This window comes from Strongylocentrotus purpuratus, unplaced genomic scaffold (genome assembly GCF_000002235.5).
Source record: "Strongylocentrotus purpuratus isolate Spur 01 unplaced genomic scaffold, Spur_5.0 spur5_scaffold_1, whole genome shotgun sequence".
NCBI classification, from domain to species: Eukaryota; Metazoa; Echinodermata; class Echinoidea; order Camarodonta; family Strongylocentrotidae; genus Strongylocentrotus; species Strongylocentrotus purpuratus.
The window spans coordinates 48,834,091-48,906,179 of record NW_022145594.1 but is presented as its reverse complement, the minus strand read 5'-3'; the positions used below and the strand labels follow the sequence as shown (position 1 = coordinate 48,906,179).

General features: G+C 38.6%; 4 protein-coding genes across 4 annotated transcripts; 2 read left to right on the top strand and 2 right to left on the bottom strand.

Moving 5' to 3' along the window:
• The first annotated feature begins 34,017 nt into the window (after positions 1-34,017).
• LOC115921416 lies at positions 34,018-36,312 on the top strand. The gene has a single exon (XM_030978882.1). It carries the CDS (start codon positions 34,018-34,020, stop codon positions 36,310-36,312), a length of 2,295 nt encoding a protein of 764 aa, XP_030834742.1.
• A 28-nt stretch (positions 36,313-36,340) lies between these two features.
• Positions 36,341-41,628, top strand: LOC115921415. Its single transcript, XM_030978881.1, has 2 exons — positions 36,341-39,598; positions 41,529-41,628. The coding sequence occupies exon 1, from the start codon at positions 36,341-36,343 to the stop codon at positions 38,747-38,749; it is 2,409 nt and encodes an 802-aa protein (XP_030834741.1). The 3' UTR covers positions 38,750-39,598; positions 41,529-41,628.
• A 3,910-nt stretch (positions 41,629-45,538) lies between these two features.
• On the bottom strand, positions 45,539-61,685 carry LOC100889119 (locomotion-related protein Hikaru genki). Its single transcript, XM_030978880.1, has 9 exons — positions 61,643-61,685; positions 60,071-60,286; positions 51,680-51,861; positions 51,205-51,322; positions 49,823-50,014; positions 48,373-48,494; positions 47,574-47,647; positions 46,896-47,061; positions 45,539-45,814 (listed from the first exon to the last, which is right to left on the bottom strand). Exons 1-8 carry the CDS (start codon positions 61,683-61,685, stop codon positions 46,896-46,898), a joined length of 1,113 nt encoding a protein of 370 aa, XP_030834740.1. The 3' UTR covers positions 45,539-45,814.
• Positions 61,686-65,901: 4,216 nt separating this feature from the next.
• Positions 65,902-69,310, bottom strand: LOC115921413 (galectin-3-binding protein-like). Its single transcript, XM_030978879.1, has 2 exons — positions 69,170-69,310; positions 65,902-66,272 (listed from the first exon to the last, which is right to left on the bottom strand). Exons 1-2 carry the CDS (start codon positions 69,240-69,242, stop codon positions 65,902-65,904), a joined length of 444 nt encoding a protein of 147 aa, XP_030834739.1. The 5' UTR covers positions 69,243-69,310.
• Positions 69,311-72,089: the final 2,779 nt, after the last annotated feature.

Here is a 72,089-nt window from a genome sequence, read left to right as displayed (position 1 = left end):
TCTCAACCTCTCAATACCTTTTGTGATATACCTCTCCCCCTCTCTCTTACATTCTCAACCTCTCAATACCTTTTGTGATATACCTCTCCCCTCTCTCTTACATTCTCAACCTCTCAATACCTTTTGTGATATACCTCTCTCCCTCTCTCTTCCATTCTCTACCTCTCAATACCTTTTGTGATATACCTCTCTCCCTCTCTCTTACATTCTCTACCTCTCAATACCTTTTGTGATATACCTCTCTCCCTCTCTCTTCCATTCTCTACCTCTCAATACCTTTTGTGATATACCTCTCTCCCTCTCTCTTCCATTCTCTACCTCTCAATACCTTTTGTGATATACCTCTCTCCCTCTCTCTTCCATTCTCTACCTCTCAATACCTTTTGTGATATACCTCTCTCCCTCTCTCTTACATTCTCAACCTCTCAATACCTTTTGTGATATACCTCTCTCCCTCTCTCTTACATTCTCTACCTCTCAATACCTTTTGTGATATACCTCTCTCCCTCTCTCTTCCATTCTCAACCTCTCAATACCTTTTGTGATATACCTCTCTCCCTCTCTCTTCCATTCTCTACCTCTCAATACCTTTTGTGATATACCTCTCTCCCTCTCTCTTCCATTCTCTACCTCTCAATACCTTTTGTGATATACCTCTCCCCCTCTCTCTTACATTCTCAACCTCTCAATACCTTTTGTGATATACCTCTCTCCCTCTCTCTTCCATTCTCAACCTCTCAATACCTTTTGTGATATACCTCTCTCCCTCTCTCTTCCATTCTCTACCTCTCAATACCTTTTGTGATATACCTCTCTCCCTCTCTCTTCCATTCTCTACCTCTCAATACCTTTTGTGATATACCTCTCTCCCTCTCTCTTCCATTCTCTACCTCTCAATACCTTTTGTGATATACCTCTCTCCCTCTCTCTTCCATTCTCAACCTCTCAATACCTTTTGTGATATACCTCTCTCCCTCTCTCTTCCATTCTCTACCTCTCAATACCTTTTGTGATATACCTCTCTCCCTCTCTCTTCCATTCTCTACCTCTCAATACCTTTTGTGATATACCTCTCTCCCTCTCTCTTACATTCTCTACCTCTCAATACCTTTTGTGATATACCTCTCTCCCTCTCTCTTCCATTCTCAACCTCTCAATACCTTTTGTGATATACCTCTCCCCTCTCTCTTACATTCTCAACCTCTCAATACCTTTTGTGATATACCTCTCTCTCTCTCTCTTCCATTCTCTACCTCTCAATACCTTTTGTGATATACCTCTCTCCCTCTCTCTTACATTCTCTACCTCTCAATACCTTTTGTGATATACCTCTCTCCCTCTCTCTTCCATTCTCTACCTCTCAATACCTTTTGTGATATACCTCTCTCCCTCTCTCTTCCATTCTCTACCTCTCAATACCTTTTGTGATATACCTCTCCCCTCTCTCTTCCATTCTCAACCTCTCAATACCTTTTGTGATATACCTCTCTCCCTCTCTCTTCCATTCTCTACCTCTCAATACCTTTTGTGATATACCTCTCCCCCTCTCTCTTACATTCTCAACCTCTCAATACCTTTTGTGATATACCTCTCTCCCTCTCTCTTCCATTCTCTACCTCTCAATACCTTTTGTGATATACCTCTCTCCCTCTCTCTTCCATTCTCTACCTCTCAATACCTTTTGTGATATACCTCTCTCCCTCTCTCTTACATTCTCTACCTCTCAATACCTTTTGTGATATACCTCTCCCCCTCTCTCTTACATTCTCAACCTCTCAATACCTTTTGTGATATACCTCTCCCCTCTCTCTTACATTCTCAACCTCTCAATACCTTTTGTGATATACCTCTCCCCCTCTCTCTTACATTCTCAACCTCTCAATACCTTTTGTGATATACCTCTCTCCCTCTCTCTTCCATTCTCTACCTCTCAATACCTTTTGTGATATACCTCTCTCCCTCTCTCTTACATTCTCTACCTCTCAATACCTTTTGTGATATACCTCTCTCCCTCTCTCTTCCATTCTCTACCTCTCAATACCTTTTGTGATATACCTCTCTCCCTCTCTCTTCCATTCTCTACCTCTCAATACCTTTTGTGATATACCTCTCTCCCTCTCTCTTCCATTCTCTACCTCTCAATACCTTTTGTGATATACCTCTCTCCCTCTCTCTTACATTCTCAACCTCTCAATACCTTTTGTGATATACCTCTCTCCCTCTCTCTTACATTCTCTACCTCTCAATACCTTTTGTGATATACCTCTCTCCCTCTCTCTTCCATTCTCAACCTCTCAATACCTTTTGTGATATACCTCTCTCCCTCTCTCTTCCATTCTCTACCTCTCAATACCTTTTGTGATATACCTCTCTCCCTCTCTCTTCCATTCTCAACCTCTCAATACCTTTTGTGATATACCTCTCTCCCTCTCTCTTCCATTCTCTACCTCTCAATACCTTTTGTGATATACCTCTCTCCCTCTCTCTTCCATTCTCTACCTCTCAATACCTTTTGTGATATACCTCTCCCCCTCTCTCTTACATTCTCAACCTCTCAATACCTTTTGTGATATACCTCTCCCCTCTCTCTTACATTCTAACCTCTCAATACCTTTTGTGATATACCTCTCTCCCTCTCTCTTCCATTCTCTACCTCTCAATACCTTTTGTGATATACCTCTCTCCCTCTCTCTTACATTCTCTACCTCTCAATACCTTTTGTGATATACCTCTCCCCTCTCTCTTACATTCTCAACCTCTCAATACCTTTTGTGATATACCTCTCCCCTCTCTCTTACATTCTCTACCTCTCAATACCTTTTGTGATATACCTCTCTCCCTCTCTCTTACATTCTCTACCTCTCAATACCTTTTGTGATATACCTCTCGCTCTCTCTCTCTTACATTCTCTACCTCTCAATACCTTTTGTGATATACCTCTCTCTCTCTCTTACATTCTCTACCTCTCAATACCTTTTGTGATATACCTCTCTCCCTCTCTCTTCCATTCTCTACCTCTCAATACCTTTTGTGATATACCTCTCTCCCTCTCTCTTCCATTCTCTACCTCTCAATACCTTTTGTGATATACCTCTCCCCCTCTCTCTTACATTCTCAACCTCTCAATACCTTTTGTGATATACCTCTCTCCCTCTCTCTTTCATTCTCTTTCTCTCAATACCTTTTGTGATATACCTCTCTCCCTCTCTCTTCCATTCTCTACCTCTCAATACCTTTTGTGATATACCTCTCTCCCTCTCTCTTTCATTCTCTACCTCTCAATACCTTTTGTGATATACCTCTCTCCCTCTCTCTTCCATTCTCTACCTCTCAATACCTTTTGTGATATACCTCTCCCCTCTCTCTTACATTCTCTACCTCTCAATACCTTTTGTGATATACCTCTCTCCCTCTCTCTTACATTCTCTACCTCTCAATACCTTTTGTGATATACCTCTCTCCCTCTCTCTTACATTCTCTACCTCTCAATACCTTTTGTGATATACCTCTCTCCCTCTCTCTTCCATTCTCTACCTCTCAATACCTTTTGTGATATACCTCTCCCCTCTCTCTCTTACATTCTCAACCTCTCAATACCTTTTGTGATATACCTCTCTCCCTCTCTCTTACATTCTCAACCTCTCAATACCTTTTGTGATATACCTCTCTCCCTCTCTCTTACATTCTCTACCTCTCAATACCTTTTGTGATATACCTCTCTCTCTCTCTCTCTTACATTCTCTACCTCTCAATACCTTTTGTGATATACCTCTCCCTCTCTCTAACATTCTCTACCTCTCAATACCTTTTGTGATATACCTCTCTCCCTCTCTCTTCCATTCTCAACCTCTCAATACCTTTTGTGATATACCTCTCTCCCTCTCTCTTACATTCTCAACCTCTCAATACCTTTTGTGATATACCTCTCTCTCTCTCTTCCATTCTCTACCTCTCAATACCTTTTGTGATATACCTCTCTCCCTCTCTCTTACATTCTCTACCTCTCAATACCTTTTGTGATATACCTCTCTCCCTCTCTCTTCATTCTCTACCTCTCAATACCTTTTGTGATATACCTCTCTCCCTCTCTCTTCCATTCTCTACCTCTCAATACCTTTTGTGATATACCTCTCCCCCTCTCTCTTCCATTCTCAACCTCTCAATACCTTTTGTGATATACCTCTCTCCCTCTCTCTTCCATTCTCTACCTCTCAATACCTTTTGTGATATACCTCTCCCCTCTCTCTTACATTCTCAACCTCTCAATACCTTTTGTGATATACCTCTCTCCCTCTCTCTTCCATTCTCTACCTCTCAATACCTTTTGTGATATACCTCTCTCCCTCTCTCTTCCATTCTCTACCTCTCAATACCTTTTGTGATATACCTCTCTCCCTCTCTCTTACATTCTCTACCTCTCAATACCTTTTGTGATATACCTCTCTCCCTCTCTCTTACATTCTCAACCTCTCAATACCTTTTGTGATATACCTCTCCCCTCTCTCTTACATTCTCTACCTCTCAATACCTTTTGTGATATACCTCTCCCCCTCTCTCTTACATTCTCTACCTCTCAATACCTTTTGTGATATACCTCTCTCCCTCTCTCTTCCATTCTCTACCTCTCAATACCTTTTGTGATATACCTCTCTCCCTCTCTCTTACATTCTCTACCTCTCAATACCTTTTGTGATATACCTCTCTCCCTCTCTCTTCCATTCTCTACCTCTCAATACCTTTTGTGATATACCTCTCTCCCTCTCTCTTCCATTCTCTACCTCTCAATACCTTTTGTGATATACCTCTCTCCCTCTCTCTTCCATTCTCTACCTCTCAATACCTTTTGTGATATACCTCTCTCCCTCTCTCTTACATTCTCTACCTCTCAATACCTTTTGTGATATACCTCTCTCCCTCTCTCTTACATTCTCTACCTCTCAATACCTTTTGTGATATACCTCTCTCCCTCTCTCTTCCATTCTCAACCTCTCAATACCTTTTGTGATATACCTCTCTCCCTCTCTCTTCCATTCTCTACCTCTCAATACCTTTTGTGATATACCTCTCTCCCTCTCTCTTCCATTCTCAACCTCTCAATACCTTTTGTGATATACCTCTCTCCCTCTCTCTTCCATTCTCTACCTCTCAATACCTTTTGTGATATACCTCTCTCCCTCTCTCTTCCATTCTCTACCTCTCAATACCTTTTGTGATATACCTCTCCCCCTCTCTCTTACATTCTCAACCTCTCAATACCTTTTGTGATATACCTCTCCCCCTCTCTCTTACATTCTCTACCTCTCAATACCTTTTGTGATATACCTCTCTCCCTCTCTCTTCATTCTCTACCTCTCAATACCTTTTGTGATATACCTCTCTCCCTCTCTCTTACATTCTCTACCTCTCAATACCTTTTGTGATATACCTCTCCCCTCTCTCTTACATTCTCAACCTCTCAATACCTTTTGTGATATACCTCTCCCCCTCTCTCTTACATTCTCTACCTCTCAATACCTTTTGTGATATACCTCTCTCCCTCTCTCTTACATTCTCAACCTCTCAATACCTTTTGTGATATACCTCTCTCTCTCTCTCTTACATTCTCTACCTCTCAATACCTTTTGTGATATACCTCTCTCTCTCTCTTACATTCTCTACCTCTCAATACCTTTTGTGATATACCTCTCTCCCTCTCTCTTCCATTCTCTACCTCTCAATACCTTTTGTGATATACCTCTCTCCCTCTCTCTTCCATTCTCTACCTCTCAATACCTTTTGTGATATACCTCTCCCCTCTCTCTTACATTCTCAACCTCTCAATACCTTTTGTGATATACCTCTCCCCCTCTCTCTTACATTCTTAACCTCTCAATACCTTTTGTGATATACCTCTCTCCCTCTCTCTTCCATTCTCTACCTCTCAATACCTTTTGTGATATACCTCTCTCCCTCTCTCTTACATTCTCTACCTCTCAATACCTTTTGTGATATACCTCTCTCCCCTCTCTCTTACATTCTCAACCTCTCAATACCTTTTGTGATATACCTCTCCCCCTCTCTCTTACATTCTCTACCTCTCAATACCTTTTGTGATATACCTCTCTCCCTCTCTCTTACATTCTCAACCTCTCAATACCTTTTGTGATATACCTCTCTCTCTCTCTCTTACATTCTCTACCTCTCAATACCTTTTGTGATATACCTCTCTCTCTCTCTTACATTCTCTACCTCTCAATACCTTTTGTGATATACCTCTCTCCCTCTCTCTTCCATTCTCTACCTCTCAATACCTTTTGTGATATACCTCTCTCCCTCTCTCTTCCATTCTCTACCTCTCAATACCTTTTGTGATATACCTCTCCCCCTCTCTCTTACATTCTCAACCTCTCAATACCTTTTGTGATATACCTCTCTCCCTCTCTCTTTCATTCTCTTTCTCTCAATACCTTTTGTGATATACCTCTCTCCCTCTCTCTTCCATTCTCTACCTCTCAATACCTTTTGTGATATACCTCTCTCCCTCTCTCTTCATTCTCTTTCTCTCAATACCTTTTGTGATATACCTCTCTCCCCTCTCTTCCATTCTCTACCTCTCAATACCTTTTGTGATATACCTCTCCCCCTCTCTCTTACATTCTCTACCTCTCAATACCTTTTGTGATATACCTCTCTCCCTCTCTCTTACATTCTCTACCTCTCAATACCTTTTGTGATATACCTCTCTCCCTCTCTCTTACATTCTCTACCTCTCAATACCTTTTGTGATATACCTCTCTCCCTCTCTCTTCCATTCTCTACCTCTCAATACCTTTTGTGATATACCTCTCCCCCTCTCTCTTACATTCTCAACCTCTCAATACCTTTTGTGATATACCTCTCTCCCTCTCTCTTACATTCTCAACCTCTCAATACCTTTTGTGATATACCTCTCTCCCTCTCTCTTACATTCTCTACCTCTCAATACCTTTTGTGATATACCTCTCTCCTCTCTCTCTTACATTCTCTACCTCTCAATACCTTTTGTGATATACCTCTCTCCCTCTCTCTTACATTCTCTACCTCTCAATACCTTTTGTGATATACCTCTCTCCCTCTCTCTTCCATTCTCAACCTCTCAATACCTTTTGTGATATACCTCTCCCCTCTCTCTTACATTCTCAACCTCTCAATACCTTTTGTGATATACCTCTCTCTCTCTCTCTTCCATTCTCTACCTCTCAATACCTTTTGTGATATACCTCTCTCCCTCTCTCTTACATTCTCTACCTCTCAATACCTTTTGTGATATACCTCTCTCCCTCTCTCTTCCATTCTCTACCTCTCAATACCTTTTGTGATATACCTCTCTCCCTCTCTCTTCCATTCTCTACCTCTCAATACCTTTTGTGATATACCTCTCCCCCTCTCTCTTCCATTCTCAACCTCTCAATACCTTTTGTGATATACCTCTCTCCCTCTCTCTTCCATTCTCTACCTCTCAATACCTTTTGTGATATACCTCTCCCCTCTCTCTTACATTCTCAACCTCTCAATACCTTTTGTGATATACCTCTCTCCCTCTCTCTTCCATTCTCTACCTCTCAATACCTTTTGTGATATACCTCTCTCCCTCTCTCTTCCATTCTCTACCTCTCAATACCTTTTGTGATATACCTCTCTCCCTCTCTCTTACATTCTCTACCTCTCAATACCTTTTGTGATATACCTCTCTCCCTCTCTCTTACATTCTCACCTCTCAATACCTTTTGTGATATACCTCTCCCCCTCTCTCTTACATTCTCAACCTCTCAATACCTTTTGTGATATACCTCTCCCCCTCTCTCTTACATTCTCAACCTCTCAATACCTTTTGTGATATACCTCTCTCCCTCTCTTCCATTCTCTACCTCTCAATACCTTTTGTGATATACCTCTCTCCCTCTCTCTTACATTCTCTACCTCTCAATACCTTTTGTGATATACCTCTCTCCCTCTCTCTTCCATTCTCTACCTCTCAATACCTTTTGTGATATACCTCTCTCCCTCTCTTTTCCATTCTCTACCTCTCAATACCTTTGTGATATACCTCTCTCCCTCTCTCTTCCATTCTCTACCTCTCAATACCTTTGTGATATACCTCTCTCCCTCTCTCTTACATTCTCAACCTCTCAATACCTTTTGTGATATACCTCTCTCCCTCTCTCTTACATTCTCTACCTCTCAATACCTTTTGTGATATACCTCTCTCCCTCTCTCTTCCATTCTCAACCTCTCAATACCTTTTGTGATATACCTCTCTCCCTCTCTCTTCCATTCTCTACCTCTCAATACCTTTTGTGATATACCTCTCTCCCTCTCTCTTCCATTCTCAACCTCTCAATACCTTTTGTGATATACCTCTCTCCCTCTCTCTTCCATTCTCTACCTCTCAATACCTTTTGTGATATACCTCTCTCCCTCTCTCTTCCATTCTCTACCTCTCAATACCTTTTGTGATATACCTCTCCCCTCTCTCTTACATTCTCAACCTCTCAATACCTTTTGTGATATACCTCTCTCCCTCTCTCTTACATTCTTAACCTCTCAATACCTTTTGTGATATACCTCTCTCCCTCTCTCTTCCATTCTCTACCTCTCAATACCTTTTGTGATATACCTCTCTCCCTCTCTCTTACATTCTCTACCTCTCAATACCTTTTGTGATATACCTCTCCCCCTCTCTCTTACATTCTCAACCTCTCAATACCTTTTGTGATATACCTCTCCCCCTCTCTCTTACATTCTCTACCTCTCAATACCTTTTGTGATATACCTCTCTCCCTCTCTCTTACATTCTCAACCTCTCAATACCTTTTGTGATATACCTCTCGCTCTCTCTCTTACATTCTCTACCTCTCAATACCTTTTGTGATATACCTCTCTCTCTCTCTTACATTCTCTACCTCTCAATACCTTTTGTGATATACCTCTCTCCCTCTCTCTTCCATTCTCTACCTCTCAATACCTTTTGTGATATACCTCTCTCCCTCTCTCTTCCATTCTCTACCTCTCAATACCTTTTGTGATATACCTCTCCCCCTCTCTCTTACATTCTCAACCTCTCAATACCTTTTGTGATATACCTCTCTCCCTCTCTCTTTCATTCTCTTTCTCTCAATACCTTTTGTGATATACCTCTCTCCCTCTCTCTTCCATTCTCTACCTCTCAATACCTTTTGTGATATACCTCTCTCCCTCTCTCTTTCATTCTCTTTCTCTCAATACCTTTTGTGATATACCTCTCTCCCTCTCTCTTCCATTCTCTACCTCTCAATACCTTTTGTGATATACCTCTCCCCCTCTCTCTTACATTCTCTACCTCTCAATACCTTTTGTGATATACCTCTCTCCCTCTCTCTTACATTCTCTACCTCTCAATACCTTTTGTGATATACCTCTCTCCCTCTCTCTTACATTCTCTACCTCTCAATACCTTTTGTGATATACCTCTCTCCCTCTCTCTTCCATTCTCTACCTCTCAATACCTTTTGTGATATACCTCTCCCCCTCTCTCTCTTACATTCTCAACCTCTCAATACCTTTTGTGATATACCTCTCTCCCTCTCTCTTACATTCTCAACCTCTCAATACCTTTTGTGATATACCTCTCTCCCTCTCTCTTACATTCTCTACCTCTCAATACCTTTTGTGATATACCTCTCTCTCTCTCTCTCTTACATTCTCTACCTCTCAATACCTTTTGTGATATACCTCTCCCTCTCTCTAACATTCTCTACCTCTCAATACCTTTTGTGATATACCTCTCTCCCTCTCTCTTACATTCTCTACCTCTCAATACCTTTTGTGATATACCTCTCTCCCTCTCTCTTACATTCTCTACCTCTCAATACCTTTTGTGATATACCTCTCCCCCTCTCTCTTACATTCTCAACCTCTCAATACCTTTTGTGATATACCTCTCCCCCTCTCTAACATTCTCTACCTCTCAATACCTTTTGTGATATACCTCTCTCCCTCTCTCTTCCATTCTCTACCTCTCAATACCTTTTGTGATATACCTCTCTCCCTCTCTCTTACATTCTCTACCTCTCAATACCTTTTGTGATATACCTCTCCCCCTCTCTCTTACATTCTCTACCTCTCAATACCTTTTGTGATATACCTCTCTCCCTCTCTCTTACATTCTCAACCTCTCAATACCTTTTGTGATATACCTCTCCCCCTCTCTCTTACATTCTCAACCTCTCAATACCTTTTGTGATATACCTCTCTCCCTCTCTCTTCCATTCTCTACCTCTCAATACCTTTTGTGATATACCTCTCTCCCTCTCTCTTCATTCTCTACCTCTCAATACCTTTTGTGATATACCTCTCTCCCTCTCTCTTCATTCTCTACCTCTCAATACCTTTTGTGATATACCTCTCTCCCTCTCTCTTCCATTCTCTACCTCTCAATACCTTTTGTGATATACCTCTCTCCCTCTCTCTTACATTCTCTACCTCTCAATACCTTTTGTGATATACCTCTCTCCCTCTCTCTTCCATTCTCTACCTCTCAATACCTTTTGTGATATACCTCTCTCCCTCTCTCTTCCATTCTCTACCTCTCAATACCTTTTGTGATATACCTCTCTCCCTCTCTCTTACATTCTCTACCTCTCAATACCTTTTGTGATATACCTCTCTCCCTCTCTCTCTTACATTAACCTCTCAATACCTTTTGTGATATACCTCTCTCCCTCTCTCTTACATTCTCTACCTCTCAATACCTTTTGTGATATACCTCTCTCCCTCTCTCTTACATTCTCTACCTCTCAATACCTTTTGTGATATACCTCTCTCCCTCTCTCTTACATTCTCTACCTCTCAATACCTTTTGTGATATACCTCTCTCCCTCTCTCTTACCATTCTCTACCTCTCAATACCTTTTGTGATATACCTCTCTCCCCTCTCTCTTACTTCTCTCAACCTCTCAATACCTTTTGTGATATACCTCTCCCCCTCTCTCTTACATTCTCAACCTCTCAATACCTTTTGTGATATACCTCTCTCCCTCTCTCTTCCATTCTCTACCTCTCAATACCTTTTGTGATATACCTCTCTCCCTCTCTCTTTACATTCTCTACCTCTCAATACCTTTTGTGATATACCTCTCTCCCTCTCTCTCCATTCTCTACCTCTCAATACCTTTTGTGATATACCTCTCCCCCTCTCCTCTCTCTCTCTACATTCTCAACCTCTCAATACCTTTTGTGATATACCTCTCTCCCTCTCTCTTACATTCTCAACCTCTCAATACCTTTTGTGATATACCTCTCTCCCTCTCTCTTACATTCTCTACCTCTCAATACCTTTTGTGATATACCTCTCTCTCTCTCTCTCTTACATTCTCTACCTCTCAATACCTTTTGTGATATACCTCTCCCTCTCTCTTACATTCTCTACCTCTCAATACCTTTTGTGATATACCTCTCTCCTCTCTCTTTACATTCTCTACCTCTCAATACTTTTGTGATATACCTCTCTCTCTCTCTTACATTCTCTACCTCTCAATACCTTTTGTGATATACCTCTCCCCCTCTCTCTTACATTCTCACCCTCTCAATACCTTTTGTGATATACCTCTCTCCCTCTCTCTTACATTCTCTACCTCTCAATACCTTTTGTGATATACCTCTCTCCCTCTCTCTTACATTCTCTACCTCTCAATACCTTTTGTGATATACCTCTCTCCCTCTCTCTTCCATTCTCTACCTCTCAATACCTTTTGTGATATACCTCTCTCCCTCTCTCTTACATTCTCTACCTCTCAATACCTTTTGTGATATACCTCTCCCCCTCTCTCTTCATTCTCACCTCTCAATACCTTTTGTGATATACCTCTCTCCCTCTCTCTTCCATTCTCTACCTCTCAATACCTTTTGTGATATACCTCTCTCCCTCTCTCTTACATTCTCTACCTCTCAATACCTTTTGTGATATACCTCTCTCCCTCTCTCTTCCATTCTCTACCTCTCAATACCTTTTGTGATATACCTCTCTCCCTCTCTCTTCCATTCTCTACCTCTCAATACCTTTTGTGATATACCTCTCTCCCTCTCTCTTACATTCTCTACCTCTCAATACCTTTTGTGATATACCTCTCCCCTCTCTCTCTTCATTCTCACCTCTCAATACCTTTTGTGATATACCTCTCCCTCCCTCTCTCTACATTCTCTACCTCTCAATACCTTTTGTGATATACCTCTCTCCCTCTCTCTTACATTCTCTACCTCTCAATACCTTTTGTGATATACCTCTCTCCCTCTCTCTTACATTCTCTACCTCTCAATACCTTTTGTGATATACCTCTCTCCCTCTCTCTCTCTCTTCATTCTCACCTCTCAATACCTTTTGTGATATACCTCTCTCCCTCTCTCTTCCATTCTCTACCTCTCAATACCTTTTGTGATATACCTCTCTCCCCTCTCTCTTACATTCTCTACCTCTCAATACCTTTTGTGATATACCTCTCTCCCTCTCTCTTCCATTCTCTACCTCTCAATACCTTTTGTGATATACCTCTCCCCTCTCTCTTACATTCTCAACCTCTCAATACCTTTTGTGATATACCTCTCTCCCTCTCTCTTCCATTCTCTACCTCTCAATACCTTTTGTGATATACCTCTCTCCCTCTCTCTTCCATTCTCTACCTCTCAATACCTTTTGTGATATACCTCTCTCCCTCTCTCTTCCATTCTCTACCTCTCAATACCTTTTGTGATATACCTCTCCCCCTCTCTCTTACATTCTCAACCTCTCAATACCTTTTGTGATATACCTCTCTCCCTCTCTCTTCCATTCTCTACCTCTCAATACCTTTTGTGATATACCTCTCTCCCTCTCTCTTCCATTCTCTACCTCTCAATACCTTTTGTGATATACCTCTCTCTCCTCTCTCTTCCATTCTCTACCTCTCAATACCTTTTGTGATATACCTCTCCCCCTCTCTCTTACATTCTCAACCTCTCAATACCTTTTGTGATATACCTCTCTCCCTCTCTCTTTCATTCTCTTTCTCTCAATACCTTTTGTGATATACCTCTCTCCCTCTCTCTTCCATTCTCTACCTCTCAATACCTTTTGTGATATACCTCTCCCCCTCTCTCTTACATTCTCAACCTCTCAATACCTTTTGTGATATACCTCTCTCCCTCTCTCTTACATTCTCAACCTCTCAATACCTTTTGTGATATACCTCTCTCCCTCTCTCTTCCATTCTCTACCTCTCAATACCTTTTGTGATATACCTCTCTCCCTCTCTTACATTCTCAACCTCTCAATACCTTTTGTGATATACCTCTCTCCCTCTCTCTCCATTCTCTACCTCTCAATACCTTTTGTGATATACCTCTCTCCCTCTCTCTTCCATTCTCTACCTCTCAATACCTTTTGTGATATACCTCTCCCCCTCTCTCTTACATTCTCAACCTCTCAATACCTTTTGTGATATACCTCTCTCCCTCTCTCTTCCATTCTCTACCTCTCAATACCTTTTGTGATATACCTCTCTCCCTCTCTCTTCCATTCTCTACCTCTCAATACCTTTTGTGATATACCTCTCTCCCTCTCTCTTACATTCTCTACCTCTCAATACCTTTTGTGATATACCTCTCCCCCTCTCTCTTACATTCTCAACCTCTCAATACCTTTTGTGATATACCTCTCTCCCTCTCTCTTCCATTCTCTACCTCTCAATACCTTTTGTGATATACCTCTCTCCCTCTCTCTTACATTCTCACCTCTCAATACCTTTTGTGATATACCTCTCGCTCTCTCTCTCTTACATTCTCTACCTCTCAATACCTTTTGTGATATACCTCTCTCTCTCTCTCTTACATTCTCTACCTCTCAATACCTTTTGTGATATACCTCTCTCCCTCTCTCTTCCATTCTCTACCTCTCAATACCTTTTGTGATATACCTCTCTCCCTCTCTCTTCCATTCTCTACCTCTCAATACCTTTTGTGATATACCTCTCCCCCTCTCTCTTACATTCTCAACCTCTCAATACCTTTTGTGATATACCTCTCTCCCTCTCTCTTTCATTCTCTTCTCTCAATACCTTTTGTGATATACCTCTCTCCCTCTCTCTTCCATTCTCTACCTCTCAATACCTTTTGTGATATACCTCTCTCCCTCTCTCTTTCATTCTCTACCTCTCAATACCTTTTGTGATATACCTCTCTCCCTCTCTCTTCCATTCTCTACCTCTCAATACCTTTTGTGATATACCTCTCCCCTCTCTCTTACATTCTCTACCTCTCAATACCTTTTGTGATATACCTCTCTCCCTCTCTCTTACATTCTCTACCTCTCAATACCTTTTGTGATATACCTCTCTCCCTCTCTCTTACATTCTCTACCTCTCAATACCTTTTGTGATATACCTCTCTCCCTCTCTCTTCCATTCTCTACCTCTCAATACCTTTTGTGATATACCTCTCCCCCTCTCTCTCTACATTCTCAACCTCTCAATACCTTTTGTGATATACCTCTCTCCCTCTCTCTTACATTCTCTACCTCTCAATACCTTTTGTGATATACCTCTCTCCCTCTCTCTTACATTCTCTACCTCTCAATACCTTTTGTGATATACCTCTCTCTCTCTCTCTTACATTCTCTACCTCTCAATACCTTTTGTGATATACCTCTCCCTCTCTCTTACATTCTCTACCTCTCAATACCTTTTGTGATATACCTCTCTCCCTCTCTCTTACATTCTCTACCTCTCAATACCTTTTGTGATATACCTCTCTCCCTCTCTCTTACATTCTCTACCTCTCAATACCTTTTGTGATATACCTCTCTCCCTCTCTCTTCCATTCTCTACCTCTCAATACCTTTTGTGATATACCTCTCTCCCTCTCTCTTACATTCTCACTACCTCTCAATACCTTTTGTGATATACCTCTCTCCCTCTCTCTTTCATTCTCTACCTCTCAATACCTTTTGTGATATACCTCTCTCCCTCTCTCTTCCATTCTCTACCTCTCAATACCTTTTGTGATATACCTCTCCCCCTCTCTCTTACATTCTCAACCTCTCAATACCTTTTGTGATATACCTCTCCCCCTCTCTCTTACATTCTCAACCTCTCAATACCTTTTGTGATATACCTCTCTCCCTCTCTCTTCCATTCTCTACCTCTCAATACCTTTTGTGATATACCTCTCTCCCTCTCTCTTACATTCTCTACCTCTCAATACCTTTTGTGATATACCTCTCTCCCTCTCTCTTCCATTCTCTACCTCTCAATACCTTTTGTGATATACCTCTCTCCCTCTCTCTTCCATTCTCTACCTCTCAATACCTTTTGTGATATACCTCTCTCCCTCTCTTACATTCTCTACCTCTCAATACCTTTTGTGATATACCTCTCTCCCTCTCTCTTCCATTCTCTACCTCTCAATACCTTTTGTGATATACCTCTCTCCCTCTCTCTTCCATTCTCTACCTCTCAATACCTTTTGTGATATACCTCTCTCTCTCTCTTACATTCTCTACCTCTCAATACCTTTTGTGATATACCTCTCTCCCTCTCTCTTCCATTCTCTACCTCTCAATACCTTTTGTGATATACCTCTCTCCCTCTCTCTTCCATTCTCTACCTCTCAATACCTTTTGTGATATATCTCTCCCCCTCTCTCTTACATTCTCAACCTCTCAATACCTTTTGTGATATACCTCTCTCCCTCTCTCTTTCATTCTCTACTCTCAATACCTTTTGTGATATACCTCTCTCCCTCTCTCTTCCATTCTCTACCTCTCAATACCTTTTGTGATATACCTCTCTCCCTCTCTCTTTCATTCTCTACCTCTCAATACCTTTTGTGATATACCTCTCTCCCTCTCTCTTCCATTCTCTACCTCTCAATACCTTTTGTGATATACCTCTCCCCCTCTCTCTTACATTCTCTACCTCTCAATACCTTTTGTGATATACCTCTCTCCCTCTCTCTTACATTCTCTACCTCTCAATACCTTTTGTGATATACCTCTCTCCCTCTCTCTTACATTCTCTACCTCTCAATACCTTTTGTGATATACCTCTCCCCTCTCTCTCTTCCATTCTCTACCTCTCAATACCTTTTGTGATATACCTCTCCCCCTCTCTCTCTTACATTCTCAACCTCTCAATACCTTTTGTGATATACCTCTCTCCCTCTCTCTTACATTCTCAACCTCTCAATACCTTTTGTGATATACCTCTCTCCCTCTCTCTTACATTCTCTACCTCTCAATACCTTTTGTGATATACCTCTCTCTCTCTCTCTCTTACATTCTCTACCTCTCAATACCTTTTGTGATATACCTCTCCCTCTCTCTTACATTCTCTACCTCTCAATACCTTTTGTGATATACCTCTCTCCCTCTCTCTTACATTCTCTACCTCTCAATACCTTTTGTGATATACCTCTCTCCCTCTCTCTTACATTCTCTACCTCTCAATACCTTTTGTGATATACCTCTCCCCTCTCTCTTACATTCTCACCTCTCAATACCTTTTGTGATATACCTCTCCCCCTCTCTCTTACATTCTCAACCTCTCAATACCTTTTGTGATATACCTCTCCCCCTCTCTCTTACATTCTCAACCTCTCAATACCTTTTGTGATATACCTCTCTCCCTCTCTCTTCCATTCTCTACCTCTCAATACCTTTTGTGATATACCTCTCCCCCTCTCTCTTACATTCTCAACCTCTCAATACCTTTTGTGATATACCTCTCTCCCTCTCTCTTCATTCTCTACCTCTCAATACCTTTTGTGATATACCTCTCTCCCTCTCTCTTCCATTCTCTACCTCTCAATACCTTTTGTGATATACCTCTCTCCCTCTCTCTTACATTCTCTACCTCTCAATACCTTTTGTGATATACTCTCTCCCTCTCTCTCTTACATTCTCACCTCTCAATACCTTTTGTGATATACCTCTCTCCCTCTCTCTTACATTCTCTACCTCTCAATACCTTTTGTGATATACCTCTCTCCCTCTCTCTTACATTCTCTACCTCTCAATACCTTTTGTGATATACCTCTCTCCCTCTCTCTTACATTCTCTACCTCTCAATACCTTTTGTGATATACCTCTCTCCCTCTCTCTTCCATTCTCTACCTCTCAATACCTTTTGTGATATACCTCTCTCCCTCTCTCTTCCATTCTCAACCTCTCAATACCTTTTGTGATATACCTCTCCCCTCTCTCTTACATTCTCAACCTCTCAATACCTTTTGTGATATACCTCTCTCCCTCTCTCTTCCATTCTCTACCTCTCAATACCTTTTGTGATATACCTCTCCCCCTCTCTCTTACATTCTCAACCTCTCAATACCTTTTGTGATATACCTCTCTCCCTCTCTCTCCATTCTCTACCTCTCAATACCTTTTGTGATATACCTCTCTCCCTCTCTCTTCCATTCTCTACCTCTCAATACCTTTTGTGATATACCTCTCTCCCTCTCTCTTCCATTCTCTACCTCTCAATACCTTTTGTGATATACCTCTCCCCCTCTCTCTTACATTCTCAACCTCTCAATACCTTTTGTGATATACCTCTCTCCCTCTCTCTTCCATTCTCTACCTCTCAATACCTTTTGTGATATACCTCTCTCCCTCTCTCTTCCATTCTCTACCTCTCAATACCTTTTGTGATATACCTCTCTCCCTCTCTCTTCCATTCTCTACCTCTCAATACCTTTTGTGATATACCTCTCCCCTCTCTCTTACATTCTCAACCTCTCAATACCTTTTGTGATATACCTCTCTCCCTCTCTCTTTCATTCTCTTTCTCTCAATACCTTTTGTGATATACCTCTCTCCCTCTCTCTTCCATTCTCTACCTCTCAATACCTTTTGTGATATACCTCTCCCCCTCTCTCTTACATTCTCAACCTCTCAATACCTTTTGTGATATACCTCTCCCCCTCTCTCTTACATTCTCAACCTCTCAATACCTTTTGTGATATACCTCTCTCCCTCTCTCTTCCATTCTCTACCTCTCAATACCTTTTGTGATATACCTCTCTCCCTCTCTCTACATTCTCAACCTCTCAATACCTTTTGTGATATACCTCTCTCCCTCTCTCTTCCATTCTCTACCTCTCAATACCTTTTGTGATATACCTCTCTCCCTCTCTCTTCCATTCTCTACCTCTCAATACCTTTTGTGATATACCTCTCCCCCTCTCTCTTACATTCTCAACCTCTCAATACCTTTTGTGATATACCTCTCTCCCTCTCTCTTCCATTCTCTACCTCTCAATACCTTTTGTGATATACCTCTCTCCCTCTCTCTTCCATTCTCTACCTCTCAATACCTTTTGTGATATACCTCTCTCCCTCTCTCTTACATTCTCTACCTCTCAATACCTTTTGTGATATACCTCTCCCCCTCTCTCTTACATTCTCACCTCTCAATACCTTTTGTGATATACCTCTCTCCCTCTCTCTTCCATTCTCTACCTCTCAATACCTTTTGTGATATACCTCTCCCCCTCTCTCTTACATTCTCAACCTCTCAATACCTTTTGTGATATACCTCTCCCCTCTCTCTTACATTCTCAACCTCTCAATACCTTTTGTGATATACCTCTCTCCCTCTCTCTTCCATTCTCTACCTCTCAATACCTTTTGTGATATACCTCTCTCCCTCTCTCTTCCATTCTCTACCTCTCAATACCTTTTGTGATATACCTCTCCCCCTCTCTCTTCCATTCTCAACCTCTCAATACCTTTTGTGATATACCTCTCTCCCTCTCTCTTCCATTCTCTACCTCTCAATACCTTTTGTGATATACCTCTCCCCCTCTCTCTTACATTCTCAACCTCTCAATACCTTTTGTGATATACCTCTCTCCCTCTCTCTTCCATTCTCTACCTCTCAATACCTTTTGTGATATACCTCTCTCCCTCTCTCTTCCATTCTCTACCTCTCAATACCTTTTGTGATATACCTCTCTCCCTCTCTCTAACATTCTCAACCTCTCAATACCTTTTGTGATATACCTCTCTCCCTCTCTCTTCCATTCTCTACCTCTCAATACCTTTTGTGATATACCTCTCTCCTCTCTCTTACATTCTCAACCTCTCAATACCTTTTGTGATATACCTCTCTCCCTCTCTCTTCCATTCTCTACCTCTCAATACCTTTTGTGATATACCTCTCTCCCTCTCTCTTACATTCTCTACCTCTCAATACCTTTTGTGATATACCTCTCTCCCTCTCTCTTTCATTCTCTTTCTCTCAATACCTTTTGTGATATACCTCTCTCCCTCTCTCTTCCATTCTCTACCTCTCAATACCTTTTGTGATATACCTCTCTCCCTCTCTCTTCCATTCTCTACCTCTCAATACCTTTTGTGATATACCTCTCCCCCTCTCTCTTTCATTCTCTACCTCTCAATACCTTTTGTGATATACCTCTCTCCCTCTCTCTTCCATTCTCAACCTCTCAATACCTTTTGTGATATACCTCTCCCCCTCTCTCTTACATTCTCAACCTCTCAATACCTTTTGTGATATACCTCTCTCCCTCTCTCTTCCATTCTCTACCTCTCAATACCTTTTGTGATATACCTCTCCCCCTCTCTCTTACATTCTCAACCTCTCAATACCTTTTGTGATATACCTCTCTCCCTCTCTCTTCCATTCTCTACCTCTCAATACCTTTTGTGATATACCTCTCTCCCTCTCTCTTCCATTCTCTACCTCTCAATACCTTTTGTGATATACCTCTCTCCCTCTCTCTTCCATTCTCTACCTCTCAATACCTTTTGTGATATACCTCTCTCTCTCTCTCTTCCATTCTCTACCTCTCAATACCTTTTGTGATATACCTCTCCCCCTCTCTCTTACATTCTCAACCTCTCAATACCTTTTGTGATATACCTCTTTCCCTCTCTCTTTCATTCTCTTTCTCTCAATACCTTTTGTGATAAACCTCTCTCCCTCTCTCTTCCATTCTCTACCTCTCAATACCTTTTGTGATATACCTCTCCCCTCTCTCTTACATTCTCAACCTCTCAATACCTTTTGTGATATACCTCTCCCCCTCTCTCTTACATTCTCAACCTCTCAATACCTTTTGTGATATACCTCTCTCCCTCTCTCTTCCATTCTCTACCTCTCAATACCTTTTGTGATATACCTCTCTCCCTCTCTTACATTCTCAACCTCTCAATACCTTTTGTGATATACCTCTCTCCCTCTCTCTTCCATTCTCTACCTCTCAATACCTTTTGTGATATACCTCTCTCCCTCTCTCTTCCATTCTCTACCTCTCAATACCTTTTGTGATATACCTCTCCCCCTCTCTCTTACATTCTCAACCTCTCAATACCTTTTGTGATATACCTCTCTCCCTCTCTCTTCCATTCTCTACCTCTCAATACCTTTTGTGATATACCTCTCTCCCTCTCTCTTCCATTCTCTACCTCTCAATACCTTTTGTGATATACCTCTCTCCCTCTCTCTAACATTCTCTACCTCTCAATACCTTTTGTGATATACCTCTCCCCCTCTCTCTTACATTCTCAACCTCTCAATACCTTTTGTGATATACCTCTCTCCCTCTCTCTTCCATTCTCTACCTCTCAATACCTTTTGTGATATACCTCTCTCCCTCTCTCTTACATTCTCAACCTCTCAATACCTTTTGTGATAAACCTCTCGCTCTCTCTCTCTTACATTCTCTACCTCTCAATACCTTTTGTGATAAACCTCTCTCTCTCTCTTACATTCTCTACCTCTCAATACCTTTTGTGATATACCTCTCTCCCTCTCTCTTCCATTCTCTACCTCTCAATACCTTTTGTGATATACCTCTCTCCCTCTCTCTTCCATTCTCTACCTCTCAATACCTTTTGTGATATATCTCTCCCCTTTCTCTCTTACATTCTCAACCTCTCAATACCTTTTGTGATATACCTCTCTCCCTCTCTCTTTCATTCTCTTTCTCTCAATACCTTTTGTGATATACCTCTCTCCCTCTCTCTTCCATTCTCTACCTCTCAATACCTTTTGTGATATACCTCTCTCCCTCTCTCTTTCATTCTCTTTCTCTCAATACCTTTTGTGATATACCTCTCTCCCTCTCTCTTCCATTCTCTACCTCTCAATACCTTTTGTGATATACCTCTCCCCCTCTCTCTTACATTCTCTACCTCTCAATACCTTTTGTGATATACCTCTCTCCCTCTCTCTTACATTCTCTACCTCTCAATACCTTTTGTGATATACCTCTCTCCCTCTCTCTTACATTCTCTACCTCTCAATACCTTTTGTGATATACCTCTCTCCCTCTCTCTTCCATTCTCTACCTCTCAATACCTTTTGTGATATACCTCTCCCCTCTCTCTCTTACATTCTCAACCTCTCAATACCTTTTGTGATATACCTCTCTCCCTCTCTCTTACATTCTCAACCTCTCAATACCTTTTGTGATATACCTCTCTCCCTCTCTCTTACATTCTCTACCTCTCAATACCTTTTGTGATATACCTCTCTCTCTCTCTCTCTTACATTCTCTACCTCTCAATACCTTTTGTGATATACCTCTCCCTCTCTCTAACATTCTCTACCTCTCAATACCTTTTGTGATATACCTCTCTCCCTCTCTCTTACATTCTCTACCTCTCAATACCTTTTGTGATATACCTCTCTCCCTCTCTCTTACATTCTCTACCTCTCAATACCTTTTGTGATATACCTCTCCCCCTCTCTCTTACATTCTCAACCTCTCAATACCTTTTGTGATATACCTCTCCCCCTCTCTCTTACATTCTCAACCTCTCAATACCTTTTGTGATATACCTCTCCCCCTCTCTCTTACATTCTCAACCTCTCAATACCTTTTGTGATATACCTCTCTCCCTCTCTCTTCCATTCTCTACCTCTCAATACCTTTTGTGATATACCTCTCCCCCTCTCTCTTACATTCTCAACCTCTCAATACCTTTTGTGATATACCTCTCTCCCTCTCTCTTCCATTCTCTACCTCTCAATACCTTTTGTGATATACCTCTCTCCCTCTCTCTTCCATTCTCTACCTCTCAATACCTTTTGTGATATACCTCTCTCCCTCTCTCTAACATTCTCTACCTCTCAATACCTTTTGTGATATACCTCTCTCCCTCTCTCTCTTACATTCTCAACCTCTCAATACCTTTTGTGATATACCTCTCTCCCTCTCTCTTACATTCTCTACCTCTCAATACCTTTTGTGATATACCTCTCTCCCTCTCTCTAACATTCTCTACCTCTCAATACCTTTTGTGATATACCTCTCTCCCTCTCTCTTACATTCTCTACCTCTCAATACCTTTTGTGATATACCTCTCTCCCTCTCTCTTCCATTCTCTACCTCTCAATACCTTTTGTGATATACCTCTCTCCCTCTCTCTTCCATTCTCAACCTCTCAATACCTTTTGTGATATACCTCTCCCCCTCTCTCTTACATTCTCAACCTCTCAATACCTTTTGTGATATACCTCTCTCCCTCTCTCTTCCATTCTCTACCTCTCAATACCTTTTGTGATATACCTCTCCCCCTCTCTCTTACATTCTCAACCTCTCAATACCTTTTGTGATATACCTCTCTCCCTCTCTCTTCCATTCTCTACCTCTCAATACCTTTTGTGATATATCTCTCTCCCTCTCTCTTCCATTCTCTACCTCTCAATACCTTTTGTGATATACCTCTCTCTCTCTCTCTTCCATTCTCTACCTCTCAATACCTTTTGTGATATACCTCTCCCCCTCTCTCTTACATTCTCAACCTCTCAATACCTTTTGTGATATACCTCTCTCCCTCTCTCTTCCATTCTCTACCTCTCAATACCTTTTGTGATATATCTCTCTCCCTCTCTCTTCCATTCTCTACCTCTCAATACCTTTTGTGATATACCTCTCTCTCTCTCTCTTCCATTCTCTACCTCTCAATACCTTTTGTGATATACCTCTCCCCCTCTCTCTTACATTCTCAACCTCTCAATACCTTTTGTGATATTCCTCTCTCCCTCTCTCTTTCATTCTCTTTCTCTCAATACCTTTTGTGATAAACCTCTCTCCCTCTCTCTTCCATTCTCTACCTCTCAATACCTTTTGTGATATACCTCTCCCCCTCTCTCTTACATTCTCAACCTCTCAATACCTTTTGTGATATACCTCTCCCCCTCTCTCTTACATTCTCAACCTCTCAATACCTTTTGTGATATACCTCTCTCCCTCTCTCTTCCATTCTCTACCTCTCAATACCTTTTGTGATATACCTCTCTCCCTCTCTTACATTCTCAACCTCTCAATACCTTTTGTGATATACCTCTCTCCCTCTCTCTTCCATTCTCTACCTCTCAATACCTTTTGTGATATACCTCTCTCCCTCTCTCTTCCATTCTCTACCTCTCAATACCTTTTGTGATATACCTCTCCCCCTCTCTCTTACATTCTCAACCTCTCAATACCTTTTGTGATATACCTCTCTCCCTCTCTCTTCCTTTCTCTACCTCTCAATACCTTTTGTGATATACCTCTCTCCCTCTCTCTTCCATTCTCTACCTCTCAATACCTTTTGTGATATACCTCTCTCCCTCTCTCTAACATTCTCTACCTCTCAATACCTTTTGTGATATACCTCTCCCCCTCTCTCTTACATTCTCAACCTCTCAATACCTTTTGTGATATACCTCTCTCCCTCTCTCTTCCATTCTCTACCTCTCAATACCTTTTGTGATATACCTCTCCCCCTCTCTCTTACATTCTCAACCTCTCAATACCTTTTGTGATATACCTCTCCCCTCTCTCTTACATTCTCAACCTCTCAATACCTTTTGTGATATACCTCTCTCCCTCTCTCTTCCATTCTCTACCTCTCAATACCTTTTGTGATATACCTCTCTCCCTCTCTCTTCCATTCTCTACCTCTCAATACCTTTTGTGATATACCTCTCCCCCTCTCTCTTCCATTCTCAACCTCTCAATACCTTTTGTGATATACCTCTCTCCCTCTCTCTTCCATTCTCTACCTCTCAATACCTTTTGTGATATACCTCTCCCCCTCTCTCTTACATTCTCAACCTCTCAATACCTTTTGTGATATACCTCTCTCCCTCTCTCTTCCATTCTCTACCTCTCAATACCTTTTGTGATATACCTCTCTCCCTCTCTCTTCCATTCTCTACCTCTCAATACCTTTAGTGATATACCTCTCTCCCTCTCTCTAACATTCTCAACCTCTCAATACCTTTTGTGATATACCTCTCTCCCTCTCTCTTCCATTCTCTACCTCTCAATACCTTTTGTGATATACCTCTCTCCCTCTCTCTTACATTCTCAACCTCTCAATACCTTTTGTGATATACCTCTCTCCCTCTCTCTTCCATTCTCTACCTCTCAATACCTTTTGTGATATACCTCTCTCCCTCTCTCTTACATTCTCTACCTCTCAATACCTTTTGTGATATACCTCTCTCCCTCTCTCTTTCATTCTCTTTCTCTCAATACCTTTTGTGATATACCTCTCTCCCTCTCTCTTCCATTCTCTACCTCTCAATACCTTTTGTGATATACCTCTCTCCCTCTCTCTTCCATTCTCTACCTCTCAATACCTTTTGTGATATACCTCTCCCCCTCTCTCTTTCATTCTCTACCTCTCAATACCTTTTGTGATATACCTCTCCCCTCTCTCTTTCATTCTCTACCTCTCAATACCTTTTGTGATATACCTCTCTCCCTCTCTCTTACATTCTCAACCTCTCAATACCTTTTGTGATATACCTCTCTCCCTCTCTCTTCCATTCTCTACCTCTCAATACCTTTTGTGATATACCTCTCTCCCTCTCTCTTACATTCTCTACCTCTCAATACCTTTTGTGATATACCTCTCTCCCTCTCTCTTTCATTCTCTTTCTCTCAATACCTTTTGTGATATACCTCTCTCCCTCTCTCTTCCATTCTCTACCTCTCAATACCTTTTGTGATATACCTCTCTCTCTCTCTTCCATTCTCTACCTCTCAATACCTTTTGTGATATACCTCTCTCCCTCTCTCTTACATTCTCTACCTCTCAATACCTTTTGTGATATACCTCTCTCCCTCTCTCTTACATTCTCTACCTCTCAATACCTTTTGTGATATACCTCTCTCCCTCTCTCTTTCATTCTCTTTCTCTCAATACCTTTTGTGATATACCTCTCTCCCTCTCTCTTCCATTCTCTACCTCTCAATACCTTTTGTGATATACCTCTCCCCCTCTCTCTTTCATTCTCTACCTCTCAATACCTTTTGTGATATACCTCTCTCCCTCTCTCTTCCATTCTCTACCTCTCAATACCTTTTGTGATATACCTCTCTCCCTCTCTCTTACATTCTCTACCTCTCAATACCTTTTGTGATATACCTCTCTCCCTCTCTCTTCCATTCTCTACCTCTCAATACCTTTTGTGATATACCTCTCTCCCTCTCTCTTCCATTCTCTACCTCTCAATACCTTTTGTGATATACCTCTCTCCCTCTCTCTTACATTCTCTACCTCTCAATACCTTTTGTGATATACCTCTCTCCCTCTCTCTTCCATTCTCTACCTCTCAATACCTTTTGTGATATACCTCTCTCTCTCTCTCTCTCTTACATTCACTACCTCTCAATACCATTTGTGATATACCTCTCCCCTCTCTCTTACATTCTCAACCTCTCAATACCTTTTGTGATATACCTCTCCCCCTCTCTCTTACATTCTCAACCTCTCAATACCTTTTGTGATATACCTCTCTCCCTCTCTCTTCCATTCTCTACCTCTCAATACCTTTTGTGATATACCTCTCCCCCTCTCTCTTACATTCTCAACCTCTCAATACCTTTTGTGATATACCTCTCCCCCTCTCTCTTACATTCTCAACCTCTCAATACCTTTTGTGATATTCCTCTCTCCCTCTCTCTTCCATTCTCTACCTCTCAATACCTTTTGTGATATACCTCTCTCCCTCTCTCTTCCATTCTCTACCTCTCAATACCTTTTGTGATATACCTCTCCCCCTCTCTCTTACATTCTCAACCTCTCAATACCTTTTGTGATATACCTCTCTCCCTCTCTCTTCCATTCTCTACCTCTCAATACCTTTTGTGATATACCTCTCTCCCTCTCTCTTACATTCTCTACCTCTCAATACCTTTTGTGATATACCTCTCCCCCTCTCTCTTACATTCTCAACCTCTCAATACCTTTTGTGATATACCTCTCCCCCTCTCTCTTACATTCTCAACCTCTCAATACCTTTTGTGATATACCTCTCCCCCTCTCTCTTACATTCTCAACCTCTCAATACCTTTTGTGATATTCCTCTCTCCCTCTCTCTTCCATTCTCTACCTCTCAATACCTTTTGTGATATACCTCTCTCCCTCTCTCTTCCATTCTCTACCTCTCAATACCTTTTGTGATATACCTCTCTCCCTCTCTCTTCCATTCTCTACCTCTCAATACCTTTTGTGATATACCTCTCTCCCTCTCTCTTCCATTCTCTACCTCTCAATACCTTTTGTGATATACCTTTCCCCCTCTCTCTTACATTCTCAACCTCTCAATACCTTTTGTGATATACCTCTCTCCCTCTCTCTTCCATTCTCTACCTCTCAATACCTTTTGTGATATACCTCTCTCCCTCTCTCTTCCATTCTCTACCTCTCAATACCTTTTGTGATATACCTCTCCCCCTCTCTCTTCCATTCTCAACCTCTCAATACCTTTTGTGATATACCTCTCTCCCTCTCTCTTCCATTCTCTACCTCTCAATACCTTTTGTGATATACCTCTCCCCCTCTCTCTTCCATTCTCTACCTCTCAATACCTTTTGTGATATACCTCTCTCCCTCTCTCTTTCATTCTCTTTCTCTCAATACCTTTTGTGATATTCCTCTCTCCCTCTCTCTTCCATTCTCTTTCTCTCAATACCTTTTGTGATATACCTCCCTCCCTCTCTCTTCCATTCTCTACCTCTCAATACCTTTTGTGATATACCTCTCTCCCTCTCTCTTCCATTCTCTACCTCTCAATACCTTTTGTGATATACCTCTCCCCCTCTCTCTTACATTCTCAACCTCTCAATACCTTTTGTGATATACCTCTCTCCCTCTCTCTTCCATTCTCTACCTCTCAATACCTTTTGTGATATACCTCTCTCCCTCTCTCTTCCATTCTCTACCTCTCAATACCTTTTGTGATATACCTCTCTCCCTCTCTCTTCCATTCTCAACCTCTCAATACCTTTTGTGATATACCTCTCCCCCTCTCTCTTACATTCTCAACCTCTCAATACCTTTTGTGATATACCTCTCTCCCTCTCTCTTCCATTCTCTACCTCTCAATACCTTTTGTGATATACCTCTCCCCCTCTCTCTTACATTCTCAACCTCTCAATACCTTTTGTGATATACCTCTCTCCCTCTCTGTTACATTCTCTACCTCTCAATACCTTTTGTGATATACCTCTCTCCCTCTCTCTTCCATTCTCTACCTCTCAATACCTTTTGTGATATACCTCTCTCCCTCTCTCTTCCATTCTCTACCTCTCAATACCTTTTGTGATATACCTCTCTCCCTCTCTGTTACATTCTCTACCTCTCAATACCTTTTGTGATATACCTCTCTCTCTCTCTCTAACATTCTCTACCTCTCAATACCTTTTGTGATATACCTCTCTCCCTCTCTCTTCCATTCTCTACCTCTCAATACCTTTTGTGATATACCTCTCTCTCTCTCTATTACATTCTCAACCTCTCAATACCTTTTGTGATAAACCTCTCTCTCTCTCTCTTCCATTCTCTACCTCTCAATACCTTTTGTGATATACCTCTCTCCCTCTCTCTTCCATTCTCTACCTCTCAATACCTTTTGTGATAAACCTCTCGCTCTCTCTCTCTTACATTCTCTACCTCTCAATACCTTTTGTGATATACCTCTCTCTCTCTCTTCCATTCTCTACCTCTCAATACCTTTTGTGATAAACCTCTCGCTCTCTCTCTCTTACATTCTCTACCTCTCAATACCTTTTGTGATAAACCTCTCTCTCTCTCTCTCTTCCATTCTCTACCTCTCAATACCTTTTGTGATATACCTCTCTCTCTCTCTTCCATTCTCTACCTCTCAATACCTTTTGTGATAAACCTCTCTTCCTCTCTCTTACATTCTCTACCTCTCAATACCTTTTGTGATATACCTCTCTCTCTCTCTTACATTCTCAACCTCATTACTTGTTCTGATTTAAAAAAGAGATATTTTGAAGCAATTTGCCTCTAAAATGTATTTTTGGTAGGATACTTCTTCCTGTTTAAGAACATTGCGCGTGTCTCACTGCAGGGATCTATTGATAAATTCACGCGCTATCCATTCTAGCGAGCCTTTCTAGCCGCCGAGAGAGGGAGACAAATAATTATCTTGTTTAATCTTTTATTCTCAAATTTGTCTCTAACTCATTTTCTGATTACTAAAATGTAAATGATGCCGATTATAACTAACACCTTTAACTCGCTACCTGATCTTTATCGACGTTATTCGTTTTAATCAAAGTATATGATTGAAATTGATGACTGGGTAAGAGGTGTTTGTTGCTGTGACATGGAGCATAATAATACAGACAACAGAAAGACACATGTTTATGGACTACGATTTTCGGTTCAACCTTCAAAAACAAAAACTCATTATTTATTTAATAATCACCACAAATACACTACAGAGGAACCACTACAAGGCATTTTTTGTGAAAGGTTTAAGCCAAATAAGTCAAGACACCACAAAAAACAAACAATTCGAGGCTACGTTATTGTAGGAGGAAAGATATTCCATTGTCTTAATCAGTGTCATAAAACTCTTGACAAAGATTTCTTCTTTACCAGTATCTACATCTTTACTTTTCATTTTGTTTTGTTTGGGGCGTACAATAAATGTCAAAGATAAGCAAAATCAGAAACAAGATCTGTCTCTTTTTACTCCTGACCAATTGGCCATGACCAACACAATGAATTACCTTTTAACATGGTAGATACAAGTTGATTTTATAGTTGAAACATGCATTTTCTACAGACTCTTGCCAGAGTGAGGCGGGTTCGCGGGGGAAGGAGGGGGTGTAATCCCCCTCAAATGGTTTTATATGTGTATTTTGGAGGAAACCCCCTCCCTCATTTTTATTTTTAAATTAACAAAAATAAAAAAATAAATAAAAAAATTGTGCTAAAAGGTGACCAAAAAGGGTGACATTACCCCCCCCCCCCCTCCCCACCACTGAACGAAATATCGGTCGGCCAAATTTTCATATTTTCGGGACCAAAGAAAAAATCCTGCGTACGCCACTGGCCAGAGTAATTACAAGTATAGAGACAACACCAGTCACCGGATTCATGCATGAAATTACAAATACCATTTACATTGTTTTGCAACAGCTTCAAAAATCATATTCAGAATAAAACAACATCATTAGGGAATGAGCTGTATCGATCATGAGCTGTATCGATCAAGGCAACAGTGCCGATAAAATCAATATGAACCTTTGCAATATTTTCAGAAATACAGTAAAATGTCAACTTAATAAAATTCCTATTTAACAGCATTTGTAATGTCTTGCAGTATGTTGGCGTTTATCGACACAGGTCGACCTTCAAAGTCTGAAAAATACAAGTCCCATCGACCAGTTCCACTACATGTACCAGGGACGGATCCAGGGGAGGGGCACAGGGGGCACGTGTGTTGAGGTCTTAAAGTGTAACATGGTCTTAAAGTGTAACACGGTGCCTAAGTTCCTGAAAAATTAGTCGATGCGCACAGCGCCTTGGCATAATACATCTAGCTGTATGCTGTATGCTGTTCACTCGAACTAACCAGCTGGCCGCAGCAATGTCTCGCCGAATTAACTAACTAATCAATATATTCAGGGGGGGGGGGGGACAAAAAAAAGACACTTTCTGGGGAGAAAAAAGGGCACATACAAAGGGAAATCTCAAAGCAAAAATATACAATTGTTTACATTGTGGTCACAATAATGAGGGATGATTTCAATATTTGTTTCTCAGACTCTTTTAACTGAACATGCATGGTCCAATTAGCTACTTTTAATGTTACTTTGCACAATCTGAATATTCACTTACATGACATGGAAGCAAAAGTTTCAAGATAAGTGAGGTCGCTGTGCGAAAACTTACAGCTTGGGATTTTAATCACGATGATGAAAGACTGAAAACTATATAACACACTTATATCAACTATAAATGCGATCTAGCGTAGACACAAGCTTGGGGGGGGGGGGGGGGTTAAAGAAAAAGAGTTGCTCTTAGTCGCTTAAAAAATAGGGGCACATGTTATGGATAAATGAAAATGGAGCACTCAGATGGAAAAAGGACATTTATTTGAAAAGAAAAGGAACATGTGTCTAAGTAAAAGGGGCAGTAATCAGTGGTGAAAACGGGGCATTTCTCGCACCTGAAAAGGGGTTCTCACCAGAGATTTTTAAAAGTGGCACTAATGATAATGAAAAATGGGCATTTGTCGCAGGAAAAGGGGAACCTATAAGATTTTAATAGTGGCATTTATCAAAGATGAAAAGGGGTATTTATGAAAAGGAGAGGGGCCGTATTAAAAAGGGGAAAGGGGCACCCATTAGGAGGGAAAGGGTACTTTCAAGAAAGGTAAAGGAGGCATGTGTCAAAGGGGAATTTATGAGAAAGGGAAGGGGCTCTTATTAAAAAGGGGAAAGTGGCACATATCAAAAAGTAAAAGGCACTTATTAGAGGGGACACGTGTCAAGGTAACAATAAAAAGGGCTATTATCAGATATCATAAGGGGCACTTATGAACTTGTGACAAACATACAATCCAGATGAAATACGCCATAGGATGAAATCATTTCTTCACAGTATACGAGTAAGGGAAGAAAAATATAAGAAACCAAGATAACTTTTAAGATTAGAGAAAAAAATAAGAAAAAGATAAAGGAAAGAAGGGAAAAAAGGGTAGACAGGCCTATATAAAAAAAAACACACAAGAGGTTGACTAGAAGTGAAGACATGGTATCAATATTATCTTGCTCCTTTCCCTTCTTCTTTCGTCTTCTTTTCATTTCAATTGTCTTTCAATTTATTTCTATCTTTCTTGGTTTCTTTTTCCTATATTCTATTCATTTATTATTTATATTTATTTTCTTTTTTACTTTTTCTTTTTTCTTTCTTATCCCTTTTTATTTCTTCCTTTCCTTCCTTCTGTTTCTTCAATTTCTTTTTCATTTGTTTTCTTTTCTTTGCGGCTTACTTTGCGGCATATTTTCATCATCAAGAGAAGTTAAATGTGCTAGATAGATGTAAACAGAAACATTGATATCTCCACATTCTAATGGCAACTGGTATTGCTAATAGACTGAAGTCACTTGATGAAACACGCCAGAATTACGTGGTAGGTGATGGCTTTGTCCCCCCATAACGAATGGCGATTAACACGGCCTGCTGTGCATGTAGCGCAGTCGAAGCGCAGTCTATAAATGCTTCGCGGTAATGACAATCTTCGGCCTTTTCCACTTGAATCTTTCCCTCTCTCTCTCTCTCTCTCTCTTTATGGGATGAAAGAAAGCTTATGAAGCTACTCATGTAAGGCATAATCTTTCCTATCGGTCTGTATTAAGCTTTAAATGTTGAATTGGTACACTTTAGTCGAACAATTGCTGCAACTAGCTAGTAGTGAACGAAAGCGAGCAGTATACTGCTGTTTGCATGCATGATAACTACAGCTAGCTGTGCGTAAGCGCCGCGCGCACGCAGCGACTTTTTTTAAGGAGCTAGGGGGTCGTGTTACACTTTAAGACCATGTTACACTTTAAGACCTCAACACACGTGCCCCCCGACCACCAAAAATATGTTAAAATTAGCCCCAATTTCGCCCCAAATATACTGAAAAACAGGGACGTGCCCCTTCGGCCATTGTTAGCCTATTGCCATAACATTTTAGAGCATTTGGAAGAAATACAAAATGAGTAAATTATATTAATTTTGTAGCACATTTCAAAGAGGAAAAAAATTAAAGCCTATCTTGAATTTTTGGTAAAGAAATAGAAAAGGCCATAATACAATAAATCTGAACTGTTTATCATGCAGTAATTTTTAAAAATGTATTTAACAAACAAACACTTGCTAGAAATCACATTCACTGAAACAACAAGTTCTGTATAATATAACTACATACATTTCTTGGCTTTATATGCTCATTATACTCAGCTTTTACTTTTTTTTACTTATCATTTTTTTTTCGTAATAATGGATATTTAGTGTCAATTACATTTGAATCTACAATTTAAATTCATGTAATTACCAGAACCATACCTCGAGAATATCTGAAATTAAAAATAACAGCAATAATAATAATTATGATGACAACAACAACAACGTTAAGAATAATTATAACTGTTGATACGAGTTTTTCCCAATTTGACATTGTGACGTCAGAAGCGGGGTTTTTAGGTGGATTCTGCATTCAGGTCATAGAGGGCGGGATTTGATTCTGTGGAGCTACTGATTTACGTTACACTGAATGTTTATTACACTGAAAAGTCTACTGTAATTTTGTTTTCCTGAGACAGCCCAATGTTGTAAGTAGAAAATCACTGCATATTATGATAGCTCAATATTTACTTTTTTGCCTGATGTTAATGGTGATTATAATGGTGGATTGATGTGATGTATGAAATAAGATTAGAATCATAGAACATCCATACGTTTTGAATGTAAATGTACCACATATAAGTTTTGGTGTAAGTAGCGTATAAGATAATTCATGCTGGAAAAGTACGAAATATCCAAGTAAGGTTATGATATTATGAATGAGCAAGAAGCTCTATTAATGTATGACAGAATACGATTATGACTTAATTATGAACAGAAGATGATGGTCTAAATTTAGTTAGCTAGGGAAAGTAGCATTTGAGGTAAAAGGGAAATTTTAGCACAAAATGACAGAAAGTAGGTCGGGTCAATTTGCATGACAAGGGTAGGCATACAGAATATGGAGTGAATATTTTGATACAGGCATCAAGGATAACAATGTCATTTATAGTTATTATTCGGTGCTATGCATTTGGAAGACAGTTTGTTGCAGCAAACTTGATTGTTTTAATTGCGTGATGCATATGTATATCAGCCATGCTGATAATTTGTTTTATCTGTTCTATCTTTTATTAAAGGTTGAACCACTCATTGGTATCATCGCAAGGGCATTGTTGTCGAGTCGTCATTGCAGTTGGGCTTAGTAGTACTCATAACGTCACCGTTCCTACATCAGTTCAACAACAGCTTCCAGGTCCACATCAGACTACAGACAGGCTGTTACAATGAGTACTGTTGGACAAAAGAATGCCAAAGGAGACCCTGAGGGTGGAGTCCGTCCTGAAGATTCGGCCAGCCAGTGTGGGAGCACTACATCTTCAGTGCGACTGCGGACTATGGCACGTAGAGCTGCTTTAGCTGTTGAGGCTGAAGCACTGAAACAGAAGATGGCGCTGGAAAAGGAGGAGTTAGCTTTGAAACAGCGTAAAGCTCAGCTAGATATGGATACCAGGATGAAAATATCTGATGCTGAGACACAAGTCTATTTGAATGAAGCGGATAGGCTATTGTCGGATGAAGCTAGTGCTCCTCAGAAACATCCAGTTGAAGTGAATGAAACGTTGGCTTATCCGCTGGACTCTGGAGTGCCAACGCCAACCCAGGTTGAACAGAGTACGAAGCCAACGGAGGCTTTGTTGCTGCAGATTTTGCAGGAGGGACAGAAACAACAGAGGCAATTATTGGAGTCTCTTAATGTGCCTCAAACACAAATGATGACGTATGATGGCAACCCTCTTAAGTATTGGGAATTTTGGAGGGCGTTTGAGAACTCAATAGACTGTACAAGTATCCCGGACAGTGCCAAACTGACCCGCCTTCTATACTACTGCGAAGGGGATGCCCGCAAAATCTTGCAGCCTTGTAGTATTATGCCATCTGGCGAAGGGTATATGAGGGCGAAGGCCATGCTACAAGAGAGGTTTGGTACACCCTTCATGATAGCTGATGCATGGATCAGGAAAGTGACCGGAGGGCGGAAGATCACCGGACGGGACAAGAGGGCCCTAAGAGAATTCGCAGATGAACTGCAAGTTTGCTCACTGACTTTAGATGCCATGGGTTACATTGGCGATTTGTCACCACAGTTAGTCCTTGTCCAGATAGTTGAACGACTACCACTATACTTATGCGGGAGATGGCTGAGTGTGGTACGAAGAATCAGGCGAGAGGATAGACTTCCTAACATATTTGACCTGGTGGATTTTGTCCAAGGTGCAGCCGACGAGGAGAATGATCCGGTCTACGGAAGGCTTCTTACCAAGGATCAGGGCGGTAGAGGCATCTCCCAGAACAAGAAGTCGACAGGACTGAAGAAGGGTGCTTTCTCCACGACAGCCACAGGCAATGATGTGACACCACAGCTGTGTGTGATATGCAAGGAATCGCACAGTCTGTTTGGCTGTGACAAGTTCAAACGAATGCAGCTAGATGACCGGCTGAAACTGGTGAGGGAAAACAGGCTTTGTTTTAACTGTTTGGAGAAGGGACACATGTCGAGAAACTGTAAACTAAAGAGGGTATGTTCAGTTTACGGATGCAACAGGAAACATACTAAGTTTCTCCATCAGCAGAAACCAGAACAACCTCAGCAAGCACAAGAGGAAGCTGTTGGTCCTTCACCTGAGAAGATTGAGAGTCATGTCACAGGGGCCGGGAACATGAAGGTGCTATTGCCAATCGTTCCTGTCTGGGTTTATGCGGCAGGCAGTAATATTGGTGTAGAGACTCTAGCACTGTTGGATTCAGGCTCGACAAGTACCTTCTGTACCAAGAAGTTGGCAGCAAGAGTGAAAGCAAGTGGATTGTCCAGTATAGTGTCTGTCTCAACTCTGGAAAGAGCCAACAGCGAACTTCAGACCAGTGTTGTAAGCCTGAAAGTTGCAGCAAAGTCATCATCCAGGATGGTAAATCTCTCTAAAGTCTATACCAAGACAGACATTAACATTAACTCAGATCACCTGCTAATGAAAGAGGATGTTGACAAACTCCAACATCTCACAGATGTCGACTTTCCATCGACTACCAAACTGCAGGTGGATCTCCTGATTGGGCAAGATTATCCAGAGCTTATTTGTCCTCTCGAGATACGACGTGGCGAGCCAAGAGACCCTTATGCAGTAAGGACAGTGCTGGGGTGGACCCTGAATGGGCCGGTTCAGAGTGATGGTAGGAAGATGGCTGTAACATCACACTATATCTCAGATGAAATATCCCTTGAAGACCAATGTAAGCTGTTTTGGTCTCTAGAAGGCATTGAAACCCTCCATTGTGATGCTAAAGGAATGTCAGTCAAGGACCGAGAGGTATTGAAGCTATGGGAGGACAATGTGGTAATGAATGGAGGTCACTATCAACTGCCCATACCATTCAAAGAACGACCCCCGCCACTTTGTGACAATAGATGGATGGCCCAGCAGAGACTCCATTCACTTAGAAGACGACTTCTCAGGGATACGGCAATGCATGCTAAGTATTCACAGGGCATGGCTGACCTAGTTGCCAAGGGCTACGCCGAGGAAGTTGATGAAACTCAACCGCCAAATGGAACTTGTTGGTACCTACCACATCACCCAGTGATAAATCCGAAGAAGCCAGACAAACTTCGGATTGTGTTTGATTGTGCTGCCAAGTGCTTAGGAGTTGGTCTGAACGATGTGGTGATGCAAGGGCCGGATCTGACCAACAAGTTGACTGGTGTACTTCTTCGATTTCGTCGAGCACCAATTGCCATCATGGCTGACGTGGAAGCCATGTTCCGCCAGGTAACAGTTCATCCAGATGAACGAGATGTACTTCGCTTCTTGTGGTGGCCTGATGGAAGAGTGGATGAAGATCCTAAGACCTACAGGATGTGTGTGCACCTGTTTGGGGGTACATGGAGCCCCAGCTGTTGCTCGTTTGCCATGCGGCAAACAGCAAAGGACTATGGAGATCAGTGCAATACACAAGCACCAAGAGTAGTAGAGATGAATTTCTACGTAGACGACTGCCTGGTCTCTGTTGAAGAGGAAGATGAAGCTATAAGACTGGCATCAGAATTGAGAACCTTGTTGCAGAAGGGTGGATTTCGACTCGCTAAGTGGATGAGTAGCAACAAGAGTTCTGCAAACCATACCAGTACAAGATCGGGCCAAGCAAGTGGTTGGACTCGACCTGAACTTTGATGCCCTACCAATAGAGCGTGCACTTGGTATGATATGGGATGTAGAAAGAGATAGCTTTGTCTACAAGATTCAGGTGAAGGACAAGCCTTTAACACGAAGAGGACTCTTAAGTGTTGTTTCTTCTGTCTACGACCCTTTGGGATATGCTAGCCCATTTGCACTGAGAGGGAAGTTGATTCTTCAGGAGTTGACCCGGAAGAAGCTGAACTGGGATGAGCCTATCCCTGACAGTGATGCAAAGAAATGGAAGGCTTGGATTGAGGAACTTCCACAGATGGAAGGAGTTGAAGTCAGTAGATGTGTCAAGCCCCACGACTTTGGCAGGGTAACTGATTACGAGATCCACAACTTCTCTGATGCATCTGAAGTAGCCTACGGGGCTGTATCATATCTAGTGATGAAGAATGAGGAAGGAGAGGTGCATAGCAGTATCATCATGGCCAAGTCACGCCTTGCTCCAGTAAAGACCGTTACCATACCTCGACTAGAATTGATGGCAGCTACACTTGCTGTGAATATGGATGTCGTGATAAGAGGAGAGCTATACCGGTCTGTGAAGAAATCATACTTTTGGACTGACAGTATGATAGTGTTGCACTACATAAAGAATGAACATAGAAGGTTCCGTGTCTTTGTGTCAAACAGGGTGGCTATGATACACAATGCCACAGAGATAGACCAATGGAGACATGTTGGCACAACGGAGAATCCGGCGGACATCGTATCCAGAGGCATGTCACCGTCTAATCTGAAAGATGAGGAGAAGTGGTTTGTGGGACCAGCCTTTCTACAACAGCCGGAGGAGAGATGGCCCACATGTCCCATAGAGAAGGATGGGATCAGAGAGGACGATCCAGAGGTGAAGCCTGTAGTCCAGATCTTTGCTACAAGTGAGGGCAAGAAGTGCATCGACCAGCTCTTCATGCACTATTCTTCCTGGACGAGACTACGCAGAGCGGTAGCTTCGTGGCTGAGGTTAAAGGAAACCCTTAGAAGGAATGTAAAGAACTGTACTCCAGTTAAAGAATTGAGCAGACACTTGACAGTGGAGGACTTGAACTATGCTGAAAATTCCATCTTTCAGCATATTCAGACCGAGTCGTTCGATGAGGAGATGACAACCTTAAGGGAGAGAGTTAGAGATCCACAGGGACGAGAGAGACCTGTGAAGAAGGGGTCGAGGCTTGCAAGGTTGGATCCTGTTTTGCAAGATGGTCTACTGAGGGTAGGAGGCAGGCTTGGACGAGCACATATCCCAGACACTGCAAAGCATCAGGTGATACTGCCTAGAAGGCATCATGTGTCAGCACTGTTGGTATGGCACATACACGAGAAGGTTGGACATCAAGGCCAAAATCATGTTTTGGCAGAACTCAAGCAGTACTACTGGATTCTGGGAGCTGGGGTCCTGGTGAGAGGCTTGTTAAGCAAGTGTGTAACTTGTCGTCGCTACCAGGCCAAGGTCGGCAAGCAGAAGATGGCTGATCTACCTGCCTTCCGAGTAGTAGCTGATGAGCCAGCATTTACACATGTGGGGATGGACTACTTCGGTCCTTATGAGATCAAGTGTGGGCGCTCTGTAAGAAAGAGATACGGCGTGATATTCACATGCATGACAACTAGAGCTATCCACATCGAGGTTGCCAATTCTTTAGACACCAGCTCATGCATTGATGCCATCAGACGCATGATGAGCAGGAGAGGACCAATAAAGAGGTTGGTCTCGGACAATGGCACCAATTTGGTAGGCGCTAAAGCTGAGCTGAGGAAGGCACTGAGTGATTGGAACGTTGATGAAATCTCAAACTTCACGGCTAATCACAGTATAGATTGGAGTTTCAACCCGCCAGGGGCCTCACATCATGGCGGTGTGTGGGAGAGACAGATAAGAACGATCAGGAAAGTACTGCATGCTCTTCTCAACGAGCAGTATTTAAGGACATGTCAGTCGGAGGAGCAGCTTCACACTCTGATGTGCGAGGTAGAGGCAATCATCAACAGCAGGCCTCTTACTCGTGTCTCTGATGATCCTGGAGATCTGGAAGTCATCACGCCCAGCAGTCTGCTACACATGAAGCAGACCTCAGCACCACCTCCGAGTAAGTCCACTGAGGGAGATGTCTTCGCCAGGAGACGTTGGAGGCAGATGCAGTACCTGGCTGATCTCTTTTGGAAGAGGTGGATTAGGGAGTATCTACCTAGTCTACAGCAACGTCAGCGGTGGCAGCAGCCTGAACGCAATCTTCAGGTTGGTGACGTGGTTCTCATCGCAGACGGAACTGTGCCGAGGTGTTGCTGGCTGATGGGACGCATTTTAGAAGTGTACCCTGGTAAGCGGGGATATGTACGTAGCGTGAAGGTTAAGACTGCAACGTCGACACTCGTCAGACCCATCGCGAAGCTTTGTTTACTTCTCGAGCAAGAGGAATCGCGATAGACGACTTCGAGAAGTTAGCCATTTTATTTGTTGTTTTTAGAGCTGATACAAAATAATTCCAGTTCAATTCAAGATAGGGATTACTTTAGGTAGCGTTGAGCAAGAAACATTCAACTTCTGTGGACACAGCATCTAGTTTAGGGAGCATTGAGCATGAAACATTCAACTTCTGTGGACACAGCATCTAGTTTCGCATAAATGGATTCGGTTTAGATTCGCTTCAACAAGAAGAGACTTTACTACAGTGATATTATACAGATAGATGTGTTTCGTAGTGACTTGCTGAAATGTTTAATTGAATTGAAGCATAACTCATTTCTAGTTAGAATTCAGTTTCTAAAGATAGTATTCTGATGGTAATACAATAGTTTGTAATCAGAAGATAAGGAAAGAAATACAGGTAGTATGTCCTTATTGTCATATTATTAGTGTTCTGCTATTCGGTAAGGACATATGTTTCCATAGCAACCACCTTTTTTGGATTTAAAGGGACTGTATTTATTCAGTTAGGAAATATGTTTCCATAGCAACCACCTTTTTTGGATTTAAAGGGACTGTATTTATCGAAGTCTTGAAAATTTCAAGAGAGTGACAGTTTTGTTATAGATGTTGGCAGTGAAAGGTTTGGTAAATTCAAAGTATTCGGTTAATTTAAGGGGCCGGGATGTTGATACGAGTTTTTCCCAATTTGACATTGTGACGTCGGAAGCGGGGTTTTTAGGTGGATTCTGCATTCAGGTCATAGAGGGCGGGATTTGATTCTGTGGAGCTACTGATTTACGTTACACTGAATGTTTATTACACTGAAAAGTCTACTGTAATTTTGTTTTCCTGAGACAGCCCAATGTTGTAAGTAGAAAATCACTGCATATTATGATAGCTCAATATTTACTTTTTTGCCTGATGTTAATGGTGATTATAATGGTGGATTGATGTGATGTATGAAATAAGATTAGAATCATAGAACATCCATACGTTTTGAATGTAAATGTACCACATATAAGTTTTGGTGTAAGTAGTAGGCTGATCACAGTGCATGCATATACATTCTGCCGTGCACGTCAGTGCACAGCAATAGCAAATCTATGCTGAGAAGCCATTTTTCAACTTATGATTTAAAAAATTCAAAAACATGTAACAACATAATTTTTTCACAGATATTTCAGTCATTCTTTTAACCCACTATACTTAAAATCCTGTGGGTGTGGGTATTAGGGAAAGTATTTATTTTATTTTTTTAAAAAGGGATGTTTTTGACACCGCGCAAATTGGGCCAGTGGGTGTGTGCAATCACCACGGACAATACTGCACTAAATATCCCGGCAGATTGGAAAAAACTCCCCTGTAAAAAATGGACTTGCCACCAATGTTTCATTCACTGGATTTCAATGACCTTACCATATATGGTACCTGTGACCTTTCCCTGGCTACCCCAGCAACAGGTACATCGGAATTTTGTTTCTACACGAAGTTACATTGAGTTGAATGAATTTTCAGAAAATGCTCATAAATCCGTAAATATTGCCCGATTTTCAAATCCTAAACTGGTTTTCAGTAGTTTAACATCCATAGTTTCTTGCCAAATGCTCCGATTTTTAATCCATCGAGTGAAACATTACTGGAAATTGCTGCGAAAGTTCAGCTCATCATTTTATTCAGCAAATGCAAGCATCTACAAAGCTCAAACTTTCTACAGTTGTTTTATATAGATCAGGAAGTTAGGTGAGAAGGAAAAAAAATATATAAACATTGCCCAATTTGCATAACGGTGTTGCGAATATGTAATTAGCTAATTATCAGCTCATTTGCATAATTAATTAGTTTTCATAAATCTTATTATATAAATGGATAGGGATTCATTAGTTGAAGCTTGCCACAAAGTTGTATCAAACAGACTCATTTAAAACTTGAGATATTGCATTTACGCATATTAATTAGCTGGACTTAGTCGTTTTTTGAACATTTCCAAACCTGCGGATTGGTGAAATTGAACAAAATGTGGTTTTTGTCAATCCGGTGCACCAAAATGCAACAAGTCTGGTTCTTGAATTTTATTTTTCATGCTTATTTCACTTTGGTTTCACAATACATATCATTTTTAAGACCATGTATTACTCTATTATGTCAAAAAAACACCCTTAAACATGTAAAAAATCCATTTTTGCCATAATTTGCTATTTGCGGCAGGTTTTTGAATGATTTTACGATATCTTCAAAAGACCATATCTCAGGAATGCCTTGACAGAATTTGAAAATTTTTGCAGCAAAATAAATATATCATTGATATCTTTAATATGACACCAAAATAAAGAATGTCTTATGTGTATTATTTTTTTGAGTGCTCTACCTAGTAAGTAGCGTATAAGATAATTCATGCTGGAAAAGTACGAAATATCCAAGTAAGGTTATGATATTATGAATGAGCAAGAAGCTCTATTAATGTATGACAGAATACGATTATGACTTAATTATGAACAGAAGATGATGGTCTAAATTTAGTTAGCTAGGGAAAGTAGCATTTGAGGTAAAAGGGAAATTTTAGCACAAAATGACAGAAAGTAGGTCGGGTCAATTTGCATGACAAGGGTAGGCATACAAAATATGGAGTGAATATTTTGATACAGGCATCAAGGATAACAATGTCATTTATAGTTATTATTCGGTGCTATGCATTTGGAAGACAGTTTGTTGCAGCAAACTTGATTGTTTTAATTGCGTGATGCATATGTATATCAGCCATGCTGATAATTTGTTTTATCTGTTCTATCTTTTATTAAAGGTTGAACCACTCATTGGTATCATCGCAAGGGCATTGTTGTCGAGTCGTCATTGCAGTTGGGCTTAGTAGTACTCATAACGTCACCGTTCCTACAATAACATTGGATTCAATATTACCACAGTTTTAGCTCAGTAACAATGAAGGGCTTGGAGCATTTATGGAATTCCCTTCTAACTGGTACCCATCGATTAAATGCACCTAGATTAAAAGTAGCAACTGCAACAAAAATGCATTTGATACGGACTTCAACATAGTATTTTATATCAGAGTTTTTACTATCAGAATTATCCATGTACATCGTGTTCAAAGAATTTTCAAGCCTTTCTTTTCTAAACTTGAACTATTATTTCAGAAACAAATTTCCTCTTATCTCATATGTCTAAATACTACTATGCAAATACATTGTTTGTTTTTGCTACACAATCATGTTACATACTCAATCAAGTAAAAAAAAATCATACATACAGGAAATATGCATGTACATATATGATAATAGATGATATGATACAGCTGTTTGTATAAAAGCAAATATAATAGCTGATAAAAAGTTTCGACTAAAAATGGAATACATACCAAAAGACATAGGCAAAATCAAATCACAAATCATAAGCGTAACCAGGACACTTATAGGAGTCTTTTAAGGGAAGGGTCCCTTCATAATAATACCACCAATTAAAACATAAACGATCCCATTGTGTTAAAGATACTATGTCCCTTTTGCAACCAACATCAAATTTTGTAGAACTTTGCAGGAATTATGAATATGTCATGTACATGTATGTCCTATCTGTGAAATTTAAACATTAGCAGTATCCTAGTATTCAAATTATGCAAAGAAACCCGTTTACCTTCTAGACTACACTGCCAGACACTTTTGAGTGACTGACTGACACCTTTTTTTCTTTGGTAAAAAGCATATATAAAATGAGAAGTAACAGGTACATGAGCATTTATCTACATCAATTACCCACTACTTGTAATGGCCAAATTAAACTGATTGAATCTTTGTACAGCACAAAACGTACGACTATTCGGTAAAAGGGTGTAAAAATCAGATTATTACTTAGGTGATTGCAATCGCTTAAGTCGATTCGACAACTAATAGTCGTTATTTTTCCACTTAAAGCCATTTTCAAGCCCTTTCGTTGTGAGGGAAGTTCTAAATAAGTATTTTCAGTTTTTCAGTTTAGTTTCTATTATTTCACATGAAGAAACAAATACATTAACAAAACATAGGATATTTACGAAACTGATATTTCTGAACAATAAAGACATCTACACAGCATATGTTGTATCGCATTTACACTAAATAATTTCAAAGTTACATGTGAAAAAAGGAACTTATTAAAAATCAGATAGCTTGTAGAATTTAAGTTCCTCAGAATTTTGTTGACACAGTGTCATTCATAATAAGGTAGAAGTAAAAAAATAATAAAGCAAAGTATACAGACAAAAATATTATAATGATATGGATGATGGATGTAAGGAAAAACAGAAATAGGAAGAGAAGGTAAAGAACGGGGGTCAGAAGAAGAAGAAGAGAGAAAAGGAATTTTTAGAATAGAATGTTCAAGGTCGGGAGTCACAGTCGGGAAAAGAATTGTATAGTTGTGCTATATTACACGTACGAATTCAATGATAACAATTTGATATGTTTTTTTAAAGCTGCCACAGTTTTTAAGCTGTTTGAGGTTTAGATCAATGTTGCTTCAGTGGTTTAGTCCTGTGTATGAAATTGTTTTTTGGGCGAAACTGTCCTGGGTAGAGGAAGATGATAGTTAGCCCGTGTTGCATTTCGTGTTTGGTATGTGTGTATAGCGTCATTTAATGTCTTTCAAATGCCGTTGGAATTTAACCTTTTCATTTGTTAGGTCTGCAAATGGGACATATTACCTTCAAAGCACAACTATAATATAATCATGATGATAATAATAATATCTCTTAGAGGCTGTTCACACCGCAAAGAGATAGCGCGGTCTATCGTAGCACCCCCTTTTTTCTAGCGCGCGCTAGACCGCGCTCTCTCTCGTGGACCACCCCCAAGAGGTGTTCCAGTGGCACGCCGTTTTGGCTCGCCGTGGCTCGCTGTTGGGCGGACCAAAACGACGTTGTACCTTCCAAACCGCAGAGATAGCGCGGTCTAGCGCGCGCTATCTCTGCCGGTGTGAACAGCCTCTTACATTAGATTAGGCATGCTACCTTCATAAACTTTGAAATCCTTTTAAATGTACTTAAACTTATTCATTAAATGACAACTAATAGTTGTTTGTATGACAAAAATAAATATCAATAAAGTCAATCTTATAGTACACTTTATACCTTACTTTATTCAAACTATGTTTGGAAAATAAAGGAAGGTATTAAAAGTAAAGTATTTCATACAAATAACATTTGAAAGAACATTCCATCAGATCAATGATATCAATAAAGCACAGCGAAAGGTTGACATTTTTAAAAACATTTTGACTATACAATTTTTTTTAATAGCCTGTTCTACGTTCCCATCAAAACTCATTCGGTGGGATAAATATGATCTCGACGTGAACTGAAAACAATTATGCTTGATAAAATTTGCTTTGACTTTAGCAGAGCAGCATGCTATGCCGTTTATCAATGTGTTCTTATCTAAGACTTTTCTGTACATTTTAAGTAAAATAGTCGATAGAATTTGAAAAAAGGCCTCTTCTACATCCTACACCCTAGATATATATACTCATATTTCATCACTTTGTAAGCTTAAAGTTATTACAAATTTTTGGTATGGGGTCTTGAATTTTGGTTCAAATGAACTTATTGGAAGCCAATGCGATCCTACAATATTCAGTGATCGTTGTCGCAGTTGAAATCGAGTCTTAAGTTATGAAATTGTAAATAATAAACTATTTATGTTGTATAGCTCCCTCTCAAGTTCAAGATATTAATTAAGCTATAAAACAATGTTTGTTGACTAAAATCGACCGATTAGCTATTCTCGTTCGGAAATTATATATCACAACTACATATTGTGAGATGTTCATGGTCGTAGCTACCATTGAACATCCGTAGGCGCTATTTGAAATTTATACAAATTTACCGGGAGCACCGGTAAATTTTTATATTCAATTTGTCTCAAATGTAGGAGTGTTTTAGGGGCTAAATTTTCTAGTGCCTATAATACATCCACAGGGGCATCCAAATATATCAAAATTGTAAAGAATCACTATCCACCCAATTTTCAAAATTTCCCAAAACGTTGTATTACCTTTAAAAAGAAGTATTAGCCATAAATTTGTGCGTGCATGAAATTTTGTGAATTTTGCAAGTAATTCAGATTCTTGAAAGTTTCATTCCACAAAATGATTGAAATGACACAACAAATGTTTGCTCTTTGTAAAGTTTCTTTCTGCAGAATTGGCCATCATTTACACAATCAGGAAAATTGATTTTACAATTTTGTTTGGATTTATGGTAGTCCAATTTGGGCTTGTAACTTAGAAATGAGCAAGGATACATCTAGCTAAAGCATTGTGTTTCATCTTCATCTACGACAAAGGACATTTACAGATAAAGAAATGACAAATTACAAATGTATCTATTATTGTTACATACGCGTTATAGAGTGAAGCTGATACTCTTATTCACGCTGGAAAAGGCATTTTCTTATGAAGACAATGCCTCGGTCTTATTCGAATCATATCTACAGCACGCAGTATTATCAATAATATAATTACCAGCACATCTACTAACATTTTTCTAAATCACAAATTATGTGCATGTGCAAAAAAAAAATCATCGATTATTCATTCAGTTACTCTTACACAATGGTAAACAGAGATATTTTTTAGCTAATTCTTACAAAGGTTATAAACTATCTGATTTTGTCTGGTAAATTTCAGACAATGAAAAGCTTTAAATACGGATATTCAAAAGCTTTTCATCATACTTTACGCTAATAATGAAGTAAAAGGCAAGAATGAACAGAAAGCCAAAATTAATTTTGCATGCTTTATTTTTCTTTTTCCTTTTACATATTGCTCCCCTAATACAGTTTATAGTATCTTGTATGGAATCACAGAATAGCCAGGGGATATCGCCATTACATCTTGATTAGAATGCTTTAAATCACTTCCCATCGGTACTTCAGTTTGGGACTTGTTACTTGACATATTTTTTATGTAGCTTGTCAAATCTTGAACAAGTGAGAGCCTCGACACCTCATCTGTTATCCTTGATCGGCGGCTTTACTAGTTGAAGTCGTAAGCTGCTAAACATGAAAACTGTTGGCACAAGTGGCTTGCAGAGCCAACCTATTTCAAAGAGAGAGAGAGAGAGATGGGGGGGGGGGGGGAGAAAGAGATAGAAGAGAATAAAACTAAAAAAACTCATAAAACAGATCCCAACATGTAAAATTGGAAAATAGCAAATAGCAAATTCCCTATTACTATGTCCTCCTAAAATCTATGACTTTAGAGTAAAAAATGGTCGATAATCATCATCATTTACTCTCTTTTATGGCATTCCACCAAATATGCCTTTTTTATTTTAATAAATTGTAGAAAAAATATCATGTCCGTCTTTCCCCAACTCCCTCTCTTCCTCACCCACTTGAAATATTCGATGACACCTTTGCCCATGACCTGCCGATCTGGAGATTCAAAGGCTTCTGAAATGATTACCTTTTATTCTCAAAAATATTATTTGTTCACGCATACGAAACAAAATATAACATAATACGTGTTCATATGAACTAGTTCTCACTGTTCCGATCTACTGCAAGAGAAATCAGTGTGGCAAGCTTTGTAGCAAACGTTACTTTGTGCTAATATATCACAAACAAGACAAATGCGACTGCGTCTCTTATATGCCTACACTCTTAATTAAGCATAGGAAATGGATGGAATTATTTGTGAAACTGATATCACAATAAAAAAAAACCTAATAAGGTCAACCGACGACTATGATCTTGACCTACTAGCCCCCAAAAGGATTGGATCATCTTCCTATAGTAATACAGGCACCATGTATACATATTGCAATAGCACGGCTAAAAACCTGTAATTTCAGAAATTGACCTCTTTGTCCTTTGACCTACTTAACTTAAATATAATAAACATTGAGGCTAATACCTCCAATGGTTCTTGATATTGTGATAAAGAGGATGAAACCTGTAATATAAGAAATTGACCTCTTTGACGTTTGATCTATTTACCCACAAATCTGATCAGATCATCTTCATATAGTAAAACATAGTATCATCAAGTTTGAAGTTCATATATCAATAATTTCTTGGGATATCGCGATAACGAGAATGGACATACGGACGGACAACCCGAAAAACATAATGCCTGCGGCACCACCTTCGGTGGGCAGAGGCATGAAAATACTTACTTAGGTTTCTGTTTTTGTAACAGTGCCCATGGTAATAGAAAATGGGCCCAACTGGCCAGTATTCACTTGATCCAGTAGTACCGTGTGTGCATCTGGCAATATGCTATCGTTATCCAATTGGGAGAAGTGGACTTCAAAGTGAACGATAGCTTTTCTCCCGGATTTTCTATTTGTGAGAAGAATTGAATGAAATTATCAAAGATCAATGAATAATAATCAAAACTAGCATCATATAGAGTATATGTATTATAGAAACTTGGAAAATTTGATATGGTATATAGGCTATCTTCCAATAGAGATATATATACATATATATGCGAACATTTGTATAAACATTACAGTTTCATTCGCACTCGATGCAGTAAACCGCCTTAAACAAATAGAGTGGCATAATAAAGACGGAACAAGGGCATTCTACAATAGCTACGCAGGACCAGCTGATCATACAAGTGTATGATCAACTGATCCTGCATAAATACTATGCACAATACATAAGTGGATATGTAAATTCTTCGAACTTGGCTTTCAGAATGAACCAATTTCCTCAAATATCTTTCGAGTTATATCAGCACATGTAAAAGGCAATATACTCTTCATTGGTGGAGTATATGACAAAGTCGATAATAAACCTTCTTTAATATGATAGAAGTACATGTAGTGTGTTAGAAATATACTCACTCAAAATCAGTCACTTTCGTGTCTTCATGGTATGCTATGTATTCTGGGTGGTTCTGCGCATAGAAACGCATAATCTACAATTTAAAAAAAAGGATAAAGCAACAGATAAAGGCTGAATCTCTTAAGAAAGAAAAAACAACATTAACTTTCTAATTTAAGGGAAAATAATATTTTCCCATCTTTTTTTTTAAAGAGCATTCTCATCAAGGTTATTCATTGTAAAACCCTGGTCTTGATTTCAGGGGTATTCACTGTAACCACGATCTTAGTCCATCTAAGTGCATCAAGAAAAAATGACTTTTACCATAAACTTGTTAAACACCGCTTGGGCGATTCCGTGCAATGTGTGAACATGTGCCCCATACGACATGACTTTTAGCCATTTATTATTTTATTAACAGTTGGATTTCAAAGAATTGTTGTTTTTGAATGAAATAGATTGGCAGCGCCAGGAGGGTCAAATCTGACTGACATGAGCGCTATACAAGAACCCACTATTATCATTATTATTATTAAACGGAATCGCTATTTCACATATTTTTTACACAAAACTAGGATTGGACGGTGGCTCAATTGGGATGAGTCAGAGCAACGGGGATGTTCAACGATACATCCTCTGGTGAAAATTCATTTGAGGTCAATATAGGCTACACTAACCACAAAAGTCCTTACTAAAACCATGGACACACACTCTGCCCAACCCTAAACCTAACCCTAACCCTGTATGTTTGACAACCAAGGCTCGAGCAGCAATTGTAATCGGAGCAAATGTTTGGTTACCAGTGGGGGTGGTCCTTACCGCATCAATGAATTTTTTTTCAAATTTCTTGTAGGCCAAAGATGTGGTATCCTCTAATGCTGCGGTGTAGTTCTCGGTTGTCTCGACGATACCTCGAATGACAGCACCGGAAGAAGGGAGGACTGCAAATTAAAACATGAAAGAAAATACTTCCAAATACATGTATCAGCAGTGACCACCATTTATTCAAAAAAAATTATTGCTGCAACTTCTGAAACATATCATTTGAATATATAAAAACACTAGGATTGGTAACATAAATATGATTGTATTTACACAAAGGGAAAACAAAAATGATTACTGGTACTGTGAAATCAGGAAATTTTGCACAAATGAAGTGTTTGTGAATGTTAGAGGTTACGATACATGAAAGTTTTATGATGTGTCATAATTGAATCACGACTGACAAAATCCTGATTTTTGCTATTTGTGAAAGTTTCTTGCCATAAAAATCACGCTTGTTTACAAACCAGAAAAGTTTCGTGTTGCAATGTAGATATGTTTTACTATGCTTCCTAGGCTATATATTAACCCTTTCAGGACAGAGTTTAGTTTAGGGCTAAAGTAATCTCATATTGTTCTTCGAATTAGCAACAATAGTATTTTCTTTTAGTGCTACATTGTTAGAATAAAATGTATCGTCTCTGAAAACAATATACATGGGCAAGAATGTTATTGAAACAAAAAAGTGTCAAATTTCAAAAGAAAAACAATCTCACTAAATGTTGCCAATTTAAGTATTTTAAAACTCATTTTCCCCTTTAGAATGCAATATAGTCAAGAGACACAATTTGGATGCAGTGTGTGCACACAATTTTGCCCATATACGCATGTACATGTATCTGGCATATTTTTCAAGGGCTCTGAATGAAAAATTATTGACCAAACCAAAGAATGTAAAATGATTGTCTCAAAAATGTTAACTTGTCCCCTTTGCCCGAAATATAAGTTCTCCTTTTTATATATCAAACAGTGTGGTCCTTATGATATTCCTATGATATTCAAGTTATGAAAGTTATGTGACAGTCATATTCATCTGGTGAATATCGTCTGTTGAGAGCCAATAGGGAGTTTAGTATGTGTTAAACTATGTGAGTTAATGCCCTTCTGGCTCCAAACAGACATTATATTCTAACATAGAAACAAAAGTAGCTCAGAATAGAAGAAGAAAAAAAAAATCACATTACAGCCTTTTTTGCAATGCTATATTGCACAAGACTAGTAAGAAACCATCTCGTTAAAATAGCTAAACTCCATGTAAAGTGAGTGCGCAGACATACATATATATATATATATATATATAAGAACCTTTCTTTCTGCAGTGTTAAATGACACTGCCGCATTTTCTCGTGAAAATGATTTTGTTTTTATTCGATTTTACTGGATTTTTGTTCTATTGTCTTTTTTAAATGAAATGTTAGGTGCGGAAACATAAGGCTCCCCATCATACCTGTACATACGGGAGGATCATCCAACCATTGACCCTTCTCACATGTGATTTGCCTAGATCCCACCAAGCTGTAGTCATCTTCACATTCGAATGAAACCGTTGCACCAGCTGGAAAGATATCTCGAGCCTGCTGTCTGGAACCATCTAGTAACCTCCCGTGCTCTGGAGCCGCAGGGACGTCGCATTCAGCAGCTATATCACGGTCAAGAGAAGGACATAATTTCACTCAATATAGGCCTATTAAAGGGATTTGCGTATTTTTTCTCTCAGATTCTACACAAAATCCTGGATTTAGCTCATGCTGCAATCATAATTATAAACCTTTAGGTCAGTCAGGAATCCCATGACGTTTACAAGCCGATTTGCCCGTCTGATTATCAAGATAGTTATGATTGGAAGTTCGAAATTCCAAAAACGTTTTCCCACCGGTTTTTATACCACTACAGTCTATTGGGAAAATGAGTATGGTAAAACCGGTCACACAAAGATTTTTACTGTTTTGAGGCACTTCATGATCATTTTGAAACGCAATTTTTTTAGGACTTCAATATTATACCATATCTCAGATGCTGATAACACGCAGGGCTATGCATCTCAGATTTCGCATCGTTGAACAATGCCTTTAAGGGTTATTTCAACCTTTAAAGTGTTGGGAGTCTCAAATATTTGATGGCAAAATCGCACTTAAATTGTATAAAGATGTGAAATAAGATGTCATTTAACAAACACTTCTGCAAGGATTTTCAACAACAAAAACATTTTAAGACCAATATTTGATGACAGAATACAATATTTTAGTTTTCTGTCGTACTAAAAACATTTCCTCTTCAAACACATTTATTTCTAAGATCCTTGCAGATGTGTGTGTTAAATGACATCCTCTTGCACATCATTATAACATTGAAGTGGAAGTTTGCCATCAAATTCTTGAGGCTCCCATCATTTTAGAGGGCCTTTAAGTTAAAGGCTGCAGTATAAGGACATATAATTTAATTATGTTTTATTATTCATAGTTTAAGATATTATTATCACAATTACATTCATTCACATTTAACAACAAAATATATAACAATGATAACATTACACCAAGGACACAGTCTTCATTTTATTCGAGGCTGAATTCTTCTTCATGTTTATGAAGTATCAGTGAATGAGACTATATGTGCAGACTACCGTGCCCAGCATACCCATGTACTCACTGGTCTGCCCCGTGTACATGTACATGTGCGTCACCAGCATTTCTGCCTTTGTTTTCATTTTGTGAAAGTGTGTTTGTGTGTTGGTACCATTGTGGTTTTACGGTTCTGTTGTTGGTACGTGTGGATGTGGGTGTTTTTGTTTGTAATCATATCATTTAATTGTTCTCATAATTATATACTTACCTTTAAACAGCACATGTACGCTGTGAAATGATGACGACCCATTGCATGTATACATGCCAGAGAAATCAGTAGAGATAGGATTCAACCGTTTTGTATCAGTATACAACCTGGGCCAATCCTGAAAGATAATGGAGAGATATGACCAACTGACATTTTTCAAAACATTCCCATATAATTATACTCGAGTCACATGAATTAAGCCCGAATCTGAGAATTAATATCCTACCATTTCTACACAATTGGGAAAAAATATATTTGCATCTTCTTTTTATTCCCTCTCTATTTAAATGTTGCGACATCTAATACAACGACAGCCCATGAGATCGAAAATTGAGTTCTTGTATGCTGTCGAAATAGTGGCCTTTGTATACTTTCCTGAAGTCACGTATGGTGGTGTCTCGTTGTCTGATCTCCATGCCTGATATTAACAAAATGTTGCTTACCATGAAAGCACTTTAAATTGAAATGAATTTACCCATAGGTCTCCGTCATTCACAAGAGGAGTTGTCAGTCGAGGAGGTCCTAACCACAGACTTGTGATAAAGCAGACTACATCAAGATAATTAGGATTTCCACGATGCACGTAAACCACGACTGTCCCATTACTAGCAACCTCATGCGGTGCGCCGTAGAACAAGACTTGTGTTTCAACGGGTTCTACGAAGAAACAACATCGAATCATTGATTTTTCATTGATTAATTGATACATTCTTATTTATTTGCAACATAAATGATTAAACCCTACAGCTATAAGGTAAACAGTAATCAAAATGGCCCGTAGTTATTCAGGTGAATTCGGCCCTAGATTCAAAATCGCATAGAAAAGGACTTACTTCGATTGTTATGTCCCTCTGACACTTGCGTGACAGTGCGTGACATTTAGTTGCACGAAGACCGCGTATCGTTCGTCCAATGTGTAACATGATGATAAGCATTGTCCCGTCACGTTTACGACATACTTGCGTATTGTTTACGCCATTATTCACGCATTGTCACGAGATTTTTTTTCTCCATATTTTTCCCTCCACAGGAATTTTATTGAGTTTCATTTGCAACAAATTAAATGAATATTCGATGTAGTTAACGTGTATAACATAAATAAAACTGGCTTCTCAGGATACAAGTATTGTTTACCTGTTGAGTCGACAGAAAAGTAACAAATTTTCAATAATTCATTTTCTTGTGAATTTATTATTTCTACAATTCGAATATGCAATATACTTTTTCTTTTTGAAATAATTTATAATCGAAACTCTAATATTATCAAAGTCGGGCAGTTGTTTCTTTATTTTGCAAGTATACACCATCTGTCGCACCAAAATCAGTGTACAATTCAATGAATAATTATTTGAACTTCTTAAACCAAATAGTTTATCTCGTAATGAAAATGTTCCAGTATATGTCCAATGCTGCAATCTATCCCAAATATGTCAATAGTACTGGGCCGGAAGGGATTAGACCACACAGCGAGGAGTTTAAATTTTCTTATGATATGTGCAAAATACGCAGTTTATTTAACATATATGCAAGCAGAAAATCGCAAACTCATGTTTCATGAAGTCTCTATTCTTTGTATTTTCAAAAGACTAATCCACAATCGATTAAAGATCGAAAGGAACTGTAAAACAAAAAGGCTATGCATTTTTGAAAACACTGTTATTGAAGAAAACGAAACATGTTTGATTTGAACTATGTTAAGATGCTACGATGTTATTTCAATTGATTGTGTATGATTGTTTGATTTATTCAAATGCATATATTTATCAATAAATTCATTTTACCAAAAAAAAAGACCACACAGCGAGGTTACTGATAGGTGGCTATCTCATTATTTCGGGGGACCAACAGGCGCCGATTGGGAAAGTTTTCTATATAGAGGGAGCAAGTAACTACAAGCTACACATGTATAACAATTCCAATCTGTACAAAATGTACATTCTTTTCTTGGGACTAAATTTATTTCAAACAGTAGATCGTTCGTATATAATATGCGTTGCAAAACCTTAAATCGAAGCAATCGTAAGCCAACATCAAGGGTACAATTAAATCCATGGGACAATTATGTTTCCCAACTTTTTTCATTCAGGTCTAAAATACATTTCCATTTAAGAAAACTTTTACATACTCCTTCCTTCTCTTTAATAAAGTTGCATAGATATGTAAACATCCTTTAATACGTTTCAAAACATTTAAAAATAGTACAATTGTTAAACCATTCTCTATTGCATCGCGTAATCTACGATAAAAAAGAACAATTATTTGAATATTACACTTTTCTTGGAAATGTTCCAGAGAGAAATATAAAATCACCATTTGTCTCTAAAATATCATTGACAAAACGAACTCCCTTTTAACACAATTTTTAACTATGTATTGGGATATTGCCTATTTTAATGTAATCATTATTCCGTAAGGGTTGGCAAGAAATGCATGAACAAAAGCGTACTATAAGGCATGAACATTTCTTTCCAAAAAGGTTCTTTGTTTTAACTGCCAGTTCCCGAAAATAATTGTTTCCCATATACAATTTCAAATCTTGCAAAAGACAGAGGATATTGCTATCTATTAAGCCTATTACCACTGTCTTAATCCAGGACATGTTTAATGATTGGCACGAGATGCCTTCAGCGGTCACTTTTTCTTTTCCTATTTCCTTTCTTTTCTGTGCCGTCGCATGCGCATGCGTAGACCTTGCACACGTAATGTGAAAACTGTGCGGGAAGTATGCGCAGCCGATGCGCATATTATGAGAAATTTATTCGTAAATCCGTCGTGAACTGGTCCTAAACTTGCGTGCCAATCGGGCATTGGCACGCACCGGTCAGTACCGACACGGGTAGGATACGTATAGGATACGCATAGTTCGCGAAGTGTTCACGAAAGTCGTCCACCAAATTTGTCGTGCCAAAATTTTGAACATTTTCGAAATTTTGCCACTAATTTAAAGCCTTGTCCCGCATTGGCCCCCATCCTCCCGCATGTTCCGCGAACACTTCCCGTTGTGGTAAAAATGTGGCACGAAACAATGCGCAAATTATGCGCAAACTATGCGCGAACGAAAGTCGTGCAAACTTCTCAGAGGGCATATAGACTTGGGCCCCGTGTCATAAAGAATTGCAAGTGATTTTGATCCATCATAAGTCCTCCAATCAATCGCAAGGTTGCTGTCTCCTGTTTCTTATTAACATAGTTGCGATTAATATCAACTCTTTATAAGACGGGGCCCTGATATGTTATGCAAAAGCTGAATCCCAGCATTGGGTTTAAAGTGTAGTCTTGCCTCGTTGACACTTGCCCGCATTTTGGTCCCGCACTGCCCCGCTCTGTGGCGTGCCAATGCGTGCCAATTAGTGGCACGCAGGGTCACGTCTAATTCGTGAACATGCGCGCACTGGCACAACTAGGCAGCGCATAGGGAGCGCATAATTCACTAAGTTTTTACGAACGTTGCCAAACAAAATTGTCGTGCCAAAATTTTGAACATTTTGAAAATTCTGTCACGCATTTCACGCACGGCCCGCATCCGCCCGCATCCTCCCGCACGCTACCACGAATACTTTCCGCATTGGCACGCAAGAGTATGTGTCTATGCGCAAACTATGCGCAAACCCAAATGCGGGCAAGTGTCACCGGGGCAATATGCCTCGTTGACACTTTCCTGCATTATGGTTTGCGCATAGACACATACTTTTGCGTGTCAATGCAGGAAGTGTTCGTGGTAGCGTGCGAGAGGTGCGGGCGGATGCGGGGGGATGTTGGCCGTGTGTGAAATGCGTGACAGAATTTTCAAAATGTTCAAAATGTTGGCACGATAACTTTGTTTGGCAACGTTCGTGAACACTTCGTGAACTATGGGCGCCCTATGCGCTACCTAATCGTGCTAGTGCGATAGCACGCATGTTCACGACTACTTTGTTCAAAAATTGCACATCGGCTGAGTATACTTCCCGCGCGTAATAACTCGTAACAATCCGTAAAGCCATCGTAACACGGCCCGAATGAAATCGTAAACAACACGTAAGCACTCGTTATAATCTGTAAATAAATCGTAAACAAGCCGTAACAAATCGTTACAAAAAAATTACGGATTCTTGCGAGCAGTGTACGGATGGTTACGTGTTGTTGCGAGTGGTTTACAAGCGCTTTACGATAATTACGGATTGTTACGAGTTATATACGGAAACATCAATCCGTGGACAATTTAAAAAAAAAAAAATTGTCATGTCAACAAATTTTTCTCTCCTTTCACGGATCCTAACAGTGACTCAGTAACATTGTTGAAGGTTGATGAAAAAATTGCTCAATTTTTGTATAAAATGTTACTTATTATTTTTTTTTTCTCTTTTCCTCATACGAGGCACTTTATTACTTTATATCATTTTAACAACATTGTACATAGAGTTTAATTACAATATATATATATATTCACAATCAACAAACTGATATAATAAAATAGGGGAAACATAAGGAAAGTGGAAGGGAAAGATCAAGGCATGAATATAAATGCGTTAAAGGTTCAACTAAGAAAGATTCATCTTGATATTACTTATTAATTGTTCTTGGTTTCTGTATTGCCAATTGACATAAAACATAAAATCGCTTTTGAAAGTCATCCAAATTGAATGACTATTGAAGGATTTACTTCTAAGATGATTAAGTATATACACCTTATAAATTGCATATTGTGCGTAAACAATTAATACATTCATGAGCAAAAACTCCGGGTCTTCAATGTTGAAACCAATTAGTATGATTTTTTCTCCTAACTCAATATCTTTTTGGAACAAGTTCGTTACCAGATGATGAATTTTTTGCCAAAAGACTGCGACTTGGCGACATCTTAGCAAAATGTGTATAAACGATTCTGATTCATTGCAATATGTACAAAGCATATCGGATGTAATTTTCCACTTGTAAAGATTGTCTTTGAAGGGTAAAACTTTATGAAGCAGTTTGAAATTAAATTGTCTTACTCTGTTGTCTTTGATCTTTTTTAATTTAAAATCTAAAACATGCCTCCACTCAAAATTGTTTGGTAGTTGCATTTTTTCCTGCCAAAACAATGACACCGGAGGATTTTCTTTTTTGAACTCATTCAAAAGAATATAAAAGTGTTTTGCTTTCATGAGACTTAATTTAATCAAGTCGCAGTTCGATATCTCAAACATTCCTTCAGAAACTTCTGTTGCAATTGGATTAAAATTATCATTTCTTATTTTTTCTACCCATACTTTTGGAAAAGCCCTTTTTAGTTTCGAGAGTTTGAAGCTATCTAGTAAAGAACTTGTACCTAAACGTTCGAAGAGAGTGTTGCATGACACCCATTGTCCGTTTTCAAATACATCACTAACTTTACAGATTCCATTTACATTCCATTTTTTAAAAAATAAAACATTTCGTTCATGTTTGATGTTACTGTTATACCACAGAATTTCATTACATATGTCTCTTACATTCAGGAAATGAACATATCTTAATTCGCACCAATATGTGAGTAAGTTAGCATAGAATATTGGTAACTTATACATCTTACATAGCGAGAACATGTCTTTGCTTGAGCAGTTTACTTTCAAAATTAATGGTATGTCTTGAATAAAACTGATCCAATATCTAAAAAGTATTCTCCATTGCGACTTACCCCCTTTCATATATTTTGAAAACCAAGATAATTGCAATGATTGGAATTTGGTTTGTATATCTACCATGTTTAAACCTTTTTGATCCCCAAAGAAAGCTATAAATTAATCTGTTTAGGTTGACAACAAACTTTTGTGGAATTGGTAAACATGTCGCAATATATACAAATTGGGAAGCAATAAGCGTTTTTATGATTGTTATTTTCCCATAGTATGTCAGGTTCCTCATTTTCCAAACTCTCAGCAACGAATTTACTTTCTCCAGTTTCAAGTTCCAATTTAAACTTTCCGATTCTTTCTTTCTTTGAGTTATGTACACACCTAAGTATTTAATGGGCTCATTAGTCCATTCTAAATTATCTAAGCATTCTTCTTGAAAAGAAGTTGACATGACATTGGTTTTCATTAAATTCAGTTTTGGCCCTGCTAAGACCCCAAATGTTTTCACCTCTTTTATGGCAGTGTTTCCATCTTCTATAGCGTTAACAAAAATTACCGTGTCATCTGCTAATTGAGATATTTTGATATTTTCTTCAACGACAGGTGGATTTTTTAACGAAATACTAATACCTTTTATGTTGGTATTTTGCTTTATTCTCACAGCCATAACTTCGGCAACCAGTATAAAGAGAAGAGCCGATAACGGACAACCTTGTCTTACACCTTGATCTATTCTGAAATCCTTAGAGACCCAGCCGTTGTTAATAACTCTGCCTATTGCATTACTGTAGAGTGTTTTGACCCAATGTTTAAACGTTTCTTTGAACTTAAATCTATCTAATAACAAAAATAGGAAATCATGACAAATGTTATCAAAAGCCTTTTTGAAATCTAAGAAAATCAAAATACCAGGAGAATTTGCATAGTTACAGTAATCAATCACGTCTAAGACAAGACGAATATTCTGCACAGCAGAACGTTGTTTTAAGTATCCCGTCTGATCGGGAGAGACTAAAATTTCCATTACATTATGCAAACGTTTACAAAGCGTTTTTGCAAGGATCTTGTAGTCAATGTTTAACAATGAGATCGGTCTCCAGTTATCTACTAAACGCTTGTCTCCCTTTTTATGCAGTAATGTTATAACAGCTTGCTTCTGGCTTTCAGACAATTCTTGTTTTGCAAATCCTTCATTTAAACTGTCGATCAACATACACTTCAAGTCAGCCCAGAAACACTTGTAAAATTCTGCAGTCAGACCATCACTGCCTGGAGATTTGTTATTTCTCATTGAATTTAACGCATCAAAACATTCTTTCTCTGTGATCGGTCCTTCACATAATAAAGCTTCTTCTTCAGAAGGAGTAGTTAAGTTTGTTGTTTCTAAATACTTTTTCATATCAGAGATATCATTAAATGTATGCTTGGAGTACAATTCCCTATAATATTTAGTTATTTCTCTAAGAATATTTTCGTTTCCAGTAATTATTTTCCCTTTGTTTGTAATACAATCTAATTCCTTTCTTTTCCCATTTCTTTTTTCTAAATTGAGAAAGTACTTGGTTGACTTTTCACCCTTTTCCATCCATCGTTCTCGAGATCTAATAAATGCACCTTTACATAAATGTGTGTGCCATTTTTCAATCTTTTTCTTTATTTCTAGCATTCTGTCTATATCTTCTCTAGTATGGTTACTGTCAACTTTTCTGCAAACCTCTGTATATTCATTATACATTTTCTTGTACTGATTGGATTTTTCCTTCAGCCTCTGTTTAGAAAACTTCATGGCAAATTCTCGTATTTTTATTTTACACATATCCCATTTAGTTCTTGCATTCATTCGATTATGGCTAGACTTTAAAGCTTGTATGATGTTTTTAATTTTGTTCTTAAAATCAATTTCACATAGCAATGAATTATTAAACTTCCAAAGACCTTTCCCCCTTTCAACGCTATCTGTTTTCAATCTTAATGATACAGCACAATGATCACATTTGATGGCAGGTCTTATATCGGTAGTTTGAACGTAACAATATAGTGACGATGAAATAAGCCAATAATCGAGTCTAGAATAGATTCCTAACGATAGTTGTCGCCATGTAAATTGCTTTCCTTGCGGGTTCATTTTCCGCCATACGTCAATCAGTTTGAGTTTATTTTTAATGTTTTGTAACCACTTAATTGGTTTGTATACCTGCGACCAGCCTCGGGTATCAAGCTGAGGATCTTGTACACCGTTCCAATCACCTCCAAATATAAGTAAATCGTCTTTGTGCTTAATACATTTTATCCAGTTGAACATCTTTTTGTAAAACAACTCTTTTTGTGATTTTACAGTCGGAGCATATACATTTAAATGTTACTTATTATATTCCTTCTACTGTACTAACTCTCTGACATGCAAAAATCCTGAAACAAATTCTCAAACCACGAAGATATCTATGGTTTTCTTTGAAGGCGTCATTGTACGACACCCTCTAACAGTGATGAACAGTAAATTCTCCCAACCATTTTTGAATTTTCCCAACCGTTTTTCCATGAAAAAAAAGACATAAAACAGGCTATTAAAAATCTGTCAACCCTTTAATGTCTGGAATGGTATGTAGAGCCACTTTATTGCTTTGTGAAGACTTACATTCACCTAAAATGTGATTATATTGTAATAATATAGTTGGAAGAATTCAGGAATCGATCGGATCAGTTTTTCCCAAATTGTATCATCAATAATGGTCCGTTTTCACTCAAATTTACAGATTATCTTTAATTGTACATCTAGCATTGAATTCACTACATTAGCACCACTATCTCTCATCTTAACAATGTTACCAAGTCCCTTTAAATGTGTCTGCGAGATATTTACATATGCTTGCAATTGACTGCAAGTTGGCGATCCGTAAGGACTCGTAAGACAAATCCGTGCATGTGAAAGGGGTATAACGCAGCCCTACATCTGCTAATGATGTCTGGCGCACAAAGGGCAGAGGAACCAGAAGCTGGAATATTGCATGATGGGTAAAGCCAAATAGATGAGACCTTTTTTTTTTATTTTGTTAAGAGTGTTTGAAGTATTTTACTGAAATGTCAAAATAGAATAAGAAAAAATGTTTAATAAAACATTAATTGTCAGGCTTGAAACAAATCAGAAACGAACGTTGTCCAAAAAAGAATAGTATGCTTAATTTGCTGAAAGTTAGTATATAAACCAAAGAAACAAATAGGCGATTATTGTTCTACCCTTCTATCAATTCTAATTTGCTCAAAATCTTCGGTTGAAGCGCATTAATACTCACGGCATTCTGGTTCGTCCCCGGTCCACTGTCCCCCTTGGCAAATTCGTCTTTGATCACCAATCAATCTATACATTCCAGGGTCTCTACATCTAACAACTAGTTTGGTGCCATCGGGTAAGGTGGGAGGGGTATAGTAGCTACTTATTGGCCTCCTCGCATCACCATTCACAAACTGGCGAACCGGTCCTCTGTTCCTTGGGACTAAACAAGGTTTCTCTGGAGGAAAATGCCACAGAATAAATACAGTATTAATATCAGTCGAAGGGCCATGACAATTTTGCTCAAATTTCTTTTCTTCTTTCCCCCTTTTTGTTGTTGTAGTTTGAGGATTGCAACTCAATATGATTGCTTACGATATTTTACGAAAGATATACTCGCAGTTCAGCTAAGGAGATATTTATCTTTGTTTTTGGCATCTTTGTTCACGGATTCGAGAGTAAATCAAAGAAATATTAGATAGCTTTGTGAGATATCAATTAATTAATCATAAATCAATAAGATATGAATGAAAATCTGCCGTTTCCATTGAATCCACGTATAAGTATTACTTACAGTAAATTATTATTATTATTAATAATATTATATATTAATATATTATTATGAAGAAAAAAATAAAGAACACCTGAAATGGTTATATTACAACAAACAAAAAAATTACTTACAGTAAATTGGAAAAGATGGATTCATTGAAATTCCTCAAATGCTCTCCAAAAAAGAGAGCCTATCATACCCATAAAATCTTGATAATTTGGATATTGAGTTCTTGGTTTTATAAAATTCATGCATTACCTACGCTACACACTAAGAAAAAAGGGTGCAAAATAAGAGTTTGCACCCTTTACATAAAAATGAACCCTTTTGAAGGAAAAGGGGTTCAAAAAGGGTGCAATATAAGATTTTGCACCCTTCCCACAAAAATGAACCCAATCGACCAAAAAGGGTGCAAAATAAAAGTTTGCATATTGCATGCATATTCATGATTACTTTATACGTGTTCACATAAAAATACATTTATCATGATTTGTTAAGGATTAGGATAATGCACATTAATTTTGTGATTTGTTTAATTTCCTTCGACAATCATTAAACAAATAGATTATTTTGTCTGATCACGTTACAATTACATTCACGTTGTAGCAATAGATATATTGATTCTATGATTACTAACCAAGAAACAACATGCATGTTTAATATGTATTTGTGTACGAGCAAATTTTACAAGTATTCCTCGAGTATGGGAGAAGGATTGCACCTTTAAAGGGTGCAGGACTGAAATCCTAAATGTGCTGCTATTGCATCGGTTTGCACCCCTAAAGGTGCAGGATTGAACCATTTTTTAAAATTAGTGTGTAAATCACAGCAACAGCCTAATTAAACCCACTTTAAATACCTTCTCGGCCGGTATTTTAAAATTCAACGTTTTCTCTTTAAGATGATATACATTTGAAATAATTTCATTCATGGGGAAAACGTTGCACTTTTTTACTATAAAATGTTCCAAAAAAACCTTTCACGACACTTTCTCTATGGAGGTAAACCTAATATTGCCCAAAATTTGTCAACGCTCCATACTTCTCATGGCGGGGGATTTGATTCGGTGGGCGAATTGCACCATCTCGCATATCAAATTAAAGTAGGTTCAACGATTCCAGTAATGTATCATTCATTTTGATTGGATAAGAGGAAAAGTTGCACTTTTGCATCGAATGATTTGCTGTCTCTTATTTTAAGCTCGCTGTTGCGTTAGAGCGTGAAATATTCCACTCTACACGAGTTCCATAGACGTATACATTAGCGTGCGAACTTTTGCGTTGCATGTGATTTGAAACAGCACGTCTTCTCTCGGAATGTTCTTTGAACCTGTCCATTTTGTGTAGTTATTTCTATCATTCAGTGAGTTTCAACCTAAAATGTGGAAAGATGAAGACATGTAGACTGTAGTAATGATAATTTAATGGTGATAGTACCCCATGGATTTTTTTGTGAAATTTGCCAGTGACCAAGACGAAACACAAGGATTTTGTAAAATTGTTCGTCGTAAACCTCAGAGTCTCAAAAAAGAAAATTCCATTTGATTGTGGGGTTAGATATATAATTAGTTAACTCCTTGATATTTAATTATCGATATGAATTCAATCTTCAAGATTTTTGTTATTGTGTTTTGTATCGTCTTAGATTTTCATTAAAAGACATAAACATGTAAATGAAATCGTCCTTGTTTTATGTTAATGTTATGAACAAGACCCATTCTCCCTATTTTGTCATTAATGCACGCACCCACTGACCAGTTGACTCTCTGTGTTACGCGCCAGAGCAAACTGCGGTACTTGGTGCGAAGCTCTGTGCAGAGTTGATCGGCTCGGTGAGCAATCCATTTTCTGAACGAATTCGCCCAAAACTTTTCCATATGTTGGGGGTGGGGGTGGGGGGGGGGCGAAGCTCAGGGGTTTTCGGCAATACATTATGGTCAGATGAGCATATTTTGATACCTAATTTGTGACACTGGCAGAAGCTCAAGGGTTGTATACATTAAACTATCGTCAGATGAGCATATTATTTATACCTATTTATACCGGAAGCTCAGGGGTTTCGGGCAATAAATTACGGTCAGATGAGCATCCAGGGACCCGCCTTAGGACAATGGTTGGGTTCAGAGGGCAGAGGGCTCAGGGATTTAAGCATTAAATAACCGTCAGATTAGCGTCCAATCATCCGCCTTAGGGCCCTAGGTTTGGGTCTTGGGAGGGGGGGGGGGGGGGGGGCAGAGCCACCGGAAGTCAAGGGATTTTAGGCATTTAATTACGGTCAGATGAGCACATTTTTATTTTTTAAATTTGTTTGGGCCCCGGAAACTGGAAAATTACGTCGTCAGATATTTTGTTTAGTGGTTCGGGGGGTGGAATGAACACTTTTTGTTTGTAAAGCCCACACACAACAAAAATCTTTCCCCATTTTTCCCCCTTCTTTTTTCCCTTCTTTTTTCCCCTTCTTTTTTTGGCCAGGGGGTGGCCCCCCCCCCCTGGATCCGCCACTGCCCCAGTCCTATCTTTTATCATCTTTGTGCCCTGTTCCGTCAATCTGTATTAACATTATAGATCTAATTTCCCAGGATGATGTTGACAGGATAACATTGGGTATACATTTATCACGACAGATTGTAAAAGATGTCCGCAGGGAAGTGACGGCTAATAATATAACGATAATAATAATAATACAAATAATAATAAATTGTTTCTTTTTTCATAGCATTATATCCAATTTACAACTGATCAAAGCGCTTTACAAAACAAATACATCAATGAATTAAAACTCAACAAAAAATATGATAGAACATGTAATGCAGTTAATTAGAATATATATAGGTGTGTTTTGAGATGTTTCTTAAATATATATACACTGATTCATAATGAAGTAAAATACAAAGACTGTGAAATAAATATTGACATTTATACCAAATAGGTTGATTATAGTTTATTTAAAAGAAATGTAATCAAAAAGGGAAAGTTCTCACCAAATCTTGTTTTCGGGATCCAAATGTGAGGTTGGAAAGCTGGCGAATCTATAGTCCAAAAAAAAAAAAAAAAGCGGAATGTTAAACAACAGTCGTAGATTATTTTAACATATTTGCGGCTTACAACCAGTACATTATTAAAAAAAACAGTCGTAGAGTCTTACTAAGTGTATCGATTCGTGTTGTGGCATACGTTTTAAAAACTAAAATAAGCCCGGTTTGATTATATGAATAGAAAAGATTCGACCGGGGGCGTCATTTCATTGTAAACCCCTTTGGACGTAAGGCACGGTTTCGTGGCATGTGTAGAAGTAGAGGAGGTATGCTAACCATAGAACTACCGTTAAACCTAACAACGTCTGGTCAAGGCATTTTGAGACTGATACTGTTACAGTAGTAAACAATCCTATTGTAAACTGTCAAACAATATCAGTTGCCAGCTCGCATGGGTAAGAGTCCCATCAGTGGCATTTTTATCTTTTACATTTAGCGAAAGTAAGTGGTCGCTTTACGTATTCTACCGATCACGAACTTCTGGGAGGTTTGTAAGTTGTGAACAAAACTTAATTTAAAAAAAATGCGTTTTCTAGGTCTTTACTTGTTTATCTAGATACTTTATTTTTGGTGGCCTTAATCGAATATCATATCAATTTAATATCGAATGTTATTAAAGTAAGGGTAATTTCTGAGAATTTGATATAGTCTCTCACAACAATAAAACAAACTTTAACCTAAAACACAACCTAATCATGTTTTATACTACTTTGGATTTTTGTATTACATGTCCTGTTTAGACATATCTAGTAAACAGTGGTCAGTGAGCTATATGTCGATGTTTTAGAGATTAAGCCAATGCAAAATTTGGTTAATAACGATATGTGGAATTAAAAAAATGAAACAAACGGTCATTGTACCTCCACAGGTCACCCCAGCATCTTCGCTGTGAAAACAGTCGTTGACTCCAAATTCACTCTTGATGCAGTCTTCGAGGCTGCTTTCTGATCCAGTACAATCAACTTCATCAAGATGAATCTTTCCAGAACCCGCACCATATGCAGCACTGACTGGTGCACTAGACGCGTTAAAGAACCCAAGCATTTTGCATACGACATTGGCGTCGCTCAAGTCCCATCCATCATCACATACTGTTCCCCAGGTACTGTTGTACCATACCTCGACTCGACCTGTAGCATTGTTCGGTCCATTAACCAAGCGAACGTCAAGATAATCTGGTCCTAAATGTGAGTAAAATACAGCATTATTATGATAGATCATACTACTATACTCTGTGAAAAACACGGAGAGTTAACTATCGACGATATTACGAATATATACAGTGATTCATAATGATGTAAAAGACAAAGACTGTGAAATAAATATTGACATTTATACCAAATAGGTTGATTATAGTTTACTTAAAAGAAATGTAATCAAAAAGGGAAAGTTCTCACCAATTCTTGTTTTCGGGATCCAAATGTGAGGTTGGAAAGCTGGCGAATCCATAGTCCAAAAAACACAAAAAAAGCGGAATGTTAAACAACAGTCGTAGATTAATTTAACATATTTGCGGCTTACAACCAGTAAATTATTAAACAACAGTCGTAGAGTCTTACTAAGTGTATCGATTCGTGTTGTGGCATAAGTTTTAAAAACTAAAATAAGCCCTGTTTGATTATATGAATAGAAAAAATTCGACCGGGGGCGTAATTTCATTGTAAACCCCTTTGGACGTAAGGCACTGACTCATGGCATGTGTAAAAGTAGAGGAGGTATGCTAACAATAGAACTACCGTTAAACCTACCAACGTCTGGTCAAGGCATTTTGAGACTGATACTGTTACAGTAGTAAACAATCATATTGTAAACTGTCAAACAATATCAGTTGCCAGCTCGCATGGGCAAGAGTCCCATCAGTAGCATTTTTATCTTTTACATATAGCGAAAGTGAATGGTCGTTTTACGTATTCTACCGATCACGAACTTCTGGGAGGTTTCTAAGTTGTGAACAAAACTTAATAAAAAAATAAAAAAAATGCGTTTTCTAGGTCTTTACTTGGTTATCTAGATACTTTATTGTTGTTGGCTTTAATCGAATATCATATCAATTTTATATCGAATGTTATTAAAGTAAGGGTAATTTCTGAGAATTTGATATAGTCTCTCACAACAATAAAACAAACTTCAACCTAAAACACAACCTAATCATGTTTTAAACTACTTTGGATTTTTGCATTACATGCCCTGCTTAGACATATCTAGTAAACAATGGTCAGTGAGTTATATGTCGATGTTTTAGAGATTAAGCCAATGCAATAGTTGGTTAATAACGATAGGTGGAATTAAAAAAAATCAAACAAACGGTCATTGTACCTCTACAGGTCACTCCAGCATCTTCGCTGTGATCACAATTATGGACTCCAAATTCACTCTTGATGCAGTCTTCGAGGCTGCTTTCTGATCCAGTACAATCAACTTCATCAAGATGAATCTCTCCATAACCCGCACCATATGCAGCCATGCCTGGTGCACTAGACGCGTCGAAGAACCCAAGCATTTTGCATACGACATTGGCGTCGTTCAAGTCCCATCCATCATCACATACTGTTCCCCAGGTACCGTTGTAACTTACCTCGACTCGACCTGAAGCATTGTTCGATCCATTAACCAAGCGAACGTCAAGATATTCTGCTCCTATATGTGAGTAAAATATAGCATTATTATGCTAGATCATATTAATACTATACTCTGTGAAAAACACGGAGAGTTAACTATCGACGATATTACGAATAGCAATGTTTTACTTCATGACAATTTAAAAAGAAGAACAGTCTTTTGACCGTCAATTCAATCGAAATAGCTCTTCATGAAAAGGTATATTTACAGAAAAGCGACCTTCATATATCAATAAAACTCATTAAATACAGAATAACAAACTATAATAAGGGGTCGAAAAAATGATTAAATAAACGTATCGTACATTGACCCATAATCTTGCATAATGTAATCATACAAACTAAATAAATAAACATAAGACAAAAGGTATAAAACTATTCGTAACTTTTGAGAAATCAATGTACAAAATATACGTCGTTTCATTTTTAAAGATAAACTTGTGAAAGAAAAGGTGTGGATTGGATCAGAAAAGTTGATCATATAGCATGTAAGTAATGGTGTGTAATGCAAGGTTCTGGAGTCATCAAAATCACCATAAATGTTTAGCTTTTATTAATTCTGCCTGTCCTTTGTATGTTTGTATGTATGTCTTAGAGAAAGATAAACTTTAGTACTGGTAATGCGATTACATTGTAAAAGAAAAGGCATGGAAAGGATCAGAAACAGTTGATCATGTAGCATGTAAGTATTGGTGTGCACTGCAAGGTTCTGGAGTCATCAAAATCATAATAAATTTGACCGAGTCTTGGTAAAGTAACAATCACTTACACATAAATATGTATATGGGACAACACACATGGTGTCCAGGCTAGTACTACTCTGATTTCCTTATCTTGATATGCTCATTATTCAGCCAGTATACATTTTCTTCAAAAATTGTTTGGCACATGACATTTATTTGTAATCTTGAACATTCAGTAAGTTTCGTTAGATTCTGTGAGAATTCATTTTCTTTTTTTTTTTACCAGAACTCAAGTTTATCTTTAACCTCTAGTGCGCATTTAGCAATTGATTTTAGGTAGCGCCTTCCATTACAAAAATCACTGTTAGTACAATTATTCTCATTGTTGAAAACTTTAAAAACACTGCTTTATTATTAATAGATAATTATATAAAAATACTTAACCAACTTAGATGAAGACGTACTGTAGTTTTAAGAAGGAAATATGAACCACGCTTTTGTAATGATCCCTCATTTTCACAAGTCAAATAGTCTTAACTTAAAAGATGTTCAAACTGTGGAGTTTCTCAAATATCAATAATGTGTTTAAATGTATCTAAAAAATGCCATAGCACCCGCATCTCATCTTACTGAGACTTGAACCCTAGACCCACTATGAACACCCATCGACCAGATGTTGCCATCACCGCCTCTGACCGTGTAACGCCCGAAACGATCGCTTTCAGGCATGCATGGCGATGAGCCAACTAGGAAGGATGTAAAAAAAGACACATTCATAAACAAACTTATCTCCTCCAGAAAAGATATAAGGCCATCTATGTCGAGGAAGTTCCGCTTACCAGTTTCGATGTCATGGCATGTTCATACATAGATTTTTGTCCGCGTCTGATAAGAATCATATCACATAGAACGGTTTGTAAAGTCTTGGTGTGGTAAGAAATAGCATGATTCTGGCTCTGAGCCAGAATCATGCCCGGAGGAGCCAGAGAAGTGAGCATAAACAGTACACCGTGAAACTGCGATTACGATGAGCATTTCAAATCGCTCATTCTGCCTTCAAAATTGAGCTTAAAGCCTTAAACGCACCCCAAAATCACATGAACCTCTCTCAGCCCTATCAGTACAAAAGTTTGATAGGTCACATTCCCTGATTGTGAACCTACACACCCTCACATACATACACACACACGATCTACGTACTAAAGAATGTTAAGATCATTTATCATATGAAATGTGTGATTAATCCGCCTTTCTCTACATACATTTATAAACTAAAGTTGTGTTTACTCGTGGGTTAATGTATTTCGTTTACCTTTGCGTAAAATTAAGTTATTTGTTAGTAACCATGGTAACTAGGAATTGCAAAAAAAATTTAAACTATTAACGATTCATGCTTTTTAGGTTACATGAATGCCGAAAAACACTACATGCATGCAAAGTGTGCAAATACGTGGCCTAAATCAGTAGGGCCAAACGAACTAGAAGAGGTTCCCAGCAGCAAATAAAAAAATATAAAAAAACAATTTTATAATAAGCTACAATAATCAAAACAAACATCGTAGAGAAAGCCCCATGGTCTCGCAGAGGCGGATATCATAATCATCATCACCATCATCATTATCTTCTGTGTGCTTTCTTCTCCCACATGAACATTTAATTAATGAGATAATAATAATAATAATAATAATAATAATAATAACAATATTTACAAAGCGCAACATATCCATCTCTAGAGATGCTCAAGGCGCTTACAAATAATTTAAATTAATATTCAACATATTTAAGATTAAAGAAATATTAAATGTAAACTCACATTAGATCACACGACTTCATGGTACCATGATACATGCAATGTGGCACAGTGTGATTATTTGCTTTGCATGTTATGTATAAAAAGAATATTGAAATTTAACTATATGCATAGACTGAGCATCAGGCGATTTTTAAGTCCAGTTTTAAAAGTAGAAAGAGTTTTGGCCGTCTGAATAGAGAAAGGTAACTTATTCCACAAAAAAGAGCTGCTGACGCAAATGCTCTTTCCCCCAATTTTATTTTGGTACGTATTACTTTAAGCCTAATATTGTGATGTGATACCTTGGATTGTGTTTTTGTTAATAGCTTGTTCAGCCAATATTTTATTAAAATGTCGGATGATCTTATGTGCACACCCTGGAAGTATTACATGAAAATTTACTTCTTTAAAACAGATAAAACAGATAAAACATCTACTTACCGCAAACTGAAGTTAGGAATAGTTGAACATAGATCAATATTCGGACAATGTCTTCAAATCGCTTTCCTTCCATCGTGGCCAACTGGTTTGACTGCCTCAAGGTAAAATGTGAGATTATGTCTTTTGTAAGTGAGACCTACATGATGGCATTGTGCTTATCAACGTATTATGTTTATTTATGCTGGGTTTAATTTCAGGATGCCATTGGCATGGATCTTTTCTGAACTTCCGGTTCACTTTTTGATTATTTCAGGAAGCGAAATGAAAAAGTCGTTAATCTGACACCTATCATCATCTCTATGACGAAAGAATAAAGTCCCGATATATATTTCATGCCTTCCTGTTATGTTATGTTATGGTCTACAAACACAGACCCTACATTTGACACTCTATTACAATCATTAATGTATTTTGAGTGAAGCCTAATTCAATGCCTATGTAGTAAATAATCATATATGATTGACACAAGTCTGTAAAAACCCAATACACACACACGCACACACGCACACGCACACGCACACACACACACACACACACAAACTATAGGGTGCCCGGGAGCGCTTTGGGCACTGAAGTTCCCCTCACTCGGGGACCCTAACACGGACAGGAGGAAGAAAAAAAGATGAATGCTCCATAGAGACCGACGATTTTAGAACAAGAAGCTGTAGATAATTCGTATCTCGGCAATCTTGTTTTTACTTGATACAGAGCATCCAATTTATCATGCGATCAATAGGTACCCGGTCATAATTAATATGTAAATAAAGAAGAAGTAATAACTGAATGGGGATCTATTCCAAAACTAGCGTGTCTTAGTTGACCACAAGGTGATACTTCTAGGGAACGCAGACCTAATTTAACCCCTAGTAGCATGATTAGAAAGTCTCATATTTTCTTTAAATACGCACGGTAGGATGCTTCAATATACTTAAATGTGAAAGACCTTTTGTATTCTCTCATGTGAATTGTAAGGAGTATTTGTATTTGATTTAATTTGATTCGATTTTAACTAGTTCATTGAATTTAAAAAAAGCATATACACTTAGAATAGCAGCCGAAGGCTGAAACAAATTTAATTTACAAAAGGTTGAAATTACATTAAAGTACAGTTACTGTACTTTAATGTAACTTTCAACCTACAGTTATTGTAACTGTAATAATAACATTGCCAAAAAACATATGTCAACAAGGAAATTGAAAAGGCAGGGAATGATAAAGACAGACGAGATTTAAAACAAAACGAGACAAAGTAGGAATGACATTGCCAACAAAAGTAAACGAGGAAAAAGAAAAAGACAGGGAAAGTGAAAAAGACAGGAAATTGAAAAGACAGACGAGATAAAGCTTGAAATAGGAGAAGAGGGAGAAATTAAGGTGAAGTAATCTAAATAATTTAACATATGACAAGGAAATGCCTTCTATCATTGTTTGCATATCGGAAAGTACTTTACTCCCTGGAAATGCTTGGATTGGATTGTAGAGAGTTAATAGAAAAGGGGAGAGATAATTAGAATAAATCAGTTTGAATCCATTTAGTTCCCTTTTCAGAAACTGTACCGCATAGAGCTGTACATAATAACTCTATGCTTTACCCTCATCTAGATGCTGAACAGGCGCAGATGAAGTAGAAGTAGAAGTAGAGTATTTGCTGCGGTCTCGGTGTAGACTGCTTGCTTAGAACCTATGTTATGAATTACGAATGTGCCTGCAAACTACAGATTAATTAAACTACAAACTAATTCGTTTGATAAAATTATGGAAATGCAAGCACTACTTTAAACAAACAGAACTTTGTCATTCTTTGCTCATTTTTCATGATTAGGTGTCATATGAAAGGGCAGAAACTTAGCTTTTTAGAAATTTAATTTTCGTTTTGAAATAACAATAATACTAATAATAAAGATAGATTTATTGAGCGCATAATACACCGAAGTTTCTCTATGCGCTTTACGATACCGCCTGCCAAATCACTTTTTGGTTTCCTCTCTTCATATTCATTTTTATCACTCATGCATGAAATATGCATCATATAAGTTGCATCAAATGAAAGAGGATAATCTTAGATTTCCAAATATGTGTCATTTATTAATTATAAATGTGACTAAGTTATAATAAAACATCGATAGTTCCCGGTTTCGTTTTTTCTGGGAAGCACTGTATATTTGTAAAAATGCAAAAGAAAAAGAAAATCAAACAGAAATTAATAAATCAAATCAAATCAAATATAGTACAGTTTTGAGATCAACCAAGGAGCTATAGTTTTAACCGTGACCCACACGAGGCAGTCATTACTTGTTCTATTTACTGCATCCGTGTGCCGATTAAAAACAAAAGATATTTTGACACAAAACGCCTCTCAAACGTATTTTTGGTAGTAAACGTTTTCCCGTTTAAGAGCAGTGCGCATGTCTCACTGCAGAGATCCATTAATAAATTCACGCGCAATCATCACATATTGTAGCGAGCATTCCTAGCCGCCGAGAGAGGGCAACAAATAATTATCTTGTTTAATCTTTTCTTCTCAAATTTGTCTCGAACTCTTGAATGTCAAGGATGCCGATCATACCATATGTATATGTCATTCGTTTTAATCAAAGTATATGATTGGAATTAATGACTGCATGGGTGAGAGGTGTTTGTTGCTGTGACATGGAGCATACTAATAAAGACACATGTTTATGGACTAAGAATTTAGGTTAAAAAACAAACATTCTATATTTATTCAAGAATTACATCATTTGCAATATTTGCCACTACTACATATATAATTGTTGTAATGTTTAGACTAATTAATGAATTATTAATTCACTCTGACTAATATTTCATCAAATACGAATAAATCGAAAGATTTGTATTGTTTGCTTGGGGACTAATTTGTTAAGTTCTAAAAGATAATTGATATGTTCAATCATTGTATGAT

Bases quoted from the DNA above. Each gene is read 5' to 3' on its own strand.
- LOC115921416 (XM_030978882.1), top strand. From the start codon at position 34,018: ATGCCATCTGGCGAAGGGTATATGAGGGCGAAGGCCATGCTACAAGAG.
- LOC115921415 (XM_030978881.1), top strand. From the start codon at position 36,341: ATGATATGGGATGTAGAAAGAGATAGCTTTGTCTACAAGATTCAGGTG.
- LOC100889119 (XM_030978880.1), bottom strand. From the start codon at position 61,685: ATGGTGCAATTCGCCCACCGAATCAAATCCCCCGCCATGAGAA. The intron at 47,648-48,372 runs GTAAGGACCACC...TTTAAATTGTAG, and splicing joins AAAAAAAATTCATTGATGCG to ATTATGCGTTTCTATGCGCA. The intron at 47,062-47,573 runs GTGAGTATATTT...TCTCACAAATAG, and splicing joins ACGAAAGTGACTGATTTTGA to AAAATCCGGGAGAAAAGCTA.
- LOC115921413 (XM_030978879.1), bottom strand. From the start codon at position 69,242: ATGGAAGGAAAGCGATTTGAAGACATTGTCCGAATATTGATCTATGTT. The intron at 66,273-69,169 runs GTAAGTAGATGT...ACTCACATATAG, and splicing joins ATTCCTAACTTCAGTTTGCG to GAGCAGAATATCTTGACGTT.